This window comes from Sebastes umbrosus, chromosome 10 (genome assembly GCF_015220745.1).
Source record: "Sebastes umbrosus isolate fSebUmb1 chromosome 10, fSebUmb1.pri, whole genome shotgun sequence".
In the NCBI taxonomy this organism is placed as follows: domain Eukaryota; kingdom Metazoa; phylum Chordata; class Actinopteri; order Perciformes; family Sebastidae; genus Sebastes; species Sebastes umbrosus.
Window position 1 is genome coordinate 16,614,220 of NC_051278.1, and position 58,224 is coordinate 16,672,443.

Sequence of the window (58,224 nt, forward strand, 5' to 3'; positions counted from 1 at the left end):
AAAAGAACAACGCTTTTAGTACTGCACTGTAAAGGAATAGTTTGACATTTTGGGGAAAGCTGTACAACTGGTGTGACAATAAACATCTTGAATCTTGAACACTGTTATGAAAACATTATGAAATCATATGTGTCAGATTGAATTATTTTTCATGTGATATTATAAAATTGGAATAAATGTGCTAATAATAAATAAGTAAACACTATGACATGCTTTTTAAAAATGTTTTTTTTTGTTTAATTTGTGTTAAAGCATGATAAAACTTGCAGTGGGAATTAAAAAAAAAAAAAGTGTCATGGCCCTTTAAGAAATGGAGTGTAGAGAACTCATGGAGCCCATTGGCTGGCCCTCTCCTACGTCACCCGACCAATCAGCGTCGTCGTTGCTGCAGTGTGGCATTACGTAGGGAGGCGTGTGTGTGTGACATTTGCTGCAAGCAGCTAGTTTCTGAAGAGCTAGCTGCTCCTGGGATAAAAGATGAACAACTGAGGGAGGAAATAGAAACTATTCTACCTTTTAACAACTCAACTATTGTTTAGGTTGAACTTTATCATCTTATCCAGGTTAGAAAAGACAAGTTTATAGTAACTATAGCTGAAGGTAAAACTTCCTGTTGTGGCTGAAGCTGTTAAATAACAGATAGTAGGCTAACTAAAGGTTTCTCTCTTTAACTTCTACTACTAATGCTCAGGTTGATGTTGTGTTTGCTGCTCTGAGATGTCTTTAATAAGCAGATAACTTTGTTTGGTTTCTATATTTCAGTATGGCTGGATGGTAGTGTGCTTTAAGCTGCCTTTCTGCACACACAAGGTTAACATTAGCTTTAGCTTTAGCTCTCCTCTCTGCTCTTTCACTTCCATTCTTTCTTATGCTGACTTGTCAGGACAGGTGTGCTGAAAGTAGGCCAGGTGAGCTGTGGGATAGATAGTGTCTGCTGCAATCTACAGAATCATACAGTCCACTTCTTTGTTACTTTAGTGGAGCTCAGAGAGGTTGAGGTTTGTGGAGAGACCATGCTGCTCTCCTTGGTGGTGCACACATACTCTCTGCGGTACTGGTTTCCAGCCACCATCATGCTGGGGACAGCTCCAGCTTACCTGCTGTCATGGGGGGTTTGGAGGTTGTTTTCTACTGTCCTACCTGCCAGAGTGTATCACAGACTGGACGACAGGTTGTACTCCATATACCAGAGTATGGTCCTGTTCTTCTTTGAGAACTACACAGGAGTTGAGGTGAGTGATGCTTTCACTTCCCTTAGACTCATCATAGTGTGTGGTCACCAAGGGGAATGAAATCAGCACCTGCCACCTGCCAAATACAGGGTGGCTGTGGCAGGTACAACTTTCAGGTCACCTGCCACCATGATAGATATTCTGTATAGTTTATTTAGTATTAACTTAGTTAGTCTCATTTATTAGAACCAACATTTTGTTAAACTAAATTATTTTTTGTTAAATAAGATTATTTCTTAGTTGGGGCATGCTTCTTTTATTTGCTATGGTTTCAGAGCCTGTTTTCTATGGTGGGCCATAATCCATATTTCTACTGTCTGCTACCACAGTGTATACTAGGGGTGGACAAAAATATTGAGTATTGCAATATTGTGTTTTGTGATACTGTATTAATTCTCAAAAACTCTATTGAATTCTAATTATTAATAATAATAATAACAATAATCTTTATTTGTATAGCACCTTTCTAAACATAGTTTCAAAGTGCTTGCACAGATACAATGAAATACAGACAAAATAAAAACAACAATAAAAGAACAAAACATAACAAGACCAAATAATGAGAAAACTAAAACCCGTAACCAGTGGTATCAAAACAATAAGTTACTACACATATGTCAAAAGAGGACAATATAAGGTGTTGGAAAAGGTGCTGTAATAGAGAACTAGAGTAGTTAATAGAGCTGGCTAACCTGAGATCCCGAGGTAGGCTGTTCCACAGTCTAGGTGGCATTGATGGCAAAGGCCCTGTCACCGTTAGTCACCAGCCTGGACCTGCATGGTACAACCAGTAGAGCCAAGTAAGAGGACCTCAGGTTACGCGGTGGCACATAGGGAGTAAGGAGCTCAGTGATGTAGCTTGGTGCCAAACCATGCAGAGCTTTAAAAGTTAGTTATACAATCTTAAAATCAATTCTAAATTAAATTAAACTAAATTAAATAGTTTACATGCAAAGATTAACTCAGGAAATACTTTACTTTATTTGCAAAAGATATGCAAATGCAGATCCTACTATTCTGATTGCATAAAAAAAAGTTAACTTTTTAATGCTCAAGATTTGATGCATATAGCAGTGTTATTTATACTATGATAGTTTTTCCGAAAATTAGATTTTTTTAAAATCGCAATGTATCGCCTTAATTACAGTATCGCAATATATTGAGATATATTGCATTGTAACCCCTGTATTGTGATACGTATCCTATCGCCAGATTCTTGCCAATGCACAGCCCTAATGTTTACGATTCTAAAGCGTTCTACATAGACTTCAGAAGTGGCAGACAAAACAGTTGTGTGGCTAGTAGAAATGTTCAGTGACCTGCCACAGTGGCACGTGAGGAAAAAAACTTAATTTTAGACCCTGGTTGTCACCATGTATGGAACTGTGTTTATCAAGGATGGGGGATTTTTTACCCACTAATATCTAGTCTCATAATAGAAATACAAGGACACACTCATGAGTGACAGCTGCCTCTGACTGGCTGTGTGCAGGCTTTGCAACTTAATTAATATTGCATGCACACTCCGTGCAGATCAGTGCATTTTTTTTGAAAGTGTCTGCATTTGTTGTAACTCTTAGAATAAAGTGGTGCCAGGCACAGAGGCTAATGTTGTAGTTGATGAACCAGTTGCGTGCCAAGAATGTCTGCATTCTTTTGCCCTTTTGTTGCCACTCCTCGTACACTTTGTATTATTGTACGTTAGAGTTTGCAGGAAAACAACATTGATGGTGTTTTACGTAACATAACTGCCTGCATCTCATCAACTCATGCCATGAAACAAGGGACCTTTTTTTATGAATCCTCTTTTATTAAAAAGCTGCAGTCAATGCTGGTTTAGTTTTTATAAAAATGGGCAAAATCAATCTGAACTAGAAACAAATCCCCAAAGCAGTTTAAATATTTAACAAAACAAAAGAACTCTTTATCTTTAGTGTAGAATAATTTTGTCACCTATTTTGCTGGAGTCTGTATTAATACCTTTTAACCTGCTTTCTCTGTAGATTATTATATATGGAGATATACCAAAGAACAAAGAGAATGTCATCTACCTGTCTAATCACCAATGTACAGGTAATACATTTACATATTAAAATCTCAGTCTAGTGTGAAGCACAGATTGCAGTAAATATCTAATCTCTACCATTGGTTTTCCTTGTAGCCGACTGGATCATCGCTGACATGCTCGCCATCAGGCAGAGTGCTCTCGGCCATGTCCGATACGTCCTTAAAGATGGGCTCAAGTGGCTCCCGCTGTACGGATGGTATTTCTCTCAGGTAATGCAACTGTGTGAGTATTTGAATGTCATTTGTCATTGTAAATCACAAATGTAAATGAAACATGAATCACTTTCCCCCGCTGCTGTTCTCACCATATTATCTTTCTGTTTTAGCATGGAGGAGCCTACGTGAAACGCAGTGCAAACTTCGATGAACCGGCGATGAAGAAGAAGCTAATCACTCAGACTCTATCTGGAGCACCAGTAAGTACACTTTATAAATGCTCTAAATGAACATTTACTCTCTAAGGTTGACGTACGGTCTGCGGTCACGTCTTCCCCCTCAAAGACGAAATTTCAGTTTTCAATGTTGGACTTCAAAGACAAATCATATCTTCAAACGGGGCCTTATTTACCAAATTTTTCTGATCATTAGAAGCTTGTTTTTAAACTTTCACCACTTGAATTCACTGTAGAGCTTTCTGCAATAATCTTTCAAAATTTGTAATTAGGATGTTAATGTAAATATTTTCTAAGAGCTTGTATTAACAGAACATCCGATGACGGCAGCACCAATGAAATTAAATGGATAATGAGATATTAGCTGCAGGAGGGTTCAATTGCAGTGTGTTATTGTGTTGAAAGGGCTTGTTTTTAATCACTTTTGGGGGATTTAACTGTGGGGGATTAGTGTGTGTGTGTGCATGTGTGTCGACAGAAGTGAGCCTGGGCTTGTGACCTGAAGGTACACTATGAAAGCTCTATTGTGAAGTGGTGAAAGTTAACATGAGAGCTGCAACGATTAATAGATGTCAACTATTAAATTAATCGCCAACTATTATGACAGTCGATTAATCAGTTGGAGTATTTTTTTAAAGAAAAAAAAAGTCTAAATTCTCTGATTCCAGCTTCTTAAATGTGAATATTTTCTGGTTTCTTTACTCCTCTATGATAGTAAACTGAATATATTTGAGTTGTGGACAAAATAAGACATTTGAGCACGTCATCTTGGGCTTTGGGAAACACTGATCGACATTCAATAATTAACAGATTAATCAACAATGAAAATAATCATTAGTTGTAGCACTAGTAAACAATCAGTTGTCACATATCAGTGCACTCATTTGAACATCATATACATTTTCATCTTTGTTTCTGTTTGACTGAAAACTCACCTGCTCTTTGATTCCAGTAATTCACAAATAAGTTACTAATTATTTTATAAACTGCTGCATTGGTTCATCATTTGAAAATGTGAGGAAGTACTTATTGTCGAAAAAGCCTTCACGCCCTCTATAATTTGCAGAAGCTGAAAAAGAAAGATTTTTATATGCATTCATTCAGTACTCGTGCTAAAGAAAAATTTCAAAAGGATGCAACTTCCTGGTGATTGTTGACCTTGTGTATTTGCGTATTGCGTCACTTTTGTTGACATCTTTCTTATCTGGCATGACTGAAATAGGGTAAAGAGGAAAGAATACAGCAGCAGGTTGAGTCTACATCACCAACAGTTTTCAGTTCAGTTGTAATCCAAACAGATTTAAAGGAACGAGGCGATGACAACGGTCTATCAGGGTTTCTTCGAAACATTATATATTCATCACAGCGTTTGGGTTTCCATGTTTCTTGTTCGACAAATCCTGTCAATGTTAGAAATTCCATTTTGGTCAGTGCTGTAAGAACCAAACACTGAAGAGGCTTTGATATCATGTGTGTTTTTTTTTCTCTCCCCCTCAGATGTACCTTGTCATCTTCCCAGAAGGAACTCGGTATAATCCAGAGCTCAAGAATGTTATCGCCGACAGTCAGGCTTTTGCTACGAAAGAAGGTACTGGCATGATAGCAGCCATTTACTGCTGTACTGCTGCATACTAATTCAGCCCAGCCCACTCAGTCTGTAAAACAGACAAAGTTCAGTTGTGTGACCTGTGATCACCCCTGCAAGTTACTCTTTGACCATTGAGCATCACATGCTGCGTACGGATTTGTAAAAATTCTTTATTTCAAAGTTTTCAGTTTATATCGTTCATTATTAGGATAATGTATTACAAAGTTCACAACTTTCTAACAAAGTGAAAATTCCAATTATATTATGTCTTGGACAATTTTGTTTTTACCCCTTTGTTGAGGATTTAATTAGTAGAGCTATACAAGCATACAAATTGCTATATTAAAAGTGCTTCATACAATATTCAGAACATTAATATAGCAGCAAACAACTATTTGCTATGTAAAGATATAGAGGAGCAATGTTTACTTGCAGAGAATGAGGTCGAGTGACCTCATTGTCACAGCCACCGCTCTGCACTGTTCTCATACGGTGGTTAGAGCTGACGCTGCCATTGCGGAAGTGTAGCACCCTCTTTTTCGTTTCCTCCCCAAGTTAACACTGTTAACTTTGTCAACACCCAGGCTTTTTGTTTTAGCTGTTAGCACCTTTAACTGCGAGGTGCTGGCCTTGCGGAAGCAATAGAAATGCTCCCCATCTCACATTTAGCACTTTTTTAATTTCTGTCGTCATCGGATCACTGGTGTGATGCCAGGAATTAGTCAGCGTCCACCAAAACTGCTGATTGAATATTCCAGCCGGTGCAGCTGAAAGTTTTGAGGACTAAATGGACTCGCTGCTGGTCGATAAGAGAATTTATTGCTCACAAATAAGCCGTTTGAAAGTAGATGTCTCTTCTGGCTATTTTTGTATCCCGAGGAAGTGAAATTGACTGATTTATAAATGGTGATTTATATTTAACGGCAATGTAAATTTCAATCTAGCTATACAATTTCCCAGCTGAATACATTTGTTGCATCAACATTATTATTATGAATGCTGTCAGGCATCGACTCACAATCTGCATCCATTCTGCAGAGATTAAGCCTATCTCTGGACCACAGCTCTGAATATCACCTTCCCCCATTAATCCAAATAAATCGCCCTGCAGAGCCGACATGTGCACATGACATTATCTGCTATTAGTGAGGTATTAGTGAGCGGAGGGTGGTGCCACATCGACAGGGGAACAACACACTGTGCAGTAACTGACCAAGACAAGCATTCGCATAGAATTACTGTGTTTTTAATATTTTAAATATCATATATGTATTTTGGAGAGGGTTTTTTAGCCATTATTTTGATAGTGGAAAATAGAGAGTTGACAGGAAATTAGAGGACAGATAGGGAGATAACAAAGGTTCCCGGCCATGCTCCTCTGGGGTAGTTGCGATTACACGACATCTTCTATTGTGTAGGCTGATGTGGCATGCTTCATATTCACACTGTTAATATAACCTGTATTTAATCAGGTAATATGATTGAATAAATAACGTATCACTTCTGTTGCTCTCCGAAGGACTGGCTATCCTGAAGCACACGCTGACACCTCGAATGAAGGCCTCTCACGTAGCCCTCGAGGCCATGCAGGACCACCTGGACGCCGTGTATGACGTCACAGTGGCCTACGAGGGAACGCTGGACGCCTCCGGTCGGAGAAAACCTGCACCATCAATGCCAGGTAAGCGGGCATCTGGCCATGGACCTGTGTAGGAGGCTCAGTTAAGCTCAGTTTTGCACAGCTTCCATCATTTAACCTGGTCTCACAATGTGATCCGTACCTGGATATCTTGTCTTAAGTCATTAAGTGTAAGATGTAAACTTATACAGGACGCATGCAGCTGAAATACGTTTGGAAGGGTAGAAGAAGGGGAAGTCTCACGATCTATTCTGCCCGGTCATCGCTCCTTTCCTGTTGTTGTATTCACAGTAGTAGATGGTAATGTGGTGAAAACATGTTATTATTCCAGTGGATGTCCTATGTGGATAAGGAAACCCGTTTGTTAATGCGAGGTATTAAAGCACGAGAGAAGGTATTGTGATCTGAATGTGGTCAGACCACATCTGGAGGTGGATCTCAGCTAAATGTAAATGCAGTCTGTACGGCTATAACTCTTTCTTCGCAAACATTATTTAAATATGAATGCTGTCCGCCCATGGCATTGCTTCCGTTGACTCGGAGCGTGCCATGTTTGTTGACAAATCCACCAACCCCGCCTAACTTATTTACATCGAGATTAAATCATAGTGCTGGCAGAATCAACATAACGAGAACACTCTTTGATACCGGGTGTGAATGCAATGGCCCGTGGACATGATAACATTTTTGTTTTTTTTTAATGTGTAAATACCAGTTATTGGTGCGGGAGATGTGGGGTTTTTTTTCCCATCATAGAGATACAAGCAGCATTTTACCACCGGATATAAAAGCAGTTACAGACTGTCAGCTAACAGCAGCTGCCTCTCTCTCTTCTGTTGTTCAGTGTATCCACAGACACACAGGTGTTTGTGTATAATCAGTCCTGCAACATTGTGTAGACCCCCTCAGTAAATAATCACATGACAAACATTACCTATTAACAGCCGTGTCTTCCTGTAAACAGCGCGACTCTGTGTTTTGGGAGTTTTTGATTATTCTGTGTCCCCGCTTGTTCGACAAGCACTGTTTGAATGTTTAAAAAAGAAAACATCCCGTTTGAGTCAGGAATAAACATCGATGTGTTTTCTAGCAAACAGAACATGGAGAATAGAAAAGCATTCCTCTCATCATCACGCACTTCCTGGTCTCATGTGGTGAAGGTGACTTTAGCGATTTCGCGAGGAAGTGGAAGTGACCCGAGGCTGCGTTCACACCGCAGCTCAACCGTCCAAACTCACATCTGAGTTTCACATCTGACAAATGATTCTCATCAGTATGAAGACAGTTTGAATAATTTCAACTCGTTGAGATGGTGCCATATTGAGCCCTGAGGTACGGCTCGTGTACAATATGTGACTTGTATTTAAAAATTCAGATCACAGCTTATGTCAGTTGGCTGAAATAATATTGAGTTTGGAAATATAATCTTTTTTGAAAATGTTTGACCTCTCACTGTAAAGTCAGAATTGGAAATTGGGACTACAATTTCAACTATTTCCCTTAATTGATTATTAGACATGTTAACAATCAATAGTCAGTTAATAATTTAAAAAAGGACACAACATAAAGTGCAAATTTTTCTGTAATAACAGCATTTTTAAACTACTGATGTGTCCAGAAGCTGAAAAGGTATTTGAGCAAAACATGTAAAAAACATAGTTAAAATTTTCCTAACAAGTTAATGGTTGTGTCTAGAAAGGTAACACGCAAATTGCGGATCTTTCTTGAGATGGTTACGGTTAGGCATTGACCTTGAATGGTTAAAGGTGCTATAGATAACATTCAGCCACTACATGTTGCATTCTCCCTCCCCCGTACAACTGCATTCACTTCACAACAAGTCGTTGCCAGGCACTTATCGTCAATCTCAGCCATTTATCCGTTTTTTTCCACACTAACTGACGACCCAGAGATACCACGTGATACCAGCGTTGTTTTACTTTTGGCTCACAAGCCTTGTTAGAAGTAGGAACCAAACATCAGATATCTTCCACAGAGATAAACAAAACATTCATTTTGGACCCTCCACATTTTTTTAAATGATTAATTCACAATCATAATTTTTTTCAGGAAAAGCCATACTTTTATTCGGCACCTTGCTAAAAGCTCTGTAGATGTATTACTTAAAAAAAAATATTCAACTAAGGTTAGGAGAGGTTGATGGGCAGCAAGTTTCGCGAGAGGGGTTACCTTCTATACACGACCCAAAATAATGTCTTCATTTAAAGTTGCAGTAATCCGAATCCATTTTGTCTCTTTTGAACAAATGGCCAGACGTGTTCAAAATATTAAATTTAGCAATTTATGCTTTGCAACCACAAAATCACGGTCCATTTTCTGAAAGCTCAAACATTAAACAGATGAGAGGCTCTTTGTGGTGGATCCCTGTCATTCCTTGGAGGACAGAGCTGATTGTTATGAATAAAGGTCTGCAGCTCAGGAAGGATTTTTACTATTATGTGCTATTATTTTTTTTAGCAATGTTGATTTACTCACCCACTTCAAACTACATACAAGAGGGATGTTTTTTTCTTCAAATCAGATTCAGTATTATAATGTAATTCACACAGCCTTAGGGTACAGTACTTGTATAATTGAATTCCCTCTGCAGGGTTCATTATTTGAAAACAGTTTTTGAATGTGTTCTAGTTTAACATGCCGTCTATTCAGGGAAATGCGTTTACTTATTTTGGTTAATACGTTTTTATTCAAATCAGAATGACATGTTAATTTGTCGGTGGCCTGCCTCACGTATCCGCATTTACTGCTCTTTTTGCGTCAGTAGTTCATCAATCCAACATGTAACCTTTGTAAGGTTTTTACAGGGAAATGTTCTTTACTTTTTGTTTCGTTTGTTTGTCAGAAACCAAAAATAGTGTCTTGAAGAAACACAACTGTCCTCATTTTGTCTGATCTGATCACAGGAATGAAATATTAGACATGCTAAAACATATTGCAGTAGTTTCTGCATTCGTTCGAAATGTAATTTAGTATTTTCATTTGACTGTGGATGGAAATATTAGCAGTTCCTCTTTTTCTCTAAACACTGAAACTGATATATTTAGTCGACATATTTCTGTGTCTCGATTTTTTTGTTAAAGAATTCAAGGCATTCAATTAAATGAATACTTTGGGATAACAAAGTATCTACCATCAACTACTTCATATGAATGAATGAGCTCCCTGCACCTCTTTAGTAGCAGCACGGTCTCCTCTTTGTATGCAGACGACTCAAGATATTAAAGATTCATTTTCAGCGCTACTAGAGTTTATTAAAATGATTTAGATCAGGAGGTGTTTGTCGCTGCAGAGCAAAGAGTTGATTTCCTTCTTCAATGCCAGGAAGTTGTTTTTAAAGTGTGTTTTGGAACATTGCTCTGCTCAAACACACACATGACCTGCTTTTAAGAGTGACTTTGGCTTCTTCATGTGTGTAAAAATAAATCATGTGTTCGTGTGTGTCTCTCCAGCCCGTCTTTCGCTGGGTGGTCAGTGTTTATTGAAGTGGCACGTATTGTGTCTGAAGGTCGATTTAAATCCGTGCAGCAGCTGATTGAGGCGCTCTCTCTCCGCAAGTGAAGCAATCTTTCGCTGCTGACTTCGATCAAATTTCCTTTTTTGGCCGCGGCGCGCGGTTTCCTGATAATATTGCATGTTGTGGAAACAGGAACTGGAAGGTCTCTGGGGATACACGTGTAGCCTTGAGCGTTCACACTTGGATACATTTTTATGTCTGACCTTCTCAGACACTTTTCTTTCTTTGCTTAGTGCTCTGACAGGTTATTTTTGACTTGACACTGAAACATTTTAACATTTGTTTTAAGGAACATTTATAAGGTGATGCTGAAACAGAATGGTTGTTATCTCATTATACAAATAATGAATATTCAGTTTAAATTTTGAATATTTAGTATTATTTCAGATATTAAATTGGACTTTTGTACATTTAAACTTGAATTGATTTTCATTATCAGATCTGATTACTGGTCTGATTCTGTCCTAGTGTGGTAATCGGTTATCTAACTGTGGTGCACCAGTTTGACCATCAAGCTGTTATACATTACCAGTCTTTACTCTCTTGAATCAAAGGGCCTTGCCTGGCATCTCAGCGTCACAGCAGCTCCACTCTATCATTGTCACCTCGTGTTGATTTTAAGTGCTTACTCTACGTGCCGTTTCGCTGAAAGGCTTTTCCTGTTTTTGTTTAGTCTCTTTATTTTTTTTGTGTTTGACAGAATTCCTGTGCAAGGAATGTCCCCGAGTCCACATACACTTTGACCGCGTGGACATAAAGGAAATTCCTACGGAGACGCTGTTTTTCCGCAGGTGGCTGCACGAGCGGTTTGAAATCAAGGACCGGTAAGTGTGTGTGTGTGTGTGTGCGTGTGTGTGTGTGTGTGTGTGTGTGTAACAATTAGTCATCTTGAAATTGCTTGTTATTCAATCTATATAATATAGGTAAACTGCAGTGATGTTTTTAAATGTTTTGCTTTCGCACGCCAGCAGTTACAACCACATATATCTAATTTACCTTCTAAAAAAAACTTCTAGCTTATTCTGAGAATCTGATTATGTGCACTTCCTTTTAGTATAGATCAGTTGTTCTCAAACTGGGTGAAACATAAAGGTCATGATCTAGATATTCCTTCAATAAAATGTAAATTAGTTTGTTACAGGTTTACCAAATATTGTTATCGCAGATAAAAGTAACATTACTTTTAAGCCATTTTTTTAAGCAAAAATGATAAAACTTGTAAGACTTGTATGCCACTGGTTCCCAACCAAAGCTTCACAGGGGGTCGTAACGCCTTCTTGATTTTAAGGCGTGTAAGACAACTTTTTAAAATAATATACAGTTGGCCTATATCTCAGCATTTCATTCATTTCTGTGAAGAAAACTAAATGAAATTGTTATTTTTAAAGTTTGGATTATTATTTAAGATATAAACAGTATAAGGGCACGGTGAAGACGTGAATACAAGTTATATTCCGTCTCTGCTAAACAGCCTCGTCCTGCATTAGAAAAGTTCACAGTTAAAACAACCAAAGAGCTGATAGAACGATGGATAAGCATCAGGGAGAAGAAAACACTGAATTAAATTTGTCAAAAAAGAAGCAAATGAGGGCTATTAATTATAAATGATTGTTTAAAAAAAAAAAAACACAATACAGAGAATTGTATTAAAAGTCCCTAAATTGCATATTATATGCATTGAATATAATATGAAATATCCATAAAATATGCCACTTAGTCAGGGGTCGTCAGTACTCAATGATAGAAAAGGGGTCCCTTAAGGAAAAAGGTTGGGAACCACTAATCTATGCCTGTTGGTCGGACAAAACAAGACAGTTGAATAAATCAAATGAAACAAAAATATGTTTTTATTAATTTTTCACTATTCTCTTGCATTTTATTTATTTATTTATATATATATATTTTTTTATTTGATTTATCCAACTGTCTTGTTTTGTCCGACCAACAGTTTTTTTTTATGACAATTTTTATTTTACAATATGCACATCAGTCTTAGAAAGATGACATACAATATGATACATTCACTCTATTTCAAATTGACTCAACGCCCACTGCTACCCAACACAGAAACAAGAAGGGTCTGCCTGTCTATATAGTGGTTGGTTATAAAACTAATGCCAAGAAAGAAAGAAAAAAAATCTGAAAAAAAAAAATTAAGTAAATACAATAAAATCGTTAAATTTGACGATAAAGAAATACATAAATAAACTCAAATAAATAATAAAAATCAAATCAAAAATATCAGCAGATTAATGGATAATGAAAATAATCATTAGTTGAAGATCACTTTACATGGGGGATATGACAGAAAAAGACCAGAACCACTAATATAGACTGAATTAAAGATGTGTTTTAAAATAATAGCAGTTCTCTTCAATATATTTAGGATGGAAAGTGGTAATGTGCTGAGTCCAACATTAACAACACCAACCAAGCCACAAAAAGCCCCGCTGTGATTTGGGTGCATTTTTTTGTGCTGTAACGGCTGTAAAAATCCCGGTTTTCCTGATCCAGATTTCTTGTAGACCCTGTGCTTTTTCTAAGACGGGCTGAATTCCTAAGAGAGCTATCTGTCTTTTTCAAAGGCTGCTGACGGATTTCTACGAGTCGAAGGATGCAGACAAAATATGCAGGTTCCCCGGGGAAGGCAAGCACTCCCCTCTGAACCTTTCTAAAACCCTCCCGTCAGTGATGATCTTGGGGGCACTGACAATGCCGCTGCTGCTGACGGATAACGGCAGGAAACTGTACGTGAGAACCTGGGTGTTCGGGACGCTGCTGGGCTGGCTGTGGGTGAACACTTTTCCTTAACGAAACAGGGCAGAGGCTGCCACGATGAGACGCACAAAAGACATGGAGGTTTTCCTGTTTCCGCAACAACACAAAGGTGTGTTCCAGATGCAGAGCAGTATCTGATAAAGAGGCTCAGAGATTTACCCCACATGTCTGGCTCACTGTTGACCTTGAGCTGAAAGCTGAACGGAGATACGGAGAAATGTTAAGCTTTTTGTGCTACTTGTTTCCTCGCGTTATTTGGATTTGCAGCCTGAAATGATGAGAAAACCTGAGTGGTGAAAAGTATTTTCTCAAAAATACCCCTTATCTACTATAAAATTAAAAAAAATAGCTATATACTTCTCTTAAAATAATCCCCCCCCTTCATCAGATTTAGCCAAATTAGTATTCATGCATGCTCACCTTCCCATCAAACATTGGCCAGTTTAAAAGCTCTTGTATGCCGCATATTTGTGAGAACAAAGTGTGCGTTTAATGATCATGCTCAGCTACTGTATGTAGCTGACACAGTACACCAGACTTCTGATGATGGATCATTAATTATTGAAGTGCACTGACTCATTGACATTGGTTGTAATGTTATTTATGCCAAGTCCCATGTCAGGAGGTTTATGCACTTTGATCATTTAAACTGATGTTTTTATACATTAGTAGAACAAAATAAGTAGCATGCAGTCCTGTATAGGGGCTCATAAACATGACACCAGCTGCATTGTTTACCATTCATCATTTTGTTTTATATACTGATAATGAATGTAGCTGTAAAACACTCTCATTTATGCATATACAGTATGAAAGAGTAAATGTTTTTTTAGTTTCCCGACACCCAAGATTTTGATTTGACAAATGTTTATCCTTAAAAAAATCCAATCTATTGTACATTTTTGAGTCTCATTTTTGAAATGAAAAATGTTCTACCGTTAAATTTTGCTTTAACCATAAAATGTCAATCATTGCCAAAACCTGATGTATTTACCGTGATGTCCTACATGTGTTTTAAGTTGAGCAATACTTGTTTAATGCCAGCCCGGATGACAGCAAAGAAACTTTTTCTTCTTCTTTTTTGCCTAAATACATTATAATAACATTTTTTATAATGGTTTCTTCACAGCTCAGCGTAACTTTTCTATGCATTTGTTACTTTGAATACCATGTTACAGCTCACACAAAAGTATCTACCTAGCAAAAAGCTGACAAAGCCATGTTAACAGTATATCGCAGGTTTCTGTGCACTCAAAGCCATTTGTATTATAAATGTCACTGTTCTGTGAAATGCACTGTTTGTCCATCGTTGTTGTCTACTGTAATGAAACCATTGCATTTTTCCACGAGTCACTTTACATGTTTGCCGTCTTGTCCTCGTCTAGAGTTAGTCTGAGATTTATGTTTTCATTATGGTACTGTAAATTTCATAGTTTTTACATGTCGCTCCAATACCTCACTTGAATAATCCTTCCTTGTTCTTAAATGACTCTTGTCAGCCATTTTATAGTCATTTTTATCCTGACAAGATCAGACTGTAACTCATCAGGAAAAACTCTATGTAGACAGTATTTAAAATGCCAACTGATTTTGGAAATGTGTGCCTTCTCTTTGGAGGAGTTGGTCCTCAGGCCTCTCACCGAGGGCCATAGCGGCTCCTTTCCACCAGGTGACTGCATGGGAGCGCTCTGCTGGAGCTGCTGCTCACTGCAGCATGCGGTCACATTGTCTACGGTTCATAGTGGCTTATTTTGCTCGAAGAATGCATTGATTTACACTTTTATTAGGACTATTATGAAATGATGAAACCTTTAATGTATATAAGTTCTGGAAATGGGGGGTGAGATTGAAATAAAGTGGTTTTCTTTGGGAAGAATTAGGTTTTCTCTCTTGTCTTACTGTCATGAACACATGATTGTTTAAAGACACACCCAAGTTGCCATTTTTGTAATTGCATGGTGACTTCAAATGAAAAATTTGAGATGCCTTATGCACAATTTCATCTTTTTCTTTAATTTACTCTGAACTACTTTTCATTTTTCAATTTCTATCAACCTTTGGACCCTTATTTACCACCTACCTCCACACCCGTCCGCATTAAGCACAGTGGACACAGCAGACTGCACATGGCAGCTTTATTGTAAGAACAGAAACCGGGACCAGCCAGTGCTACTATGTTCATATAATACTACCTATCCCTAGGTTTTATATGTGTAAAGTTTGTGGTAGTAGAATTATGAGCCCAATGTTAATAATTAAGATAAGATGAACCTTTATTAATCCCCGGAGGGAAATTCAGGTGTCAAAGCAGCAACATCAGCAAACAGAGTGAATCACATGAGAGGTAAAGATATACAAAAATTATAAAGACAATAAAAGAGATATAAAAGATACAGAGTGAATGGGTGAACATAGTGTGAACAGTCCGTCAATAAATAAAAAATGAAGGTCTTAAAACTAGATTTTGACACTGGTCCCCCTTTGAAAGACAGGACTAAAACAAATAGATAAAATGCAGGATCTGCCTCTGTTTGTATTTAGTGATAGTAATATTCCCTAACAAATGTGGAAGCTGTCATGCAGTGAATTTGGGACGTTTGAGTTGTTCAGCTAGATGATTTTTCAGTAACATTTTAAATAGATTTTGATAATAATAATATATATATATTTGTTTTTATTGTGGTTATTTAATTGGGAACAAAAAAAGTTATTCATCTACCAGTATTGATTATTAATGTTACGAAACACTACTTTCCCACTTTATTGAAAGACTTCGAACACAGCACTAACCTGTTGGCGCATGCTTAGTATGGTTAGTGGGCAGTAACCAGGAAAAGAGTCACAGATTGAATCGTGTGTGTTGTGTTGCTGCTCCTTTGGACTCTAAGGTATGTCATATTTACCCTAAACTAAATGAATGTAGAGTGATAATATGATAACAATACGTACTTCACATGAGGTAATGTATTATAGAATATGAGCTGTTTGTCTTAACGCTTCCTCTGTTTATGTTATAATGTTTTAACCACTTAGATAGCTAGCTAAAGGTCTCACAGCGACACCTAGAGATCTGTCACACTTCTTGACAACAGGGGTTAAAGTACTAAAGTACAAGTATTATTGTGCTGAAAGGTTTATAAAGAGGTAAAGTTGCTGGTGTTAAAGCTAGTCGTCTGGTTTGTGGTGACTAAATTGTCTCAAGAGTGCTTCAATGTTAGCATTAGCTTAGTTTAGCAGTCTGTTTTGAGTGTTGTTGTTTTCAAAATCAGAATCAGAATTAGAATCAGAATCAGAATTAGAATCAGAATCAGAATTAGAATCAGAATTAGAATCAGAATCAGAATCAGAATTAGAATCAGAATCAGAATCAGAATTAGAATCAGAATCAGAATCAGAATCGTGTTTATTACCAGGTGTAAGAGGTATACACTAGTTTATAGTATACACTAGGAATCTGCTTTGGTTTTGTTGGTGCAAATAAACAGTATAATAACAAAAAGAATAGATAAAAACTTTAGAATAAAATAAGAATAAAACAATTTAAATTCTACCGATATACACGTCTCATGCTGGACATGAAACAGACATTTAAGGACTACTATTTTCACTGACACTATTTGCACTGACATTTCTATTTATCTATTTATCTATTTATTAGGTATTTGTACAAGGAGAACTACTGGAGAGTCATTGTGTTTTTATATATATAGCACTTTTAAAGACCTGATTGATTTTATACTGCTTTACTCTGATAATATCCTGTCATCCACTTTGTATTGTGCTGCACCATCGCACTTTGTTCACTGTGTTATCTTCTATGCTTGTGACTGTTTTTGTATGTCTGTGTTTGCACCTTGGTCCGTGAGCAACGACATTTCGTTTTAACAGTGTACTTTGTATGTGGAAAAATGACAATAACTGAGGTTTTGGTCCTGATGGACCTTAACCTCTTGCCAGATGACAGAGTCTGGAAGACATGCCATCCTTTTTTGGTAAGCTTTGCTATTTAAAAGTCTTCAACATGAATACCTGACATCCCTGTGCTGTACTTTGTGTTTTGCAGCTTTGTGATGGCAGTGGACTGGATTGGGTTTGGCTATGCTGCAGCCATCCTCTTCGGAGGATACATGGGATACAAGAGAAAAGGTTGAAAAGCTTTTCATTTTAGACTGTATTAGTAGATAAAACATCCAGTTTCATTTATATACAAAGATTCAAGATTCAACATGTTTATTGTCACGCCGGTTATACAGGTACAATCGTGTGAAATGCTTTTTGCTGGGAAGCTCTATTAAAATAATAAGTTATATTACAATTATAAAAGGAAATACTTTGTACAAGGGCATATTAAGAATATATACAGGCATATTAAGAACATATACATTAAGAACATATACAGTATATACAGTATAAGATATATTTTGCTGTGAGAAGGTGTCGTATGAATTACCTATTTAAAAGTCTGATGGCCTGGGGGAAAAAACTGTTCCTCAGTCTGCTGGTGAGAGTCCTGGGGGTCTTGTATCTTCTACCAGAGGGCAGGAGGGAGAACAGGCTGTTGTGGGGGTGTTCGGTACAATACAATACATTTCAAGACCTTAAGCAAGTAGATATGAGCTGTATAAAAAAAGGACAGGGAAAAAGACCTAGGGATAGAAATAGCTGAGGACATCTGGGACAAGATCTTGAAGTATGTTCACATTTGTTCTTTGAATGCCAAACACTGTTTGATACAGTTTAAGATTCTGCACAGGTTACATTACTCTAAAGTAGTATTGTCTGTTTTCGTTTATATATACCAGAAATGAGGCATGATACACACCCCACAGAAGTCTGTATCACTGACATGCACATGCTTCCTAATGAAAATATTTGAAACGAAAGCTTTTCATTTTGTCAGAACCAAAAAACTCTCTGCCACTTGATTAATTTGTTAATTAACCCTGATTATCATCATGTGTCTTTTATGTCATTGTAGGCAGCGTGATGTCCCTGATGGCTGGTTTAGTTTTTGGTTTGTTATCTGCTTATGGTGCATTCAATGTCTCTTATGACCCAAGGGACATCAAGGTGTCATTGAGTGAGTATGGCTGAAGCTCTTCCTAATAATATACTGCTGTTCAACAGATCATGAGTTAGAGAATTTGGTATCATGTCATGGTGTATTTCTGTCTTTCAGTTGCCTCGGGAGTCCTCTCAGTCGTGATGGGAATGAGATACAACAAATCTGGAAAATTAATGCCTGCTGGCATTATGGCAGGACTAAGGTCAGAGTCAAACTTGCTCAACATGCAATAAAGTTATGAAGCAAACACATTGTGAAATTATGTTACGGATTAATTTTTGATGTGCTGTCTCTTTCTTACAGTTTGTTGATGGTGTTTCGACTGTTGCTACTCCTCGTGGTGTGACCGGAGGGATAACATGACCAGACTGAGGGCTCTCTGTCTCTCAATGAACGAGCCTTGTTTTAAAGGAAACAGCATTCCCAGTTAGCGTACTAAAACAAGCCTTCTGTTTTGTATGGTAACTTTCATGTGACCAGAAACTTTGCAAAAGCTACCAGGAACAGATTTAAGATTAACTACTAATCTTATTGCAGTAAATCTGTTTCAGTGATCTTTATATAAATAAAACTGCTTATTTTTGTTTTTGTAAGTGAGCATGTGCATGAATGTCATGATTTTGAGATCAACAGATGTACGTGAGCTTTGTGGGTGCAATTGCTTGTGTTGGCAGGTGGTTTACTGTATACACTACAACTTCAGTTTTGCAGGCTGCTAATACTGTCAAGGTTAGTATATCTCAAATATTAAAATCACGGAAAAATAATAAATGTGTATTCTTCTTCTCATGTGATGTATTTTACGTTAAAAAAACAATTGAAGTTAAAGGAACAGTGTGTAATATTTCGGGGGATCTATTAGGAGAAATGGAATATAATATTCATAACTATGTTTTCATTAGTGTATAATCACCTGAAACTAATAATTGTTGTGTTTTCGTTAGCTTAGAATGAGTCCTTCATATCTACATAGGGAGCGGATCCTCTTCACGGAGTCCGCCTACAGTAGCCCAGAACGGACAAACCAACACTGGCTCTAGAGAGAGACTTTTGCGTTTCTATGTTATCTGAAGGCCACCGTAGTTCTCTGATACGCTTGTGAAACTGCGGTAACGTGACCCGCAGAGTGCAAAACCGTGGTACCGCCAGCCGCTGTCTGACTTCCGTTGCTCCTAAAGTAGAGTTAAAGAGTGCTACAGGAATGAGTCCTTAAACCCAGAAATGAGTTAGCATTTTAGCGCTTCCGGTTCCCTCGTCTGCTAGTCAATGTTTTTTATTTTTAGTTAGATGCCTGAAATAAGGTCTGTGGTCAACACAATTTCAAGAGACTTTAACGTTTTGTTCTACGATATGAAATACGTCAGAAAATACCTCACTAGTGAATTTTGAAGCCTTTATGTGTCTTTAAAAAAGGCGGTTGCTAACAATTTGCTAAATGAGACGAAGCCTAACGTTAGCTTTTTACTAATGGCAATTGCATTCACGCTTCAAAAATCATAGAAGTGTTGTTTATTTGTGAACATTATCTTGCTGAACAACACATGTATGTATCATAAGCGTTTGTGTGCCACAGAGTTTATTTTCTGCAATAATCCAAAACCCAATGGAAAAATCCCATTGGCTTTTTGTCAAGGGAACCAGAGCGACAGCGTCGGCGTTAGGGGCGGGCCATGGGGGTCCAGGCCCGTCCAAAAAGGTCACTGTGCCCCCTCAGCTGAATTCTCTCCTGACAAAAAACTAAACTGAAATAACAGCTAAGCTATAAGTAAAATTAAGTCATTCAGTTTGGTAATGGAAGGACTTAACACTGCAATGCAAATAAAGCACAAAACAGTGATAGTTTTGCATTTAGGAAACACTTGGGCTTGATTACATTGTTTTCTATTGGAGTGTCCTAGCTGGCTGCAAGCAACATGGTGCTGCACAGCACGGCGTGGCGTTTTGTCTGAACTTCTATCGGATACACAGTTCCTATTTTTTCCTGTCACTCATATTGAGAGGAACGTCTGATTAGTTTAGATAAAATGAGCCGAGAAAACCGGGTCAGTTGTCCTGGATGTAAATGAAATATTAACTTGATTACTGACACTTTCAGCACAGGCATTGACGCTCGCAGTTATATGTAATAAAGTTCACCAGTGAAACTTTATTACGAGCTACCTGTCAAAAAATATAACAGCCACCTCACTAATGGTTCAAATAAAACACAAACACACAGCGCAAAGATACAACTGTGGAAACTCTTGGGAATATGAACTGTCACTACAATATTTCTGTAAGAAGCCTCGTTTTGATCCGCTCCGTTTGCGTGTTTTTTTTTTTTTTTTTTTTTTAATTTAGCTCAATAGAAAAAAATGAGAGAACGTAGATCTACAGGCCTGGTGCATTAAAGCACAATTAGGACCAAGAGAGTAAAAAGCATCCTGTGCTCCTCTCACATCTTCCTTTTATTACCTGTTTGGATTATTCTGTTCAGTATCGTGGAATAAAACAATGGACTAATGTTATACAGCAGGCTGAGCAGGGACAACAACTGGTGAGGGAAACATCCACATTTAGTCTTTATTAACATAAATTATAGTTATGAAGAAATCAGTCAGACTGTTAGATTAATGTGTTGTTTAACTCCCTGTTAACTATCTGGGCACCCGTGTGGGTGCACATTTTGACCCTGGCATGAGCAAGACGCAGGGCGTGCCTGAGGAGTTATCTGTAGCCTCCAGTACTTCCTCATTTCAAAACAGAAACCATAATAAGGTGGCAGCTGGCTGGAGAAGATAACTAGATAACAACCTACTTGCTCTTGGCTATATTGTATGTTATTTCCAGTAAATATCACAAATAAAACGTGTGTTTTCTGATAAAAAGTACGAACGTAGGAAGATAACATGTTATTAAGTACTACTAACCCATCTTTGAGGTGGTTACGTCTTCAGCTCCAGTCTGATCTGGAGCTCACAGCTGATATGTTCCTGGTTTGTTTACATGATGTAACAGATGTGCAGATTTAACGTATTGGACAGAGAGCGTCCGATGCGCGATGCAGCGCGATAGTTGGACGCTCGCATCCAGTTAGGACACGGTGTTAGTTTATAACCTGTTTTTGTCTGCATAACGGCATGTGTATGCGTGCATGCGCACCTGTGCGCATAAGTGGCAGTATGTTTACACCTCTCTGTCAGTTTATTTCTTTCATGAAACATGATAATGTTAAAGATATACTTAATAAAGGCTATATGAGGTGAAAAAATATGCCCCCCCTGCCAAAGCTGATTGCCCGTCCGCCCCTAACACTCTGGCGCCGACCCTGCAGGGCGATGCTAACTTCCGGGTTTGCCTACAAAAATACCTCATCCCTGCAGCACTCTATTATGGTAACGATGGCCACTGAGCGAGGGAAACAGTTTTACACTCGGCGGTTCACGTTACCACAGTCTTGGAAAGGAAGGAGTGAGCGGAGGGGTACTGAGTTGGTTGCAATCTGCAACCACACCACCAGATGGCACCAAATCCTACACACTGTCCCTTGAATAGTTTGTGATGTTAATACAGTAATAGCAAAACTAAAATAAACAAATGTGATTTGTAATGTTTTTCTTTTTATATACATGCTGTGTAGATAATCCAAATTATGTCATTGAATTAACAGAATAAAAACACAGGCAGTTTCTTAAATGTTCCTCAAAAATTAACCATTTATTTAGTAGAACCTTCACATTAAAAACACCCATGTAGTGTAATTAAGGATTACATAGATTCCTGTCATGCTAATTAGATTAGTGATGGATAGTGCAGTATTCATCTCAACATAAACCAACAGATATAATAATGTATGAAGTTTATTTCAGTGGTAATTTGGTGACATTGAACACCTCCAAGACAGTCTTCACATAGGTGTCATCTGGCTGCGGCTTCCTGTTGCTGCCTGGCTCCAGGAACCTGCCGATGGCGGGAATCCGGGTCATCCTACCCTGGAAAGACTGGAGGGAGACACAGGAAGTCATCCTTGAGCAGAGCATTCAGTAATCACTATGTATTTTTGTTGTGATTATTAACAATATACTGGGATTTCATAGGAACAAGTTACAATTTTTTTATGTTGTTTTTGTTCCTTTGTATACCCAGCCTGTCACTTTTACCTTGACGTTGCGAAAGTCGGCGAGGATTCCAGGAAATTTCTCCTCCAGCATCAGAGTGCATTCCATCAGCTGCACATCAGCACAGCTTAGATTACCTCCCACCAGGTATATGGACCCAGACAGCGCCTGAGATGTTTGTCAAAGACACACAATATCTTGTTTAGTTGTCATATATAATCATCAACAGGTTCATTTTTAAACTTTTAGGTTTTTTTTCAACAAGATGAATCAGTTATTAGACCACACTATTTAATATAATATGTATGGTGGTACCTTTTCAAACACAGGAAGGTAGCGGCCTTTTGCTTTACTTTGAATGTTTTCCAGTTTTTCCTCTTTATCAGCGCTGAAGGGCAAAATCATGATCATTTCCATGAGATCGATCAGTCCCTCTGAGTACATGTTGATCCTGAGGGAAAGCAGACACTGTCACACAGATTTATCCACCAAAAATCACATATCACTCATAATCTAAAAAAAAGGGACCATACATGACACGGTCTTTGATATCTTTTCCATGAAGATTGTATTTCTCTGCGATGTAGTGCAAGATTGCTTTTGTCTGAATGAGCTTCATGCCATCAATTTCCACCAGAGGAACCTGTTGAAACATGAGGTCTCCATCTGGAAACACAGGAAACACAGTAGCAGATAAAGCAGAGCAGCACACCCAAGAGGTAAAACATTCATTTAACTTGTAGATTATAACTATGGCTACAGGTCACAAGACATTCACCTCAAAAACGTCGCCTGACTCCAAAAGCAAGACTTGGAAACAGACCAGAGAGAACTGAAACCAACTTACCACTCAGCATTTTTTCATACTGCTCTCGAGTTGTCAGATACACCTCATCAAACTGTGAACATGAGATTATATGACAGATTTAGGGCACGTTCAGGAGGTTTCCTAATAGACAGCAAAACTTCAGATTAATACCACCACACCCTTCACTTACCTCGACCTCTGCAACGGTCAAAAGCCAACGGATTGACTCCATTTTCCCTCTCCCATTGAAGTAGTGCAGCACAACTTTCCCAGCCATGACTGATTTTGGAAGTTAAATCTCTTAAACTAAAAAAAAGACAGACTAATTATTACATATTACTGAATACAAATGCATGTAACGTGGAAAAGTGAGTTTATGATTAGTCATACCTGTGCACTGCCCCAGCTGCTGTGGAGTAATCAGGGTGAAGTGGACAGTAAAACACAAGTTAAGTCCTTATATGATGTAGTAGTGTTAGGGGGGAAAAAACTGATAGAGGCGGGGTAAACATCGGACGACTGTGATTGGTTGGTTCTGGCCAATACAAACATAGTGTCAGCTATTTTACTGAGTTGACTTTTAGTGAATCATTTCAAGCTTTACTCCCTTCCTGTTAGTAAAAACAAGACAGTGCAGAGCTTTTATTGTGAAGAGAAAGCCAAAGTAGTAATGTGTGTATGTACGCTGCTGTTAATAGGGGATATGACTCAACGCAGTAAAGAAGTTGCCTGCATGTTCAAGCCTCCGTCTCTCCATGTATTTATGTTACAATAAATAAGTATAGGCGCACATAAAAGACCCTCGGTTACAATAGCTCATTAACATGTTGCCGCTAGACATCATGGGAAAAATACTAACTGGCCGTGCTGTGTTCGTTCAATAATGTTTTAAATTGTCGAAGGACAAAGGGCAATGCTAACTTCCTGGTTGGCCTACAAAAATATGTCATCCCTGCAGCACTATATTATGGTAATGATGGCCTCGGAGCGAGGCGAACAGTGTCGCCACGGTTTTACACTTGGCGGTTCACGTTACCGCAGTCTTGGAAAGGAAGGAGTGAGCGGAGGGGTACTGAGTTGGTTGCAATCTGCAACCACACCACCAGATGGTGCCAAATATTACACACTGTCCCTTTAATAATTTGTGATGTTTATCAAGTAATAGCAAACTAAAATAAACAAATGTGATTTTTAATGCTTTTCTTTTTATATACATGCTGTGGAGATAATCCAAATGATGTCACTTAATTAACAGAACAAAAACACAGGCAGTTTCTCAAATGTTCCTCAAAAATTAACGCTTTATTTAGTGGAACCTTCACATTAAAAACACCCATGTAGTGTAATTAAGGATTACATAGATTCCTGTCATGCTAATTAGATTAGTGATGGATAGTGCAGTATTCATCTCAACATAAACCAACAGATATAACTGATCCACATGATGTACGTGCTGTACTTGCATAATGAACCATTCACTCTGCTTGTGTGAGGAATGTACAAAGTTTATTTCAATGGTAATGTGACTTTGAGCACCTCCATGGCGGTCTTTATGAGGGTGTCATCTGGCGGTGGCTTCCTTTTGCTGCCTGGCTGCAGGAACCTGCCGATGGCGGGAATCCGGGTCATCCTACCCTGGAAAGACTGGAGGGAAACACAGGAAGTCATCCTTGAGCAGAGCATTCAGAGATCAGTATGTATTTTTGTTGTGATTATTAACAACATACTGGGATTTCATAGGAACAAGCTACATTTTTTGATGTTGTTTTTGTTCCTTTGTATACCCAGCCTGTTACACATTTACCTTGACGTTGCGAAAGTCGGCGAGGATTCCAGGAAAAAGCTCCTCCAGCATCAGAGTGCATTCCATCAGCTGCACATCTGCACAGCTTAGCTTACCTCCCACCAGGTAAATGGACCCAGACAGCGCCTGAGATGTTTGTCAAAGACACACAATATCTTGTTTAGTTGTCATATATAATCATCAACAGGTTAATTTTCAAACTTTTTAGGGTTTTAAACGAAGATTTATCAGTTAGACCACACTATTTAATATGATATGTACACTAAGCATGGTGGTACCTTTTCAAACACAGGAAGGTAGCGGCCTTTTGCTTTACTTTGAATGTTTTCCAGTGTTTCTTCTTTATCAGCGCTGAAGAGCAATTTCGTGATCATTTCCATGAGATCCATCAGTCCCTCTGAGTACATGTTGATCCTGAGGGAAAGCAGACACTGTCACACAGATTCATCCACCAAAAATCACATATCACTCATAATCTAAAAAAAAAGGACCATACATGACACGGTCTTTGATATCTTTTCCATGAAGATTGTATTTCTCTGCGATGTAGTTCAAGATTGCTTTTGTCTGAATGAGCTTCATGCCATCAATTTCCACCAGAGGAACCTGTTGAAACATGAGGTCTCCATCTGGAAACACAGTAGCAGATAAAGCAGAGCAGCACACCCAAGAGGTAAAATATTTATTTAACTTGTAGATTATAACTATGACTACAGGTCACAAGACATTCACCTCAAAAACGTCGCCTGACTCCAAAAGCAAGACTTGGAAACAGGCCAGAGAGAACTGAAACCAACTTACCACTCAGCATTTTTTCATACTGCTCTCGAGTTGTCAGATACACCTCATCAAACTGTGAACATGAGATTATATGACAAAATTTAGGGCACGTTCAGGAGGTTTCCTAATAGACAGCAAAACTTCAGATTAATACCACCACACCCTTCACTTACCTCGACCTCTGCAACGGTCAAAAGCCAACGGATTGACTCCATTTTCCCTCTCCCATTGAAGTAGTGCAGCACAACTTTCCCAGCCATGACTGATTTTGGAAGTTAAATCTCTTAAACTAAAAAAAAGACAGACTAATTATTACATATTACTGAATACAAATGCATGTAACGTGGAAAAGTGAGTTTATGATTAGTCATACCTGTGCACTGCCCCAGCTGCTGTGGAGTAATCAGGGTGAAGTGGACAGTAAAACACAAGTTAAGTCCTTATATGATGTTGTAGTGTTAGGGGGGAAAAAACTGATAGAGGCGGGGTAAACATCGGACGACTGTGATTGGTTGGTTCTGGCCAATACAAACATAGTGTCAGCTATTTTACTGAGTTGACTTTTAGTGAACTATTTCAAGCTTTACTCCCTTCCTGTTAGTAAAAACAAGGCAGTGCAGAGCTTTTATTGTGAAGAGAAAGCCAAAGTAGTAATGTGTGTATGTACGCTGCTGTTAATAGGGGATATGACTCAACACAGTAAAGAAGTTGCCAGCATGTTCAAGCCTCCGTCTCTCCATGTATTTATGTTACAATAAATAAGTATAGGCGCACATAAAAGACCCTTGGTTACAATAGCTCATTAACATGTTGCCGCTAGACATCATGGGAAAAATACTAACTGGCCGCGCTGTGTTCGTTCAATAATGTTTTAAATTGTCGAAGGACCCAGGGCAATGCTAACTTCCTGGTTGGCCTACAAAAATACGTCATTCCTGCAGCACTCTATTATTGGTAACGATGGCCTCTGTGCGAGGCGAACGGCGTTACCACGGTTTCACACCCGGCGGTTCACGTTACCGCAGTCTTGGAAAGGAAGGAGTGAGCGGAGGGGTACTGAGTTGGTTGCAATCTGCAACCACACCACCAGATGGCACCAAATCCTACACACTGTCCCTTGAATAGTTTGTGATGTTAATACAGTAATAGCAAAACTAAAATAAACAATTGTGATTTGTAATGCTTTTCTTTTTATATAGATGGTGTGGAGATAATCCAAATTATGTCATTGAATTAACAGAACAAAAACACAGGCAGTTTCTTAAATGTTCCTCAAAAATGAACCATTTATTTAGTAGAACCTTCACATTAAAAACACCCATGTAATGTAATTAAGGATTACATAGATTCCTGTCATGCTAATTAGATTAGTGATGGATAGTGCAGTATTCATCTCAACATAAACCAACAGATATAATAATGTATGAAGTTTATTTCGGTGGTAATGTGAATTTGAACACCTCCAAGACAGTCTTCACATAGGTGTCATCTGGCTGCGGCTTCCTGTTGCTGCCTGGCTCCAGGAACCTGCCGATGGCGGGAATCTGGGTCATCCTGCCCTGGAAAGACTGGAGGGAAACACAGGAAGTCATCCTTGAGCAGAGCATTCAATAATCACTATGTATTTTTGTTGTGATTATTAACAATATACTGGGATTTCATAGGAACAAGTTACAATTTTTTGATGTTGTTTTTGTTCCTTTGTATACCCAGCCTGTCACTTTTACCTTGACGTTGCGAAAGTCGGCGAGGATTCCAGGAAATTTCTCCTCCAGCATAAGAGTGCATTCCATCAGCTGCACATCAGCACAGCTTAGATTACCTCCCACCAGGTATATGGACCCAGACAGCGCCTGAGATGTTTGTCAAAGACACACAATATCTTGTTTAGTTGTCATATATAATCATCAACAGGTTCATTTTTAAACTTTTAGGGTTTTTTTCACCAAGATTAATCAGTTATTAGACCACACTATTTAATATAATATGTATGGTGGTACCTTTTCAAACACAGGAAGGTAGCGGCCTTTTGCTTTACTTTGAATGTTTTCCAGTTTTTGCTCTTTATCAGCACTGAAGGGCAAAATCATGATCATTTCCATGAGATCGATCAGTCCCTCTGAGTACATGTTGATCCTGAGGGAAAGCAGACACTGTCACACAGATTCATCCACCAAAAATCACATATCACTCATAATCTAAAAAAAAAGGACCATACATGACACGTTCTTTGATATCTTTTCCATAAAGATTGTATTTCTCTGCGATGTAGTGCAAGATTGCTTTTGTCTGAATGAGCTTCATGCCATCAATTTCCACCAGAGGAACCTGTTGAAACATGAGATCTCCATCTGGAAACACAGGAAACACAGTAGCAGATAAAGCAGAGCAGCACACCCAAGAGGTAAAACATTTATTTAACTTGTAGATTATAACTATGGCTACAGGTCACAAGAGATTCACCTCAAAAACGTCGCCTGACTCCAAAAGCAAGACTTGGAAACAGGCCAGAGAGAACTGAAACCAACTTACCACTCAGCATTTTTTCATACTGCTCTCGAGTTGTCAGATACACCTCATCAAACTGTGAACATGAGATTATATGACAGATTTAGGGCACATCCAGGAGGTTTCCTAAAAGACAGCAAAACTTCAGATTAATACCACCACACCTTTCACTTACCTCGACCTCTGCAACGGTCAAAAGCCAACGGATTGACTCCATATTCCCTCTCCCATTGAAGTAGTGCAGCACAACTTTCCCAGCCATGACTGATTTTGGAAGTTAAATCTCTTAAACTAAAAAAAAGACAGACTAATTATTACATATTACTGAATACAAATGCATGTAACGTGGAAAAGTGAGTTTATGATTAGTCATACCTGTGCACTGCCCCAGCTGCTGTGGAGTAATCAGGGTGAAGTGGACAGTAAAACACAAGTTAAGTCCTTATATGATGTTGTAGTGTTAGGGGGGAAAAAATGATAAAGGCGGGGTAAACATCGGACGACTGTATTGGTTGGTTCTGGCCAATACAAACATAGTGTCAGCTATTTTATTGAGTTGACTTTTAGTGAATCATTTCAAGCTTTACTCCCTTCCTGTTAGTAGATACAAGGCAGTGCAGAGATTTTATTGGAAGAGAAAGCGGAAGTAGTAATGTGTGTAGGTACGCTGCTGTGACTAGGGGAGATGACTCAACGCAGTAAAGAAGTTGCCTGCATGCTCAAGCTTCCATCTCTCTGTGTATTTATGTTACAATAAATAAGTATAGGCACACATAAAAGACCTTCGGTTACGATAGCTCATTAACTTGCCGTGCTGTGTTCGTTCGATAATGTTTTAAATTGTTGAAGGACAAAGGGCAATGCTAACTTCCTGGTTGGCCTACAGAAATATGTCATCCCTGCAGCACTATATTATGGTAATGATGGCCTCGGAGCGAGGCGAACAGTGTCGCCACGGTTTTACACTTGGCGGTTCACGTTACCGCAGAAGGAGTGAGCGGAGGGGTACTCAGTTGGTTGCAATCTGCAACCACACCACCAGATGGTGCCAAATATTACACACTGTCCCTTTAATAATTTGTGATGTTTATCAAGTAATAGCAAACTAAAATAAACAAATGTGATTTTTAATGCTTTTCTTTTTATATACATGCTGTGGAGATAATCCAAATGATGTCACTTAATTAACAGAACAAAAACACAGGCAGTTTCTCAAATGTTCCTCAAAAATTAACGCTTTATTTAGTGGAACCTTCACATTAAAAACACCCATGTAGTGTAATTAAGGATTACATAGATTCCTGTCATGCTAATTAGATTAGTGATGGATAGTGCAGTATTCATCTCAACATAAACCAACAGATATAACTGATCCACATGATGTACGTGCTGTACTTGCATAATGAACCATTCACTCTGTTTGTGTGAGGAATGTACAAAGTTTATTTCAATGGTAATGTGACTCTGAACACCTCCATGGCGGTCTTTATGAGGGTGTCATCTGGCGGTGGCTTCCTTTTGCTGCCTGGCTGCAGGAACCTGCCGATGGCGGGAATCCGGGTCATCCTACCCTGGAAAGACTGGAGGGAAACACAGGAAGTCATCCTTGAGCAGAGCATTCAGAGATCAGTATGTATTTTTGTTGTGATTATTAACAACATACTGGGATTTCATAGGAACAAGCTACATTTTTTGATGTTGTTTTTGTTCCTTTGTATACCCAGCCTGTTACACATTTACCTTGACGTTGCGAAAGTCGGCGAGGATTCCAGGAAAAAGCTCCTCCAGCATCAGAGTGCATTCCATCAGCTGCACATCTGCACAGCTTAGCTTACCTCCCACCAGGTAAATGGACCCAGACAGCGCCTGAGATGTTTGTCAAAGACACACAATATCTTGTTTAGTTGTCATATATAATCATCAACAGGTTAATTTTCAAACTTTTAGGGTTTTAAACGAAGATTTATCAGTTAGACCACACTATTTAATATGATATGTACACTAAGCATGGTGGTACCTTTTCAAACACAGGAAGGTAGCGGTCTTTTGCTTTACTTTGAATGTTTTCCAGTGTTTCTTCTTTATCAGCGCTGAAGAGCAATTTCATGATCATTTCCATGAGATCCATCAGTCCCTCTGAGTACATGTTGATCCTGAGAGAAAGCAAACACTGTCACACAGATTCATCCACCAAAAATCACATATCACTCATAATCTAAAAAAAAAGGACCATACATGACACGGTCTTTGATATCTTTTCCATGAAGATTGTATTTCTCTGCGATGTAGTTCAAGATTGCTTTTGTCTGAATGAGCTTCATGCCATCAATTTCCACCAGAGGAACCTGTTGAAACATGAGATCTCCGTCTGGAAACACAGGAAACACAACAGCAGATAAAGCAGAGCAGCACACCCAAGAGGTAAAATATTTATTTAACTTGTAGATTATAACTATGACTACAGGTCACAAGACATTCACCTCAAAAACGTCGCCTGACTCCAAAAGCAAGACTTGGAAACAGGCCAGAGAGAACTGAAACCAACTTACCACTCAGCATTTTTTCATACTGCTCTCGAGTTGTCAGATACACCTCATCAAACTGTGAACATGAGATTATATGACAAAATTTAGGGCACGTTCAGGAGGTTTCCTAATAGACAGCAAAACTTCAGATTAATACCACCACACCCTTCACTTACCTCGACCTCTGCAACGGTCAAAAGCCAACGGATTGACTCCATTTTCCCTCTCCCATTGAAGTAGTGCAGCACAACTTTCCCAGCCATGACTGATTTTGGAAGTTAAATCTCTTAAACTAAAAAAAAAGACAGACTAATTATTACATATTACTGAATACAAATGCATGTAACGTGGAAAAGTGAGTTTATGATTAGTCATACCTGTGCACTGCCCCAGCTGCTGTGGAGTAATCAGGGTGAAGTGGACAGTAAAACACAAGTTAAGTCCTTATATGATGTAGTAGTGTTAGGGGGGAAAAAACTGATAGAGGCGGGGTAAACATCGGACGACTGTGATTGGTTGGTTCTGGCCAATACAAACATAGTGTCAGCTATTTTACTGAGTTGACTTTTAGTGAACTATTTCAAGCTTTACTCCCTTCCTGTTAGTAAAAACAAGGCAGTGCAGAGCTTTTATTGTGAAGAGAAAGCCAAAGTAGTAATGTGTGTATGTACGCTGCTGTTAATAGGGGATATGACTCAACGCAGTAAAGAAGTTGCCAGCATGCTCAAGCCTCCGTCTCTCCATGTATTTATGTTACAATAAATAAGTATAGGCGCACATAAAAGACCCTCGGTTACAATAGCTCATTAACATGTTGCCGCTAGACATCATGGGAAAAATACTAACTGGCCGTGCTGTGTTCGTTCAATAATGTTTTAAATTGTCGAAGGACCCAGGGCAATGCTAACTTCCTGGTTGGCCTACAAAAATACGTCATTCCTGCAGCACTCTATTATTGGTAACGATGGCCTCTGTGCGAGGCGAACGGCGTTACCACGGTTTCACACCCGGCGGTTCACGTTACCGCAGTCTTGGAAAGGAAGGAGCGAGCGGAGGGGTACTGAGTTGGTTGCAATCTGCAACCACACCACCAGATGGCACCAAATCCTACACACTGTCCCTTGAATAGTTTGTGATGTTAATATAGTAATAGCAAAACTAAAATAAACAATTGTGATTTGTAATGCTTTTCTTTTTATATAGATGGTGTGGAGATAATCCAAATTATGTCATTGAATTAACAGAACAAAAACACAGGCAGTTTCTTAAATGTTCCTCAAAAATGAACCATTTATTTAGTGGAACCTTCACATTAAAAACACCCATGTAGTGTAATTAAGGATTACATAGATTCCTGTCATGCTAATTAGATTAGTGATGGATAGTGCAGTATTCATCTCAACATAAACAAACAGATATAATAATGTATGAAGTTTATTTCGGTGGTAATGTGAATTTGAACACCTCCAAGACAGTCTTCACATAGGTGTCATCTGGCTGCGGCTTCCTGTTGCTGCCTGGCTCCAGGAACCTGCCGATGGCGGGAATCTGGGTCATCCTGCCCTGGAAAGACTGGAGGGAGACACAGGAAGTCATCCTTGAGCAGAGCATTCAATAATCACTATGTATTTTTGTTGTGATTATTAACAATATACTGGGATTTCATAGGAACAAGTTACAATTTTTTTATGTTGTTTTTGTTCCTTTGTATACCCAGCCTGTCACTTTTACACATTTACCTTGACGTTGCAAAAGTCGGCGAGGATTCCAGGAAATTTCTCCTCCAGCATCAGAGTGCATTCCATCAGCTGCACATCAGCACAGCTTAGATTACCTCCCACCAGGTATATGGACCCAGACAGCGCCTGAGATGTTTGTCAAAGACACACAATATCTTGTTTAGTTGTCATATATAATCATCAACAGGTTCATTTTCAAACTTTTAGGTTTTTTTTCACCAAGATTAATCAGTTATTAGACCACACTATTTAATATAATATGTATGGTGGTACCTTTTCAAACACAGGAAGGTAGCGGCCTTTTGCTTTACTTTGAATGTTTTCCAGTTTTTGCTCTTTATCAGCGCTGAAGGGCAAAATCATGATCATTTCCATGAGATCGATCAGTCCCTCTGAGTACATGTTGATCCTGAGGGAAAGCAGACACTGTCACACAGATTCATCCACCAAAAATCACATATCACTCATAATCTAAAAAAAAAGGACCATACATGACACGGTCTTTGATATCTTTTCCATAAAGATTGTATTTCTCTGCGATGTAGTGCAAGATTGCTTTTGTCTGAATGAGCTTCATGCCATCAATTTCCACTAGAGGAACCTGTTGAAACATGAGATCTCCGTCTGGAAACACAGGAAACACAACAGCAGATAAAGCAGAGCAGCACACCCAAGAGGTAAAACATTCATTTAACTTGTAGATTATAACTATGGCTACAGGTCACAAGAGATTCACCACAAAGAGGTCACCTGACTCCAAGTTGCATCCTAAATGGGTTGTGAAGTTAACAGATAATTACATAGAAAAAGCAACGCTTGGAAACAGACCAGAGAGAACTGAAACCAACTTACCACTCAACAGTTTTTCATACTGCTCACGAGTTGTCAGATACACCTCATCAAACTGTGAACATGAGATTATATAACAGATTTAGTTCACACTCAGGAAGTTTCCTAATAAACAGCAAAACTTCAGATTAATACCACCTACTGGAGAGTAACAGTCATCATTGTGCAATTTTCTATGCAGAAATTCACACAACTGCACAGCTTGAAGTTTATTTTTACTGATCTCAATTTTCATTGTTTAAAAACTGAATGTAAGAAGAAGATTCACTGAATACTTAAAAAGGAATAACAAAGAGTTGCTGATAAGGAAGATAATAGCAGATGTTATTCAAGTGGAGAATCTGATGAAGGAAAAACTCTGCTGCCTTTATATGGTGTCAAATGTCTGATGATCCACACCCTTCACTTACCTCGACCTCTGCAACAGCCAAAAGCCATCGGATTGCCTCCATTCTCCCTCTCCCATTGAAGTAGTGCAGCACAACTTTCCCAGCCATGACTGTAGTATTTTGCAAGATAAATCTCTAAAAACTAAAAAAAAAACACACAAAATATCACATATTACTGAATACAAAATGCACATAACATGGAGGAGTGAGTTTATGATTAGTCATACCTGTGTTGCTGTGGAGTAATCAGGGTGTGAAGTGGACAGAAAAACACAAGTTAAGTCGTTACATAATGTTGAACAAAAGCTGATAAAGGAGTGATAAAGATTTGAAGACTGCGATTGGTTGGTTCTGTGCTGCACAACTCTCTCAGCCATGACTAGTATTTTGGAAGTTAAATCTCTAAAACTAAACAAAAAAAGGAGTAAATATCACATATTACTGAATACAAAATGCACATAACATGGAGGAGTGAGTTTATGATTAGTCATACCTGTGCTGTCGTGGAGTAATCAGGGTGTAGTGGACAGAAAAACACAAGTTAAGTCCTTATATAATGTTGTAGTGATTGGGGAAACAAGATAATAAAGGTGGGGTGAACTGTGATTGGTTGGTTTTAGCCAATAGAAACACTGCTCATTAACATATTGCTGCTAGGCATCATGGGAGAAATTCTAACCGGCCGTTCTGTGTTCGTTCGATAATGTTTCGGTATAAACTTTACACACAATATACGCGTTTATAAACACGTCAAGCGAACTAAGGGGATTATAAGATCGCGTTAGTATTTAACACCGCGATAGTAAACGGGTTCAATTTAATCTTCTATATATAAGACACGCCCTCCTCTCTACTGGTTGGATGTGAGGGCGATCTGGCTGCGACATCTGTCACCCCATTGATCGCTAGGGTTGATTCGGCTGATCTGGCTGGCTAGGCGGGTGTCCCCTTCCTCCCTCACCGCTCCATGTGTGTCCCTCCCGAAGCCCCGCGCTCGGTGGAAGAGGACGAGGTCCCCCCGGCGGACGACCATCCTTCGGTGTACCAGTAGCTGCGCTCCCCTGCTAGAACCTCCAAACAAGCTCAAGGCCCATTTGTAGGAGAAACGTAGGGAAGTTAAGCTCCAAAGCGTCAGACACATCCAAATGAGGCGCTGCACGTGGCAGTCTGCCTTACTTTTACAAGTTCAAAATTTGAATTTAAATTTTTACTAGAAGTAAATACATTAGAGTACTTTATTAAAGACTAGCCTCACTGTAATAAAATTACTTTACTTAATTTGAGCTATATCCATTTAATGCCACGTCATGCTTATACTCCACTGACATTAGTTTGCTGTTATAAATAAACTAATGATGATGCATTATTATTATTATATAAAGATACCAATCAACTAATACATGATTATTTATTATTATTATTATTAGATATTAAGATACCAACAGTATATATATAAAGTAATATTTTGATGCTAATACTGTATGTACTTTTACCTAAGTACAATTTTGAATGCAGGATTTTTTTACATCTAAGCTACTAACTAGCTATAGCTACTTTTATTTAAGTAAAAACTATGAGTACGTCTTCAGTCCGTCACTGTCTACCACCTTTCCTGCAAAGATCCACTCTACTCATGGCAAGAAGGTTGTTTGCCTGGTAAATTATTAATCATTCAAGTAGTTTTAAAAAAAACAAAACTAGCTTTATTTTTCTATTTTGGCACATTTAGTAATAATAAATAAAATGGTATAATGTATTGATTAAGCAGCGCAAACTGCTGCATTACAAACTGAATCTCTTTATTGCTAAACCTAAATATAAAAACTGTTTACTGTATGATCACGTCCCGTAGCTGTCCTCTCCAGCACTCTTTTTAATACCATATTTATTATGATGACACAATTTAAACCACTGATGTGTTCATCATTTCTTACAGTATATAGCTTATCTGTGGCACCCTATTTCACTGTATCCCCTGTAGACGGTGCTATGTAGCAAATGGTAAAGTTAACAATTCAACTGTTGCTGTGCCATACATACACATTGTGCATGAAGATAAGAATACCCCTGTTAGGTGTCAATTAAGTACAATGTAGTATAACAAAATACTTATACCTGCTTTAACTGCAGGACGATTGTCCATTAAGAGTCTCAGCAGACAGTTTTGCTAGTTGATGAAATTGCAACATCTTTCTTTCAATCACAATTTGCACCAAAGCAGGCATAAATATCATTATAGTATGTGCCCGCTGTAGTATATCAATATAAATGGACTGTATTCATGCATGTATGGCATTAACAGTGAGGTACTACTGGTGGATTGCTGTTGGCCAGACATGAAAAATGGACAGATACGTAATTTTTTTTTTTTTGGCCTGCAGTCAGCCAATCATATTAAAGTGTTTCATGACAAATTACACAAGTTGAACATATCATTACCCAGTGAAAAGTTTAATTATACCCAATAACTGGCGATTCAATAATCACACTCACTTTGGCCAAGGGGGTAGAACGTGTCAACTCGGATCATTTTACTTCAGAAACTAAAACAGTGTGGCAACCACTTGCATTGCATTAATTTTACTGAAATTAAAGTGTGGCCTTCCTTGAATTTCATTAAAAAACATATAATGCACAAATAATAGTTACCAAAAAAACAGCAGGAATGTAAAAACTGAACTGTACAGAGGCAAAGGAATTAGTTGTAGCCAAAAACAAGTCACAGTGAAGTTTTCATAAAATTATAATATGCATATCATGTATACAGTTGGTGAACATTCAATGATAAATCCGATACAAAAACTGAGGCTGTGACCTCTGTAGAACAGTAGCTATGTTACAGAAATACAAAATGAAAACACTGAGGAGCAAATCTGGGCTCAAATTTTGGCCGGTTGCATTTAAATATACACATACACTTAGATATTTTACAACTCACAACATCCATAGTACACATAATGAAAAAACATATTGTTATTGCTGTGTAAGATGTATGCACAGATTTGTATTATAAAACAACTAGGCCTACTCTTTGGAGGTTAAAGAGTTTGTCTAGGGAGCTCAGATCAGAGCTCCAGACGGGGCACTAGCGGTGTCCATATTTGGCAGACCAGTCTGTTCGCCGGTGGATGCTCTGTACCGGCGGGCGAGGCAGCAGACCGGGGGTGCTCTTGTTGGCCAACGGCCTGTTGGTAGACGTGTTCATGGGACTCCGGCCAGACTGCCACGTTGCATAATCTAAAATAGCATCAAAACAACAGGTTTGTTTGGAGTTTTTTTTTTTTTTTTTTTTAAAAGGCATCATTAAACTGCTTTATTGAATACTCAATTCTGATTGGTCAATCACAGCATTCTACGGGCTGGTATTTCTTTATAGCAGACCGTTGCTATGGACGCAGCTCTGATGTCGGACTCTGACGGACCGTTTTTGTGTCAAATTATTGATTTCTTCAGTAAGTAGCCGTGTAATAATCGGGATAATGTACAGCTAACGGGTCATTGTGGTGAAATAAATGAAATAAATAATATTACACCACAATGACCGGCTTGCTTTACATTATCCCTAACTTATTAGGTGGCTGCCATAACAGTTTATATAAGTTAACTGAATATTACAGAAAGCTCTGAAATTCATCCTCACTTGATGCTGTTGATTCCACTGAAGGACCCTGGTGCCCCCCGTGACCGGCAGAACCGATGTCTTTTTTGTAAAACGACGGCATGTATCCACCTGGGATTGTATTTGTACCTGATATTTAAAACAAACAAAAAACACATCCAATCACTTGACTGTGATGGTGAGATAACGAGTTGCAAAGATTGCAGTGAAGTTATGTCGTGGGAGATTACCGTGAGCGCCTCTGCTCGGCAGAGTCCCTCCAAATGGAATACTGCTGTTGCCCCAAAGATGGCTTCCAGTGAAGTCTTTACTGGCGTTAATGGCCACATTCTTCTTTGTGATAATGCCTGAAGGAAGATGATAGACAAGTCAGAAAAACAAATAGCACCAAGGGGGGAAAAAAAGAGACATTGGTGACTTTATCACTCGGCAGTCGAGCCATTTTGGCTTCATGTGCCACTGAGAAACTTTCATAGGAATGAACAGGAGCCCGCCTCCAACGCTGTATCCAGTTCTCTTTATGCATCCATGGTAACAACAGGATGAAAAAGAGGCGTCTTTTACTGCTACTGCCAAAATACAGATGCCTTTGTTTTAACTCCTTTTATGTGCTGACATGCCTATGTGTTACCATGGTTACCAAATTATTTGCATTGACATAAACTGTACATCGCTTATGAAGATTGCCTAAGATTTGTTTTTATTAAAGACTACCCTCAGTCCTACTAACTTTACTCAAGGGAAGTCTTGGGATATATATTACCTGGTAAATATCGTGACTGACTCAAGTAATGATGTTTGGCAGAAGCGGTTCTCGATGGCTCCTGATAGGCTGTGCTCTTGTTCAGGTTTAAAGGTGCATCTTCCTTTCCATTGGGTCGACTGAAATCCAGAACGTTTCCATATCTGAAAGACGGAAGGCATTCACTGAGTCAAACGTAATGAAAGTTACCTGCTTGTAGTAATAGTGATGTATGGACATTAGCTTCGGCTACAGATCTTTTTTGTTTTATACATTAGACATCCAGCCTCACCTGCTCAGCGCGTCCTCCCCCTGCCTCGACTTCTCTGTGGAGAAGTTACTTTTTCCAAGAATACTTATGGATGTCAGGTCGGTTTCTTCGTAGTCGTCCCAGTCTTCACCCTTAAAGTGGTGGTAGGCAGAAAGTTTTTGGCATCATAAGATTACCTGTCTCATGCCCTACTGTCAGGATATAGTCACCTTTTTATAAAAATAGCTTTTTATTAAAAATCATATTTGCTCCAATTCTACCCACTGCTGCTTTAAGGTGTCCTGTGCCGTGGCCCCAGCGCCGCCGGCCTCCTTTAGGTTTCAGCTGATAGCTCAGTAGGTTTGCTTTTTCTGACTCCTGTCTTGTTTGCTAAAAAACAACAACAACAACATCAACCATACACGTGAGGAATATTTTCCACAATTTCATGTTCAAAGAAAGAAGTTATTATATTTGTCTACATATTCTGGCTCTGGTCAGCCTCCCTTTGATGGAACCAATCTATACTCAGCCTCACCTTGCTCTGGAGACTCTTGTCAACAATGTAAGGAAGATGGCTCTGTGGCGTTCCTCCGCTCTGTTCCTGCTTCAGGATGTGCTTCGGTTGCTGCTCTCGGACCAGCTCCGTGTGCCGTTGGTACACTGCCGCCTGGGCAGCTGCAGATACAGGGGAGGGATGGATCTGCTGGAGAGGCCTGGAGGGGGGGCAGTGTTGGTTGTGAGGCGGAGGCTGGGAGGGCGGCACCGGCTTGAGCAGCAGGGGTTGCTGCTGCAGCGACTGTTGGGACTGTAAAGGAGCCTGCAGCGGCACGAGGCCCGGCTGAGGTCTGCCCTGCTCCAGGATCTGCTGAGGGGTGCCCAAGGCTTGGCCCACGTGGAAGTAAGAGTACCTGAGAGCCTGAAAAGATTTGAACAACATCAGCTTTCAGTCTTTACGTTCAGCTATGAGGAGGTCAGGAAGTGTAGGTCAGGCGCTACCTGGGCAGAAGCTGGTCTCTTCCTGGGATCCCACTGGAGCAGGTCTGTCATCAGATGAATGGCTTCAGGACTGGCATTTGGGATCAGTGTCTTCAGATTACATGGAACACACTGAGGCCAACGGAAATTCATAGCACTTGCCAGATGGAATCCCTCCGGCCAATCATTCTGGAGGGAGAAAACACAGGCTATTTTAAGGCCCTGACACACCAAGCCGACAGTCGGCCGTCGGACAATTTCGGGCCATCGGCAAGCATCTGTCACCGTAGTTTTTTCAGTGTGTCCCGTTCAGTCGGCTCTAGTTTGTCAAAGGCTTTTTGGCTGATTCATTAGGTTGAATCGGCAGCAGAACGTGTCAGTGAAAGAATCACTCTGATTGGCTGTTCGGCTTAAGCAAATCAGATCATTCCAATACACGAGTATTGCTATCTGGAATGAAGCTAAGTGGTGAGAGAGAGTGGTGTGAAATGTCCAGGAATGTCAAATACAGTGCTCTTTGTAATTCTGCTGTGCACATGTGAAGGAGCTTACCTTCTTTGGCGTACCCAAGACTTGGCAAACTCTGAATATGGTGTCCACTTCACTGGAGCCTGGGAATAGAGGCCTGAGGCTGTAAAGCTCTGCCATGATGCAGCCGATCGCCCACTGGTCTATGGGTGAGCTGTAGGATGTGGATCTGAGGAGCACCTCTGGGGCTCTGTACCTGGTCCAAAAAAAAGAGAGTACTCGGACTTGAGTGCACGGAACTATTAAACATGTGCGTTATGTTTACTCTAAAAGAAACTCACCATCTGGTCGAGACGTAGTCTGTGTACGGAGGTCGAGATCTGATTTCACGGGCGAGCCCGAAGTCAGCTATTTTCACCAGCTCTGGGCCCATGCACAGGAGATTCTCAGGTTTCATGTCCCTGTGAAAAAACCCTAACAAACGACACACAGCGTGACCGTCTTCACTCAAACTGGTACAAAATGTAAAATGTGCCACATGTAATTTAGCACCGTAAACAGACGTACCGTGTTTGTGAATGAACGTGAGCCCCTGCAGTATCTGAAACATGATATTTCTCACAGCAGATTCAGGAAACAGTCGAGTCCTGCAGCAAGAAACAGTTAGAAAGGAAACTGTAAGCATTTATAAAACAGCTTTAAAATGTGGGATTAAATAATGTAAACAACTATACGCACCTGTCTTTCATTAGCTGATAGAGATTTTCCTTCATGTACTCAAATATAAAGTACAAGTGATCATTTTCTCGAATTACCTCCTTAAGTTTGATCACATTAGCGTGGTTGAGTTTCTTTAATGACTGAGGGAATAAAAGAAAACAGATAATGTAAGAATATGTGGAATACATAAACAAAAAAAAATGTAATAGTCAATTTAACCATGCTGGACAATACACACAGGTCACTGCAGCACATTCAAAAGCACGCCCTACAACTATGGAACAAAGCCTTCCTGTTAAAACAGTGTAAGAAGAACACAATGGAGTTTGGGGGGTAAATGCTGCAAAGGTGGGTTTTTATACTTACAATTAAAAAAAGGGAAGCAGGATGGAGAAATATACATGTTTCCCATGCACTTGGATGATACAGGTTTAACCATGCTAACTTTTAGTAAGGGGGGAAAAGCTGTAATGGGATTTTGAGATTTTATGGTGTGACATGCTGTAATTATGATCCAGTTAGCAGGACTCTAAGGACCGGCGTGTTCTACACATGTTTCTGCTGCGTTATAAGCTCTAGGAAAGGGGGGTTGTGTAAGCCGGGGATGGGAACCAGAGCTCAAAACCAACAGCACACAAGAATCACCTTCAACTCTTAGAGCTGGTGTGTGACTTTGAGCTGTGAGGAGATTTAGACAGTAACATACTGAATTGGTGTGAAAACAAACGACAGAAAGTTTTGAGTGTTTGACAACTGGACTAAAAATGTACAGTATATCAACCATATAATTACTGAATTACCTGCAAATCAAGTTATCACGAAGTTACTTCTCTATTCTACAAAAAAAAAGAAAAATCAACCCAAACAGCAAAAGAGTCGCAGGGTGTGGCACCAAAATAAAACAAAAAATACTCTGGACAGTATTGTTCCACCCCCCCCTACAAAATTGTTTTTAAGGTTAGCTAGTAATACCGCACAGTGTGATGATATCTCACACCCAAAATTGGAGAATGGAGCCAAAACTCCATATAATGTTTGTGGAGTTTTGATAACAACATTGAAAAGCCAATGGGGATCATTAATAATATAATATGGGCACATAGTATTTAACATCAATTTGATCAGTAAATATGGACTTTCTATATTAAAATTCTATATTAAAAGTTGATTTTGGGTTGATTTTTCCATAATTCTGGTGTGCTATTCAAATGTGTGAAATTGTGCTCAAAATGTAGAAAAGATAAAATCACCTTGACTTCACGGAGGTTCATGCATTCTTCCCAGGAGTAGAATTTTCTTTTCATTCTGAAAAATATTTTTCCTATTAACTTGACATAAAATTGCACAGCTGAAAAAACAAAACAAAATCACACACAATTTTCCAAACACTCACTTCTTTATGGCAACCAGCTCTCCCGACTCCAGGCTGCGGCCGAGGATGACTGAGCCGTAGGTGCCATCCCCGAGCTGTCTGATGGTGGTGTATCTATTCATTATGCTTGTCCTTCCATAGGATGCGTGGGAAGATGATAACTGGGTGGAAGATGGAGATGTGTTTGCCTCCCGCTGGCTGAATGCAACCAGATTTTCCTGTGACAACAGCAGAAGACCACGGGAAGAGCTGGAGGACTCATGGTGTCATGGACTCGCCTCCTTCTAGCTGAGAAGGTGAAGGATGAACGACAAAAACTCATGTTAGTTATGAATTACAATGTACGTGGCCCATTATAAACCAAGTAGGACGTATTCAATTGGTCACAAGCTAACTACTAAGTGGGACATTTAATTGTTGGAAAACTTGTTGGTGCTGTGGACAAACTATATGAGACACTTTCGGAAGTGGCATTTGGCATTCCTGCTGAAAGTTCTTGGTACTCTATGCATCAGCCACAATATATGCCGATATACAGTATCAGCATCGTCCAATATATCACAAATATACACGTTTGTATTGAGCAGGTAGGCTCCATTAATCCTCCCAATCCTAGCTACGGCTGATGATTAATTAAGGACCTCAGTTTTCAGTGCCACAGTTTTATCTGCCTGCAGCATTAAAGGAAAGATTTGGGATAAGGATAGTTAGGTAGGTAGGTACTTTATTAATCCCCGAGGGGAAATTTCTGAGTTACAGCAGCAAAAGCTAGAACAAGCACACAACAAGATTAAGAATAGAATAAGAATAAATAAGATAGAAAATATGCATAAGCAATAAATACTCTTAAAAGCTGGTTAGCAAGTGCCAGTACGTATGTCCAATTGTGATGCATGTCTGACTGCACTGCTGGATGGATGAGTGACAGTGTGTGTGAGAGAGAGGGGGATGTTATTTAGTTAGTCCAGAGATGAGTTGTTCAGTCTGATGGCAGTGGGTAGGAAGGACCTTCTGTGCCGCTCCGTGGTACACCGAGGTAGGAGAAGTCTTTCGCTGAATGTGCTCCTCTGTCTGGCCAAAGTGTGGTGAAGTGCCTAAGTGCCTGACAACGACTTGTTGTGAAGTAAATGCAATAGAACGGGTGGGCGGGAGAGTGTGACATCTAGTGGCTGAATGTTATCAATAGCGCCTTTAAATCTGAGTTTCAAGATGTGTACCTACAACAATCATTTTGTGACATCACAACTAATTTGGTAGCCAATCAGGGTTCAATATGCAACTTGCACAAGCTCTGATGTGGAAAACTTCAAGCCTCCAGCTGCTTTTCAGTAAGGTAGGAGACATCTTGTCCAGCAGTTTAAGTGAACAATATTTGCATATTCATAGATTCTCCATGTTTACTGACTGGCATTAGATTGCTAATAGCTACTACTTGCAAGACTAAGAGTAAGTACTATTTCCATGTTTTCATAATGTAATGGTTAGCTGGCATAGCTGTTGTATTCATAGTTAAAGCAATAGTGAAAGCTAGCTCACATATTTAGCACCAAAACATTCATTATGTGGATATAAATCACTCTGCAGTTAGTTCCAGTAGACTGGGTTTAATACTATAACCTGCAGCCATGTGCATGTAATGGTAGCAAACATAATACAATTAATGCTAGATTATAATGTTGTTGTGGTGCTGCTGGTGGCCCAGCTGCTGAAAACAACATTACAGCGCTGCAGAGGAGAAAAATGGCCTGAATTTATCTCCTAACTTCACCAGAGAAGCAGCATCAGACAACAACAACACTCACCCTCCTCCAGTCAGATCCACTACAACACATATCCGAGCATTAGTAGTCGATGTTCAACAGGAATAATCAGTCCACTGAGAGATAACCGCATCCAGAGTGTCCAACACACTGTATAAATACAGTTTCATCTATCTATCCAGGCCCTCTCGTTATCATAATCTCGCGATGCTGTAAAAAAAACACTGCTTGCGGACTCGAAACAACAAATCACAGCTCTCCTCGGCCGGGTACAAAGATAGATATCTGCACACCCTGCTTTTAAGCTTGCTGCGTGTAAAATAAATACAAAACAGTCATTCCCAAACTCTTAAACAATCCAAATACATAGCAGTGATAGGTAAATGACATGATATGTATCGTTCATAACACTGAAATGATAAAAACAGAAAAATATACCACACAAAAAACGAACATTCTCGGCGCAAAGCAAAACCGGAAGTGACAGAGCATGTATGCTCTTGTGTCGCATTCTTCTCTGCTCATACAAAGTGAAGCAGAAAGGTCCAAAATTGTATTTATTTATTTTTTTGCTTATATTTTTTTATTTTTTTATTGAAAAAATTCAGATTTACAAACTGAACTGCGGTGGTCTTCAGGAAACGTAAAAACATGGAAGGCTCTCTCTAGAGCCAATGTTTGGTTTATCTGTTCCGGGCTACTGTAGAAACATGGCGGTGCAATATGGCGGACTCCGTGAAGAGGATCCGCTCTGTATGTAGATATAAACGTCTCATTCTAAGCTAACAAAAACACAACGATTCTTAGTTTCAGGTAATTACACACTAATGAAAACATAATTATGAATATTATATTCCATTTCTGCTAATAGATCCTCCTAAATCCTACACATTGTGGCCCTTTAAATAATTCCTCAAGCATCAATGCCAAATATTTGCTGGTTCCAGCTTCTGAAATGTAAGGATTTGCTACTTTTACTCTGGTTTATATACCTCTAAATAGAATAGATTTTGCCTTTCAGATTGTTGGCTTGTCATATCAAAATGTCTGAAGATGCCAACTTGGGTTCTGAGAACTTTTGATGATCATTTTATGTACATTTCCTGTCATTTTGTAGACTAAACGACCAATTGAGATAATAATTGGCAGATGAATTCATAATAGAAATACAGTAGTTGTTACTTGCAGCCCTACTTTTTATACTACTACAAGGAATGATAATAGGCCAACTGATACTAATAAAAACTCATAGACTGTATATAAGAATTGGACGCAGTCACCGTGACGTCATCCATTGGTTAGTGGAGTGCCGTTTTGAAGCCTTGAGTCCGGCATTTTGGCTGTTGCCATTTTGGCTTTTTGCAACCACAAGTGACCTGAGAGGGTATAAAATGCTGTATAAGACATTTTAAGGGCGACCAAAAAGGTTATAATTAACTTTGAAGAACTGTAAACACACTGTGAAAGGGTTAAAGTTTTATGACAAAAACACAGACAACTCCCAGACTGGACAACGCCGTGGTAGCGACCTGTTAATCACAGGGTAGCCACGCCCTAAAGGATACCCTGCTTTATGGTCTATTTGACTCTAAATTGGACCATAATTTAGTAAATGAACATCATGCTGTATTGAAGAAGACTTGAAACTAGCGATTGAGACCATAAACTCATGTTTACAATGTTTACTGAGGTAATAAATCAAGTGAGAAGTAGGCTCATTTTCTCATAGACTTCTTTTTTTAAACCAGAGGAGTCGCCTCCACAGCAGTCGTCCGCATTGGCTTCACATTTCAGACCCCGAAGTTGCCCACTGTGAAACTGCACTTCAGCTTTATAATTAGAACCTGAACCTTCAGGGATTACTCCCTACAGTTTATTTAAAGGTTTTACAGAAATAACCTTCTGGAAATGTTCCTAGAACATCGTTGCTGTGTCGCTTGTGTGTTTTCTGTATAGGTAAGTTAAAGATTCCTTTCTTAGTTGGGGCATGCTTCCTTTGTTTGCTATGGTCTCGGAGCCTGTTCACTACGGTGGGCCATAACAATTATTTAAAGGGACTGTATGTAAGAATCAGAAATGGTTGTTAACAGCGACACCTGTGGCTGTTAAGTCAACGAAAATCAGCGTCGGGCTCGCGCTTGCTTGCTCTAAATAGACATGAACGAGCATCGCTCAACACAGTGAGGTGACACACGTCAGCTAAAACCACAACATCACTCTATATTTCACCTGCTTGGCAGTAATGTTAGCTGACCAGGCGGAGGTCTCTCCATGAATCAGTGCTGATCCTAGTGTTGGCTTTTCCTGCTTCAGCCTCCCGACTGCGGTCGGAGGGAGACAATGGCACCCGGTCGGAGACGATAAGGTTTCTCGCTGCGGAGCCCCATCACTTCACAAGTACCCGTGTCTTGTGAAGTGACGCTATAAATATATAAAGACCCCGTGTCTTGTGAAGTGACGCTATAAATAAATGCTGCAGCTCTGGAGGAGCTGCAGCATTTATTTCTGCACAAACGTCCACTGTACATTCACTAGATATTCTCAGAGCTACGAAGTCTTCTGCAGTGTGTAGTGAGCGCGCATGCACGTGAGGTGGAACGAGCTGAGTGAAGGCAAGCAGGTAGAGGAGCAGAGGAGCAGAGTGCAGCAGAGACTCCGGCCCTGGAGACCAAGGCTACGGTCTCCCCCGCGTCCTCCGACCACGGCCAACACTGTTTCGCAAGACGTGCTTCACTAGATATAACTTTGCGGTTTCTGTGCTTCCGTGTAGTTTGTGTTGGAGTCTGATGGTACGTGTCCACAGGGAGTCTGAACAGCGTAGCCACTCTCGAGCGCGCATATGTGAGCGACCCAGATTGATTTTTACATGTAAGAAGTTACAAACAGTCCATTTAAACTAAATCTTTTTTTGTTAAATAGTATTCCTTTCTTAGTTGGGGCATGCTTCCTTTGTTTCCTATGGTCTCAGAGCCTGTTTGCTAAAGTGGGCCATAACAATTATTTAATTATAAATTTAATTACATAACATTACAGCTTTTATTTATTCCTCCATTATTTTATTTATTAATTGGAATATTTATTGATTTCGTTATTCCACCACATTATGTTCTGATTAAATGTATGACCGAGTCATGTTTGGTCCTCCATACCCAGCACAGCCTCTACCTGCTACCTTCTCTAACGTCTCTTCCTGACTCCCTGACTTCCTGTTGTCACTGGAGCAGCTCCGGTCCACTCAGCGGAATGGCTGCGTTCCTTCGTGCTCGTAAATATGTCCGTTGTGTTGTCCGTTTCTCCGACCGTGAACTGTAAACGCGAGTTGTTGACCGCTTGTGACGACAAACAGAAGCAGACCTACTAAGCCAAGCTGTCATGGTGGGTCACCCTGTTTTTACCAGTTGTTATTCAGCGAGAGCTAACGCGTTAGCCTGCCAGCTAGCTAAGCTAAGCTAACGATGCTAACGGTCACCATGGATTCCTTTAGCTGTAACCTTAGTTACTGCTCTGCTGTAACCTTAGTTACTGCTAGCGGTAACCTAAGTTACTGCTCTGCTACACGAGTCTCTGCAGGGTTTAACTTGTTAACAACACTTAAATGTTTGTGCACAGACAGCTGCTCTTAAATTAACGACATACTGACAATATATTATGTGTAACAGATTAATTATCTATATCGTCCATTAGCATGAACCTACATGGTGGTGTGCAGTCGTGTGCTGTTAGCTGGGTAGTTAATTAGATTAAAGCAGAGGTCAGCAACCTGCTGCTCTGGAGCCACATGTGGCTCTTTAGCTCCTCTCCAGTGGCTCCCTGTGGATTTATAAAAACATACTGGAAATGAGTAACTGTTTTTTTGTTTACATTTTTATTTACCATTGTTGAGGAAAAATAAATAAATCTGAGATTTAGAGAATAAAGTCGTAATATTATGAGAATAAAGTCAGAAGTTTACGAGAAAAAAGTAGAAATATTATGAGAATAAAATCAGAAGTTTAAGAGAAAAAAGTCGTAATATTATGAGAATAAAGTCAGAAGTTTAAGAAAAAAAAGTCGTAATATTATGAGAATAAAATCAGAAGTTTAAGAAAAAAAAGTCGTAATATTATGAGAATAAAGTCAGAAGTTTAAGAGAAAAAAGTCGTAATATTATGAGAATAAAGTCAGAAGTTTACGAGAAAAAGTCGTAATATTATGAGAATAAAGTCAGAAGTTTACGAGAAAAAAGTCGTAATATTATGAGGAATAAAGTCAGATGTTTACGAGAAAAAAAGTCGTATTATGAGAATAAAGTCATAAGTCATCTGTACTTCAGTTTAACAAGTCAGGAATTGTTGACAAATGCCAACTATTTCATCTATGCCTTTCCTTTAACCAAACCAGTTTTTTAACCTGGCTCCAAACTAGGGATGTATCTACACCAATATTAGGCCGATACTGACTCAAATAGCTGGATTGGTTATCTGTGACAATGGAGCTGATCTTTTCTATTCAGTTAATTGAATAAATTAAATAATTTCATCACAAGGTACCGCTATAATTGTGAAAATTTGAACATTTAATACCATTCTGGGTGGATTGGGACTCGGTGAGGAGCTGAATGTCCTGCTCTGGCAATCGCAGTCTGCTAAACCAGTCATCTGCATCAACCCGATCCACCCAAATACTAAACAAATCCATAAACCACAGACCATAGTAACCGGGTTTGATGACAAACGGCTCCTGTGACGAGTAATACTTCACTTCTTCCTTGTACAGGCTGACGAAAATACAGATGTGGGAGGTATGATTGAGGATGAAGATGAATGTTCAGATGACCCAAACCTTCAGGTGAGAAATCTTCTATGGACATACAGGAGTAAGATGACAAGTAATATATGTTCTTTTTAAATTTCTAAATTATTGACTGCATAAATGGCAACTGCACCCATCTGTTATCCCATCAGGATGTGAGAGCAATATTTCTGTGCACTGCTGTTTTCTTATTTGTCTCTGTCTGTTCTTGTTATATGTTTCTGTTAAACTCCACTAACCTGTTAACACGGTGCTGCCTTATAAAAGCCAGCTAGCTCCAAGTGTCACATAAACCGATCACTTGCAGTACAAATACAACATGTATCAGTACATAAACACATGTACTCTAAACTCAGACTGTACTTGTCTTACTGTTTCCAACGCTGGTAGCTCGGTGGTGATCCTCCCTCAGTTATGCCACTGTTGTATGCATAAACCAAAATGTATCCAGATTGACACCACTCACTACGTATTTACAGAATGCTGAGCCAAGTAATATTATTTATAAAACAAGAAACCTCATATGTTAAAATAAAGAATCACCTTTTTCAGAAGCATTAGGTAGGTATTTTGTGGTTTGTTTAGGAAAAAGGTAAAATGAAGAAACGCATCAATATTCTTATTTACGGCAGCCATGTAGAAGTTTGATGTACGCTATTTCACATGGTTCCTATTGAGAAATAGTTCTTGATAGTAGGGCTGTGTATTGGCAGGAATCTGGCGATACGATACGTATCATGATACAGGTGTTATGATTCAATATATTGTGATCTAATTTTAGGAAAACTGTCATAGTATACATAAAATGTGAGTAAAAAAAGGTGACTTTTTTAATACAATCAGAACAGTGGGATTTGCATTTATCACAGTCCCGTAACATCCAACAACATAGCATTACTCCCAGAGGGCACATACACTGAGAGGGTGCATCTATTTGCAAATGAAATCAAGTATTGACTGCATAATCTTTGCAAAAATCGATACAACATCATAAAACATAAGATCACAATGCTTGATATTTTTCAACATTTTCTCACACCCCTACTTGATAAATTCTTATTCTTGTTATAGTCAGACTGAGATCAAAGCTCAGGACTATTTTTGGCTTTGAATAACTTTGTCATTGAATTGCAGCTGGAGCTCAGTGTGTTCAGAGCTCAGTGGATGTCTGAACTCAAATCGAGCTCTGGAGCAAGTGGACTGAGTAGCCGACTGCTGCGAGCTAAAGGCCTGAAGAGGTCACAAGACATTGCCCAGGAGGAGAAAGTAAGTTGTGAAATGATTTCTCCAGGTCATGTACGTAGATGTGTTGCAGAATGTTTTCACTGAATTTTGTTTGTTGAATGACTGACAGTAGTCCTCTTCCCTCAGGCCACAGAGCTGTTCTTGAGAGCTGTTCAGGAAGAGCAGAATGGAGCCGTCTATGAGGGTACGTATGTTGGATGCATGTTGGTGATAGGTTGAAATGTTGGGTTGATCACAAAAAAAACCCTCTAAATTCTTTAGGAACAGAAATGACAGTTAATTCAGAGTCACCTTGTAGAAAATTATACATTATATCAGGGTTTTTGTTAATAATACAGGCATTTCTAACCGTCAGTTATGATCTTAAATGAAACCTGAAATTTTTGAGCTAGGGCTGTCGATTGGTTAAAATATTTTATCGCGATTAATCGCATGATTGTCCATAGTTAATCATAATAAATCGCACATTTTTTATCTGTTCAAAATGTACCTTAAAGGGAGATTTGTCAAGTATTTAATATGGGAGTCAATATATCAACATGGGAGTGGGTAGATATGCTTGCTTTATGCAAATATATGTATATATTTATTATTGGAAATCAATTACCAACACAAAACAATGACAAATATTGTCCAGAAACCCTCACAGGTACTGCATTTAGCATAAAATAATATGCTCAAATCATAACATGTCAAACTGCAGCCCAACAGGCAACAACAGCTGTCAGTGTGTCAGTGTGCTGACTTGACTATGACTTGCTCCAAACTGCATGTGATTATCATAAAGTGGGCATGTCTGTAAAGGGGAGACTCGTGGGTACCCATAGAACCCATTTAAATTCACATATCTTGAGGTCAGAGGTCAAGGGACCGACAGTTTTTCCTCGCCAGAATTTAGCATAAGTTTGTAGCGTTATTTAACCTCCTTTGTGACAAGCTAGTATGACATGGTTGGTACCAATAGATTAATTAGGTTTTTCTAGTTTCATAAGACGCCAGTATCTTCACTCTAGCTTAAACCTCCAAAAGATTGATTGCGTTAAAGAAATTAGTGGCGTTAAAATGAATACGCGTTATTATCGCGTTAACTTTGACAGCCCTAATTTCAACAGATGTCATAGCCAATGACAGTAATTGAGCATGTTTAATTGCCACCCGTATAGTTTTGTGAGTTCTGTATTTAAAAAAAAAACAGGTGATTGCACTGCCTGACAGCTTCAATTTTATTTTCTTGTTAATGTATCGTTTGACATCTTTCTTTACTTGCAGCTATCAAGTTCTATCGCATGGCTATGCAGCTTGTGCCTGACATTGAGTTTAAAATCAACTACAGCCGTCCTTCTGATGCAGACCGAGGTGGAGGAAACTTGTAAGCTGCTTCATTACTTTTGGATATTACAAAATCTAAGTCTGCAATGTTTCAGTACACTGTGAAAGGTCTGTATTTAGAAATTCTGACATCTTAAAACACAAATTTCAATGTTTTTTTAAACAATAAAAGTGCTTGTTATAATATTTTTTAAATTAAAGGGACTTCATAGCAGACAGAGGTCTGTAATTATCTGCCATAGTAACTAAAGGGTTACTGTATTAAAACTAATAATGTTTTTAAGTTTGTGGAGAAACGGTTGTGAGTAATGTCATGCGGCCAAGTTTGATAATGTGTGCTGACCCATTCACACCAACAACAAACACAGGTCCTTGCTTATGTCTGAAAGGTGAATAATGTAGCTTGCAGGCTCGTATTAGAGATTGGGATATTCTCACGTCTAAAACTAAACATGTGTTTTTATTGCAGCAGGGAGGACAATGATGCTGACGGTGATATCGAGGATCTACTTGCCTACTTTGAGCAGGAGCTCACTCTGGAAAGCGCCTTTCCAAAGATCTGCACTCCTGAGTTTGATTTGACTCAGATGCACATTTCACGTAAAAATCTGTAATTGTTTCTAAGATTGTAAACATGTCTAAAGTCATTACCAACTTGTATTTATTTTAACTAATTTGTTTCCTGTTTTATTTACTGCAGACTTGCCACGCGAAATCCTGATGTACATTTTCCGTTGGGTTGTGTCGAGTGAGCTGGACATGCGAGCCCTGGAGCAGCTCTCTTTGGTTTGCCGTGGGTTCTACATTTGTGCAAGGTCAGCCCCTCTGTCATAACAGATCAGCTGTGTGACAGCTTGTTTGTCAACAGCTTGCTTTTTTTCTCAGGTTTTGCATCTCAAATTTGCTGATTTGGGATCGGGCAATTGGGGATCTCAAATTGTTGCTGCACAATAGATAAAGTAATTTCAACACAGTTCTGTGTGCATGATTTTTAGGTTCACTCAATCTTAATTTTTCCTCTTTTTATTTCTCTTCAGGGACCCTGAGATTTGGCATTTAGCCTGTATGAGAGTGTGGGGACGGAACTGCACCAAACTTGTGCCCTTCAAATCCTGGAGGGAGATGTTTCTGCGAAGGCCTCGTGTCCGTTTTGATGGTAATTAAGTATTTTATGAGTTACAAATTTTGGATGTGATAGTTAATGAGACCAGTACTGATATCTTATATTTCCCAACCTGCTCTTAACATGCAGCACACTGTTGCCCCCTGCAGTGGGACTACAGCAACGTTATTGGAGCACCTGGAGTGTTTCAGTCAATGCAGAAATTTGAAAATGTGCCAACTTTTAAAATGTGATACAGACCACTGGACTTATGCTTGGTTTCAATACTGGTCAACATAAAATGTAGTGTGAACTTGCTGCTTCCTGCTGTGTGCTGGCTCTGTTGTGCACAGGTTTTGGGATTTTATGATTCTCCACCACACATGTGGATGTTGTAATGATTTATTTATTGAAAAAAATGTTATACGCAAGCTTTAGGATAATTCTTATATGCACAAAACACCAGTTCGAAAGCCAAATGTCTCAAATAGACAGTTGGCTAAATCAGTTTTCTGTTACTATACTATTACTGTTATTCTATTATTACACTGAACCTCCATTGAAGATGATTAACTGGATGTTGAACTTTCCATTCCTATTATTTTCACAGGTGTTTATATCAGCAAGACATCGTACATTCGTCAAGGAGAGGAATCGCTGGATGGATTTTACAGGGCTTGGCATCACGTTGAGTACTACAGGTAGATGTTTGACTTCAATCATTATTTTTTGTATTGTGAGCTGTATAGATATCACAGCATGCGTTGACATTGTTGTCACAGGTACCTCCGGTTCTTCCCTGACGGCCACGTCGTCATGCTCACCACCCCTGAGGATCCTCTGGTCGTTGTTCCTCGCTTGCGTACTAAGAACGTCAGGTACACCTTCTCTGTTTTCTACAAACTCGGCTAGAATAGATGTCGCAACATCAAAAATAATTCCACAGATTGAGTGGCGGCACTTTTCACGAATGTTGAATTTTGTTTCATTTTACAGGATGGATTCTGTTCTGCTCGGTCATTTCCGTCTGTCACAGGAGACCGACAATCAAACCAAAGTTTTTGCTGTTGTCTGCAAGAGAAAGGAGGAGGTGAGAATAAGGGTGCTTTCACACCTGTAGTTGGGTTCATTTGGTCCGAACCAAGGGAAAAATGATTGTTGCATTTTAGTTCTGGTCCGGTTCCTGTTCACGCTGACTTTTTAGAAACGAACCAGAGGAGTAAACATGGGGGTATACAGACTGATCGGTAACTTGTCGATTGGACGTGAGCGTCATCATCAGGACCCTCGTGGGGAAATCAAATTCTGGTGACTGACATAAATTTATGCAGCACTTTAATGCTTTTGATGTGTATATTTACAGTATGTTCTTTGATTAATAACTTATTACAAGTGTTATTAGACTGCAAATTGACTGCATGTTATGATGAATAATGGTAGAGACAGGACTGTACAAAAGCCTCTTTGCTCGCTCACAGATGACTGGTGCGAAAGCAAAATGCGGACGTCAGGGAGCGCACAGACGCAACATGAGGCGTATTACTGTGGGATCGCTGTCACACACTTTTTAATGGAGTTAATGAACTGACTAAGTATACAGAGTCGGATACAAGCACAGCAGTTTTAACAGCTTTTAAACTTATTAATCAGGGAAAATACCCAAGCTGACGTGCTTCGCCGATATGCAAGGCCTTAAATACAGATCAATAAGATTTATGAGTTTAGCTTATCATAAAATCCTGTGGTTGGAACTGCACCGGACTTCGCTTGGGAGCGGACCAGATAACCGAACCGAGACCGATTGAAAAGGTGGGCTTTGGTCCGCTCCCAAGCGAAGTCTGGTGCAGTTCCAACCACAGGATTTTATGATGGCAGATATGTGATTTTAGCAGGATTTCAAAAGCTAAACTCATAAATCTTATTGATCTGTATTTAAGGTCATGCATATCGGCGAAGCACGTCAGCTTGGGTATTTTCCCTGATTAATAAGTTTAAAAGCTGTTAAAACTGCTGTGCTTGTATCCAGCACCAGAGGTAGATTGATAGCTTTCATACCAGCCCAAACCAACCTTACCAACCGGGCAAATGGACCTGAGTTCATTTTAACCGAACCAAACGAGTTAAGTGTGATAGCAACGCAAGTTTGGCGCATTTGTGGAGTGAGATAAAGATGTATACCGTAGGAAAGATTAAGTGGCCACTGTACATCATTTAAAGCGCTACAGATGGACTTTTGTGTAAAGGGACATTTTAACAAAGCGAACAGACTTTCCAAAAATTTGAATAACTCATCCGAGCGTCTATGTGAATGATAAAGAAACTGAACTCGCATCATACTTTTGTACTGTAATGAATTGTTGCACTACTTCTTAACTAGCAATGTCATAGTTACACGTTATCGAGTGACATATGAACTGTAAATTCCAAATTTACAAGAAGAAAGTACAACAAGCTAACCGGTGAGTTAATGGCTCAGCTCGTAAACTGCGTTATTTGTTAACAGAAAGCGACCGAGTTTCAAAGGAATCGGTTCTGCAGGCGGAACCCCCCTCCGGAGGCTGAACACAGCTTCCACGTGGGACTGCATCTGTCCTCTGGGGGGCGTCAGAGTTTCAGTAAGCTGGTGTGGATCCACCACTCCTGCCACATCACCTACAAGTAAGAGACATAAGCACCAATAGTAGTAGAGAAGAAAGAAATATTTCCCTATTTGTTTCAAAATTGACATTAATTCTGTTTTTTTTTAGGATGACTGGAGAAACGGTTATCACCGCGTTTGACCTGGACAGCATGTACACGCCCTTCTTCTTTGCACGTGTGAAGAGTTATACCGCTTTCTCCGATCAGCCTCTGTAAGCAGCCTGCACATGATTCCACAAAGACCACAGCAACAGTTCATCCACCAGTTTATCAAAATGCATACTCCCTCAGCTTGTTTAATTAGTGCTGCAGCTGGATGACGGTGTTAATATATGAACCCTCATGTTTCCTACATGCAAACACTTTATGTTTCAGGTTTACATAATAGAATACTACATATTTTCTGATTTCAGAAATGATTATAATGTGCTGAAAGCTAAAATAATTAGCAACCTTTCCCACCTGTTCCAAGCAATGAATGTTCATACTGTGTTTGTTTCATGGTGCACTTTCCCCCCTGCAAATAAACAATGGTGAATGGAATATGCTCTTTTGGTATTGTTTTAACTGAATGACTTGTATTGACAAATACTACACAGAAGGAAATCGGATAAACTAAGATATCATCCTCAGGTAGCGATGTGTAATCAGATTTATCAGACAATTCTTCAACATGTAATATACACTCATGGCTATAGGAAAAATGGTACATCATAGTAAAATTATAGAGATCTTATTACACAACCTCAGTGAAAAGACATTGCAGATGTGAATCCAGACTTCGACAGGACATCATTTGTCTTGCTGGGGACACACGGGTATAATCCACGTATTACATTTTCTGGGAACGAAGCGCGGACAGATCAAACAGGATTTGCAGAGAAAAAAAATAATGAATGTGAAAGTTGAATTGGATTAGACTAAAATGATTTGTGGCTTGCTGACTTTATGTATAGTAGTATAGTTGGTTTTTCAAAAATATTCTAGAGCGTCTACTATATATAGTCTTGCAAATTCTCAAAATGGCAAGTAAATCTATTGCTGCTTTTGTATGAGTTGATAGAAAAGGAGACAAACCAGACAATAATAATTGATTGTTACAAAGAGAGGAGAAAAAATAAAAACTCAACTTTTTTTTAATTTGAGATTAAGTTTGATTTTCACATGATCCCTCTGCTTTGATGCTGTCATACTCATGTTTGTTGAATTTTCATCTGTCACAAAGCTAAAGCCGTGAAGTTGCAGCACTGGATGTTAATTGTTCCACGATGAACTAAATATAATAAAATTGCAATTAATTTAGTTTAAATAGAGGAACATAGAAATAAGTGGTCATCCACTCTGAATAATGCAATCATTTCAAAATACAGTAATTTGTGATTCACGTCTACTCATGTTAGCATGATTGCTATTTGTATGACTAGAATAAGACAGATATGATAGAAATATCATATATATATATATATATATATATATATGCTGTGCTTGTATCCAGCACCAGAGGTAGATTGATAGCTTTCATACCAGCCCAAACATATATATATATATACATATATATATATAAAAAGCCTTGTGAAAATCCCCCCCAAGAGCAGTTTTTTTTTCTGGATACCATATCCAGGTCTTATTATACATCCATCCTCCCACCGACCCACAGGAGGCCAAGTCTTTGGCGCCAACCTTTGTGTTTTATTAAAGGGACTGTTTGAATCAGAAATGCTTGTTAACAGCGACACCTGTGGCTGTTCAGTCAACGAAAGTCAGCGTCAGGATCGCACTTGTGTTCGCTCTACATAAACATGAACGAGCATCGCTCAAAACAGTGAGGCGACACACGTCAGCTAAAACCACAATATCACTCTATATTTCACCTGCTTGGCAGTAATGTTAGCTGACCAGAAGGTGTCTCCATAAATCAATGCTGATCCTAGTGTTGGCTTTTCCTGCTTCAGCCTCCCGACCGTGGCCGGAGGAAACAGGGGAGACACCGGCACCCGGTCGGAGACGATAACGTTACTCGCTGCGGAGCCCCGTCACTTCACAAGACACGTGAAACCTCTGTTGGTCTGGAGGAGCTGCAGCATTTATTTCTGCACAAACGTCCACTGTACATTCACTAGATATTCTCAGAGCTAAACTGACTCTTCTTCAGTGCACGCATGCACGTGAGAGCAAAATAGCGAGCACGAGCGCGGTGTGTGACTGAAGGCAGGCAGGCAGGCAGAGGAGCAGAGACTCCAGCCCTGGAGACCAAAGCTACGGTCTCCCCCGCGTCCTCCGACCGCGGCCAACACCGTTTAACAGACGGGCTTCACTAGATATAACTTTGCTGTTTTGGTGCTTCCGTGTAGTTTGTGTTGGAGTCTTGTCTGAACAGCGTAGCCACACGCGAGCGCGCATGGGACACCGACCCGGATTGATTTATACGTGTAAGAAGTTACAAACAGTCCCTTTAATTCATATCATATTAAAACCGAAAACCTTTTAGCTGAATGAAAAGAAATTCAAACAAAAATAAGAAAAGAAAAAAAACACACCCTGTTGGTTATATTTGCATAAGGTTACATTTGGGGAAGTATGCTGGTGTTTGGTCTATGACCGGTAATGGCTAGAAGGGAGCCCGCAAACTGGGGAAACTCGCCAGATTGTTAGAAGGTTAGGCTTAAGACGTCGGGCAGCGAGTCTTGCGAGAGTTTCTGCAGATCTCAGCTATGAATTGTATTGTATGTAAATTGTATTCCCTCAGGCAAAGTCTGCAGGAATGCGGACTTACGGGGAGGGTTCATAAAGGGCTCAAAATGTCTGCGAGAGAGCCCTCAAGGACTTAACGATTTGACAGTGGGACAGCCCTAAACCATCCCGGACTTTGCGGGAATGCTCCTCAAAGTCTGCGAGTCTGTGAGTGTGGACTTTGGGATTGGGCCAGAGACTTTGCAGCATGTTGGACTTTGAGCTGGGTTGGTGTTTTGGTTGCGGTTGGGGTTAAGGGCCTTGCTCAAGGGCACCTCAGTGGTGGTAATGAGGGACCCTAGGCAAGTGCTGCCTTTTCACTTTCCCACCCAGATTTATCCTGCCGGCCCCTGCAGGATTGAACCGATGGCCTACCAGTCTTGAAGCCTGATCTACATAGAGAGACTTTAGGAGTTGTCCAACACATCATTTACATAGAAATGAGTAAAGGGACATCCGCTTACCCTACTGCTGTTTTCAGGAGAGAACCTCGACACCACCGCCACCCCGCCCTCTCTGTCTCCCTCAGGCCATGGCCTCTGAAAAATCAGTGAGTGAGGCATTGTTTGCATAGCGGCTGGCCAGCAGACACGCCACCAGAGCTCACAAATAGTTGCTCTGTCCTGCTGTCAAATGCGAACCGTGTGTGACACACAGCATACCAGTGCATCAAGTCTGCACAC

General features: G+C 39.5%; 9 protein-coding genes across 21 annotated transcripts; 3 read left to right on the forward strand and 6 right to left on the reverse strand.

The window, feature by feature from the left end:
• Positions 1 to 396: 396 nt before the first annotated feature.
• On the forward strand, positions 397 to 15,107 carry agpat5 (1-acylglycerol-3-phosphate O-acyltransferase 5 (lysophosphatidic acid acyltransferase, epsilon)). The gene is made up of 8 exons (XM_037782362.1): positions 397 to 1,232; positions 3,236 to 3,305; positions 3,394 to 3,509; positions 3,626 to 3,715; positions 5,189 to 5,279; positions 6,799 to 6,960; positions 11,154 to 11,277; positions 13,039 to 15,107. The coding sequence occupies exons 1-8, from the start codon at positions 1,014 to 1,016 to the stop codon at positions 13,262 to 13,264; spliced, it is 1,098 nt and encodes a 365-aa protein (XP_037638290.1). The 5' UTR covers positions 397 to 1,013; the 3' UTR covers positions 13,265 to 15,107.
• Positions 15,108 to 15,991: 884 nt separating this feature from the next.
• Positions 15,992 to 19,071, forward strand: zgc:163080 (uncharacterized protein LOC799515 homolog). Its single transcript, XM_037782420.1, has 5 exons — positions 15,992 to 16,119; positions 17,295 to 17,377; positions 18,210 to 18,311; positions 18,411 to 18,498; positions 18,600 to 19,071. The coding sequence occupies exons 2-5, from the start codon at positions 17,302 to 17,304 to the stop codon at positions 18,640 to 18,642; spliced, it is 309 nt and encodes a 102-aa protein (XP_037638348.1). The 5' UTR covers positions 15,992 to 16,119; positions 17,295 to 17,301; the 3' UTR covers positions 18,643 to 19,071.
• A 2,891-nt stretch (positions 19,072 to 21,962) lies between these two features.
• On the reverse strand, positions 21,963 to 23,739 carry LOC119495665 (glutathione S-transferase A4-like). Of its 2 annotated transcripts, XM_037782393.1 has the most exons (7): positions 23,592 to 23,739; positions 23,392 to 23,507; positions 23,241 to 23,292; positions 22,927 to 23,059; positions 22,709 to 22,844; positions 22,436 to 22,561; positions 21,963 to 22,276 (listed from the first exon to the last, which is right to left on the reverse strand). In XM_037782393.1, the coding sequence occupies exons 2-7, from the start codon at positions 23,476 to 23,478 to the stop codon at positions 22,136 to 22,138; spliced, it is 675 nt and encodes a 224-aa protein (XP_037638321.1). In that variant the 5' UTR covers positions 23,479 to 23,507; positions 23,592 to 23,739; the 3' UTR covers positions 21,963 to 22,135. The 2 variants fall into 2 exon arrangements, with proteins under 2 accessions (XP_037638321.1, XP_037638322.1); XM_037782394.1 differs by lacking the exon at positions 23,241 to 23,292 and having other exon boundaries at positions 22,927 to 23,036.
• A 734-nt stretch (positions 23,740 to 24,473) lies between these two features.
• On the reverse strand, positions 24,474 to 28,584 carry LOC119495669 (glutathione S-transferase A4-like). Its single transcript, XM_037782399.1, has 7 exons — positions 28,469 to 28,584; positions 28,318 to 28,369; positions 28,004 to 28,136; positions 27,786 to 27,921; positions 27,513 to 27,638; positions 27,191 to 27,353; positions 24,474 to 24,621 (listed from the first exon to the last, which is right to left on the reverse strand). The coding sequence occupies exons 1-6, from the start codon at positions 28,553 to 28,555 to the stop codon at positions 27,216 to 27,218; spliced, it is 672 nt and encodes a 223-aa protein (XP_037638327.1). The 5' UTR covers positions 28,556 to 28,584; the 3' UTR covers positions 24,474 to 24,621; positions 27,191 to 27,215.
• Positions 24,481 to 26,302, reverse strand: LOC119495670 (glutathione S-transferase A4-like). The gene is made up of 7 exons (XM_037782400.1): positions 26,159 to 26,302; positions 25,959 to 26,074; positions 25,807 to 25,858; positions 25,502 to 25,634; positions 25,284 to 25,419; positions 25,006 to 25,131; positions 24,481 to 24,845 (listed from the first exon to the last, which is right to left on the reverse strand). The coding sequence occupies exons 2-7, from the start codon at positions 26,043 to 26,045 to the stop codon at positions 24,708 to 24,710; spliced, it is 672 nt and encodes a 223-aa protein (XP_037638328.1). The 5' UTR covers positions 26,046 to 26,074; positions 26,159 to 26,302; the 3' UTR covers positions 24,481 to 24,707.
• A 917-nt stretch (positions 28,585 to 29,501) lies between the features above and the next one.
• On the reverse strand, positions 29,502 to 34,415 carry LOC119495667 (glutathione S-transferase A4-like). 3 transcript variants are annotated; one of them, XM_037782396.1, is made up of 8 exons: positions 34,023 to 34,197; positions 33,817 to 33,937; positions 33,410 to 33,461; positions 33,049 to 33,181; positions 32,831 to 32,966; positions 32,558 to 32,683; positions 32,240 to 32,390; positions 29,502 to 29,661 (listed from the first exon to the last, which is right to left on the reverse strand). In XM_037782396.1, exons 2-7 carry the CDS (start codon positions 33,901 to 33,903, stop codon positions 32,253 to 32,255), a joined length of 672 nt encoding a protein of 223 aa, XP_037638324.1. In that variant the 5' UTR covers positions 33,904 to 33,937; positions 34,023 to 34,197; the 3' UTR covers positions 29,502 to 29,661; positions 32,240 to 32,252. The 3 variants fall into 3 exon arrangements, with proteins under 3 accessions (XP_037638324.1, XP_037638325.1, XP_037638323.1); XM_037782397.1 differs by lacking the exon at positions 29,502 to 29,661 and adding an exon at positions 34,289 to 34,415 and having other exon boundaries at positions 32,080 to 32,390; positions 34,023 to 34,030; XM_037782395.1 differs by lacking the exon at positions 29,502 to 29,661 and having other exon boundaries at positions 32,080 to 32,390.
• On the reverse strand, positions 29,511 to 31,344 carry LOC119495668 (glutathione S-transferase A4-like). Its single transcript, XM_037782398.1, has 7 exons — positions 31,196 to 31,344; positions 30,995 to 31,110; positions 30,843 to 30,894; positions 30,529 to 30,661; positions 30,311 to 30,446; positions 30,034 to 30,159; positions 29,511 to 29,873 (listed from the first exon to the last, which is right to left on the reverse strand). The coding sequence occupies exons 2-7, from the start codon at positions 31,079 to 31,081 to the stop codon at positions 29,736 to 29,738; spliced, it is 672 nt and encodes a 223-aa protein (XP_037638326.1). The 5' UTR covers positions 31,082 to 31,110; positions 31,196 to 31,344; the 3' UTR covers positions 29,511 to 29,735.
• A 1,787-nt stretch (positions 34,416 to 36,202) lies between the features above and the next one.
• On the reverse strand, positions 36,203 to 47,001 carry LOC119495625 (serine/threonine-protein kinase ICK-like). Of its 6 annotated transcripts, none has more exons than XM_037782311.1 (15): positions 46,877 to 46,898; positions 41,966 to 42,232; positions 41,823 to 41,877; positions 40,591 to 40,712; positions 40,420 to 40,499; positions 40,194 to 40,326; positions 39,937 to 40,108; positions 39,406 to 39,573; positions 38,945 to 39,325; positions 38,692 to 38,796; positions 38,449 to 38,558; positions 38,178 to 38,320; positions 37,645 to 37,761; positions 37,436 to 37,543; positions 36,203 to 37,032 (listed from the first exon to the last, which is right to left on the reverse strand). In XM_037782311.1, exons 2-15 carry the CDS (start codon positions 42,064 to 42,066, stop codon positions 36,881 to 36,883), a joined length of 1,947 nt encoding a protein of 648 aa, XP_037638239.1. In that variant the 5' UTR covers positions 42,067 to 42,232; positions 46,877 to 46,898; the 3' UTR covers positions 36,203 to 36,880. The 6 variants fall into 6 exon arrangements, with proteins under 6 accessions (XP_037638239.1, XP_037638238.1, XP_037638236.1 ...); XM_037782310.1 differs by lacking the exon at positions 46,877 to 46,898 and adding an exon at positions 46,854 to 46,875; XM_037782308.1 differs by lacking the exon at positions 46,877 to 46,898 and adding an exon at positions 43,747 to 43,892.
• Positions 43,224 to 55,354, forward strand: fbxo9 (F-box protein 9). 5 transcript variants are annotated; one of them, XM_037782340.1, is made up of 13 exons: positions 43,224 to 43,277; positions 48,460 to 48,531; positions 49,630 to 49,761; positions 49,867 to 49,924; positions 51,010 to 51,109; positions 51,539 to 51,669; positions 51,770 to 51,884; positions 52,107 to 52,225; positions 52,782 to 52,872; positions 52,954 to 53,049; positions 53,168 to 53,261; positions 54,675 to 54,829; positions 54,919 to 55,354. In XM_037782340.1, the coding sequence occupies exons 1-13, from the start codon at positions 43,239 to 43,241 to the stop codon at positions 55,025 to 55,027; spliced, it is 1,311 nt and encodes a 436-aa protein (XP_037638268.1). In that variant the 5' UTR covers positions 43,224 to 43,238; the 3' UTR covers positions 55,028 to 55,354. The 5 variants fall into 5 exon arrangements, with proteins under 5 accessions (XP_037638268.1, XP_037638269.1, XP_037638273.1 ...); XM_037782341.1 differs by having other exon boundaries at positions 51,542 to 51,669; XM_037782345.1 differs by lacking the exon at positions 43,224 to 43,277 and adding an exon at positions 45,531 to 45,660.
• The last annotated feature ends 2,870 nt before the right edge of the window (positions 55,355 to 58,224 follow it).

Bases quoted from the DNA above. Each gene is read 5' to 3' on its own strand.
- agpat5 (XM_037782362.1), top strand. From the start codon at position 1,014: ATGCTGCTCTCCTTGGTGGTGCACACATACTCTCTGCGGTACTGGTTT. The intron at 3,510-3,625 runs GTAATGCAACTG...TTTCTGTTTTAG, and splicing joins ACGGATGGTATTTCTCTCAG to CATGGAGGAGCCTACGTGAA. The intron at 3,716-5,188 runs GTAAGTACACTT...TCTCCCCCTCAG, and splicing joins AGACTCTATCTGGAGCACCA to ATGTACCTTGTCATCTTCCC.
- zgc:163080 (XM_037782420.1), top strand. From the start codon at position 17,302: ATGGCAGTGGACTGGATTGGGTTTGGCTATGCTGCAGCCATCCTCTTC. The intron at 17,378-18,209 runs GTTGAAAAGCTT...ATGTCATTGTAG, and splicing joins CATGGGATACAAGAGAAAAG to GCAGCGTGATGTCCCTGATG. The intron at 18,499-18,599 runs GTCAGAGTCAAA...TCTTTCTTACAG, and splicing joins GGCATTATGGCAGGACTAAG to TTTGTTGATGGTGTTTCGAC.
- LOC119495665 (XM_037782393.1), bottom strand. From the start codon at position 23,478: ATGGCTGGGAAAGTTGTGCTGCACTACTTCAATGGGAGAGGGAAAATG. The intron at 23,293-23,391 runs GTAAGTGAAGGG...TCATGTTCACAG, and splicing joins TGACCGTTGCAGAGGTCGAG to TTTGATGAGGTGTATCTGAC. The intron at 23,060-23,240 runs GTAAGTTGGTTT...CTGTGTTTCCAG, and splicing joins GTATGAAAAAATGCTGAGTG to ATGGAGACCTCATGTTTCAA.
- LOC119495670 (XM_037782400.1), bottom strand. From the start codon at position 26,045: ATGGCTGGGAAAGTTGTGCTGCACTACTTCAATGGGAGAGGGAAAATG. The intron at 25,859-25,958 runs GTAAGTGAAGGG...TCATGTTCACAG, and splicing joins TGACCGTTGCAGAGGTCGAG to TTTGATGAGGTGTATCTGAC. The intron at 25,132-25,283 runs GTACCACCATGC...CAAACATCTCAG, and splicing joins ACCTTCCTGTGTTTGAAAAG to GCGCTGTCTGGGTCCATTTA.
- LOC119495669 (XM_037782399.1), bottom strand. From the start codon at position 28,555: ATGGCTGGGAAAGTTGTGCTGCACTACTTCAATGGGAGAGGGAATATG. The intron at 28,370-28,468 runs GTAAGTGAAAGG...TCATGTTCACAG, and splicing joins TGACCGTTGCAGAGGTCGAG to TTTGATGAGGTGTATCTGAC. The intron at 27,354-27,512 runs GTAAAAGTGACA...GTTTCCCTCCAG, and splicing joins CCGACTTTCGCAACGTCAAG to TCTTTCCAGGGCAGGATGAC.
- LOC119495668 (XM_037782398.1), bottom strand. From the start codon at position 31,081: ATGGCTGGGAAAGTTGTGCTGCACTACTTCAATGGGAGAGGGAAAATG. The intron at 30,895-30,994 runs GTAAGTGAAGGG...TCATGTTCACAG, and splicing joins TGACCGTTGCAGAGGTCGAG to TTTGATGAGGTGTATCTGAC. The intron at 29,874-30,033 runs GTAAATGTGTAA...GTTTCCCTCCAG, and splicing joins CCGACTTTCGCAACGTCAAG to TCTTTCCAGGGTAGGATGAC.
- LOC119495667 (XM_037782396.1), bottom strand. From the start codon at position 33,903: ATGGCTGGGAAAGTTGTGCTGCACTACTTCAATGGGAGAGGGAGAATG. The intron at 33,462-33,816 runs GTAAGTGAAGGG...TCATGTTCACAG, and splicing joins TGGCTGTTGCAGAGGTCGAG to TTTGATGAGGTGTATCTGAC. The intron at 32,391-32,557 runs GTAAATGTGTAA...GTCTCCCTCCAG, and splicing joins CCGACTTTTGCAACGTCAAG to TCTTTCCAGGGCAGGATGAC.
- LOC119495625 (XM_037782311.1), bottom strand. From the start codon at position 42,066: ATGAATAGATACACCACCATCAGACAGCTCGGGGATGGCACCTACGGC. The intron at 40,713-41,822 runs GTGATTTTATCT...TTATTCCCTCAG, and splicing joins TGAACCTCCGTGAAGTCAAG to TCATTAAAGAAACTCAACCA. The intron at 37,762-38,177 runs GTAATATATATC...ATCTTCCTTCAG, and splicing joins TCAGTCACGATATTTACCAG to GCATTATCACAAAGAAGAAT.
- fbxo9 (XM_037782340.1), top strand. From the start codon at position 43,239: ATGTGGAAAACTTCAAGCCTCCAGCTGCTTTTCAGTAAG. The intron at 49,762-49,866 runs GTAAGTTGTGAA...CTCTTCCCTCAG, and splicing joins ACATTGCCCAGGAGGAGAAA to GCCACAGAGCTGTTCTTGAG. The intron at 49,925-51,009 runs GTACGTATGTTG...CTTTACTTGCAG, and splicing joins GAATGGAGCCGTCTATGAGG to CTATCAAGTTCTATCGCATG.